The following is a 71,689-nucleotide window of genomic DNA, read 5'->3' as shown; positions in this document are numbered from 1 at the left end:
GACGAGTGTGTCGCTTCGTCTTTCGCGCCTCCTCTCTCCTATATATATCTCACTATTTACCTTTTTTCCACTTTTTTCGCCTTGTTCATCTTGAGAGAAAAAAATTCGTCACTGCCAGTTTTACCACACCGTCGATCGTGCAACCGTCACCTTCTTGAGACCGTCCTCCTATACGTAAGTTTTCTTTACTTTACCTTTTTACTTTTTCTAGTGACGCCCTTTTAGTGAAGTCGTCTGCCTAGGATCTTAGAAAAACCCGTCGTTTGTAGGTAGTCAGATGTCTAGGGAGACGCCGAGTGATCCATCGTCAATCCGTGATGGAGCGGGTTATGACGAAGTTTTTCCATCAGGTCATGAGCCCGCGGAGGGCCTATCCTGGTCGTCAGAAAGAGACTCGTCAACTCCTTCTGACGGTGAAGTAGAGAGTTCTAGAGGAAGTGAGGTGTACGGTGATGAAGAAGGGGTAGCCGACGAAGACCAAGGGGTTCGTGGAAGGGAAAGTAGCAATGACGGGGGTGAGAGTGACGGTGACGAGGAAGCCTCAGTGAGCACCTTGGGATCCTCTGGTGATGATCGTCCCTTCATCTTACCCTCCGAGTGGTCCGTCAACAATTTTCTCCCGACGATGTCGGAGAACGTTTTCAAAAGTTTGCGGCCCCGTTACCAAATACCCGACGACATTCCCATCCGTCTGCCTGAGGAGGGTGAGAGGTGCTACTCAGGACGAACCGCGGACGTCGGCATGTATGATGCCATGTTCGCAGCAGGACTGAGGTTGCCGCTGACGGCATTACACCGTCAGCTGGCTAACTTTCTAGGGATTTACGTCGGCCGGATTGCCCCCAATGCTTGGCGAACCTTCATTGGTGCCGAGATCTTGTGGGGTAGTCTAAGTGGTGGGAACCGTCAGCTGACCTTGGACGAGTTCTTTTGGTGTTATCGTCCTCAGCACATTTCCTCGTCAAAAGGAGTGTATCATTTTGCAGTAAGGGATAAGGAGTTGAAGTTAGTGTCAGATATGCCCGACTCCAATAGGAAGTGGAAAGGCAGATATTTCTTTGTAGAAGGGACAAATTGGGTATGCCGTCAAGAGGAGTGGGAGTCAATGCCCAATGGTTTTGATAACACATGGGCTTACGTTAGAGATTCAGGTTAATACCGTCGTTTCTTCTCGCTCCGTCTACTTATTTGCTGCCTTAACCCGTCACTTTTCACTGCAGCTAACAACCGTCCACGTATCACCGCGGAGCAAGAGGATTTCATTCGTCGAGTGACGGCCATTCCCTTGGACGAGAGGAAGTGTCGGGATCTAATCACGTTAGACACCCTTCATTTATATTGTGGTGGCCCTGAACCGACGGAGGAGGCTTGCAAATTGAACGCCTATTCTCGCCGACGTGAGTTGTCCTTCAACTTCTTGTCTTTATCCTGACGTTGTTTCTTTCTAACCCTTATCCTTTGCAGAAATGGAGTCAGCTAAGCAAAGGGTCGAGGCTGCATTGCGGCTAAGAAAAAACAGCAAGAGAAGGCTGGGGGCGAGTTAACCCCACCGTCAGCCCTCAGGCCCGTTGAGACGGTCGCGGCCAAGAGAAAACCTGACGGCAGGGTAGACCGTCCGGGGAAGAAGGTTGCCCCCACTCCTAGGGACCAGTCATCTCGGAGGCCGTCACCTCCTAGGTCTGCTCATGGGGCAGGCAAGGGTCCGATGACCTCGTCAGGGCCCATTGTCCAAGGATCCGTACGCCGTCTGCTGACCCACAAGGATTATGCTGTAGAGGTGACGGAATCAATTTTAAAGGATGAGGAGACGGATCCTTGTGCGGAGCAAACTACTGACGAGATAGGGGCGTCAGCCCTCTTTGACCTCACTAGGGTATGCGCCTCTTTTTACTTTACTTTTGGTGTCCGACCAGTCTTAATCATCCTGACGTTGTTCTATCTTTTTTAATGTAGGCTATGGTTCGCGTGAAGGCCTTGTCGAATAGGTGCTTTGCCAAGGAGGGGGTGATCACCCGTCTGAACGAGCGCATCAAATACCTAGCTGACGGTCAAGCGCAGTTCAAGGAGGCAAACAAAATTTTGGGCACGGAGCTGAGGGACTATAAGGAGAATCTGACGGAGGAAACCCGTCGCCGGGAGCTGGAGACGGAGGCCAAGGTGGCGGCAGAAAAGGAGCTAAGGTCCATCCTAGTCCAAGTGGAAACGGCTAGGAATGACGCTGTGAAGGAGTTTCAAGATTCGTCAGCCTTCATAGACGCTTGTGCCGCCTACTATGGTGACGGGTTTGAGGACTTCCTGAAGCAAGTAAAATCGGCGTATCCTGACTTGGATTTGTCAAGGATTTCAATGGATGAGTCCATCCCGTCAACCCCTGCAGGTGACGCCGTTCCTGAAGAAGCTGACGCCAACAGCCAGAGAGACAACAGCGTCGTCCTAGCTCAGCCAGCAGCGGACCACTCCGTCACTCTGACTCCGGCAAATCCTTATAATGGCGACCCAAATGCCGCCAACCCTTCTCTCTCCTGTGCCCAGCCTGTTGATGTTGAAGACGATGGAGGACACTGACGCTCCCCTAGAACTTAAAGTTTTCTTCTTTTTTTTTTTTTTTTTTTTTTTTTTTTGAGAAGTGTAGACGGAATAGTAATACTTGACGCCCATTTTTCTGGGCCTTTGTACAGACATTGTCTACTTTAATTTTAATGTCATTTTATGCTTCAATTATGTGTGTTTTGTGTTGTAAGTTAGAATTATGTTCGTGATGAGCTTCGTCAGCTTAGGGGTGACGGGGTTTTTCTCTTTCAATTCAATTTTTGAACTGATGACGGCGTCAGCTTCTTTTCCATGAAAACTCGGTCATTTTTTATCATTCCGTCAGTTTCATGGCCGACGTCATTTGATAACTTATTGTATGCCCGATAGTTTCCTAACGGCGTCAGCCTTTTTCTTTCAGCTAATCTAGCTTGATGTATCCATTTGGTAATGCGCCCATTTTTCTATGAACAATGCCGTCAGCTAACTTTGAACATAACACTGTTATTAAGTCGTCACTTTGAACATAACGTCGTCATTTTGAACATAACGCCGTCACTTTGAACATAACGCCGTCATTTTGAACATGACACCGTCATTTTAGGTGTAAGACTGTCCACTTTGTGGACTTATTTATGACGCCGTCCACTTTGTGGACTTAGATGTAGATCGTCCACTTTGTGGACTTAGAGGCAGACCGCCCACTTTGTGGACTCATAAGCAGGTCGTTCACTTTGTGGACTTGGATGTAGGTCGTCCACTTTGTGGACTTAGACGTAGGCCGTCCATTTTGTGGACTTATAAGCATGTCGTCCACTTTGTGGACTTAGATGTAGGTCGTCCACTTTGTGGACTTAGACGTAGGCCGTCCATTTTGTGGACTTATAAGCATGTCGTCCACTTTGTGGACTTAGATGTAGGCCGTCCACTTTGTGGACACAGACGTAGGCCGTCCACTTTGTGGACTTATAAGCATGTCGTCCACTTTGTGGACTTAGATGTAGGCCGTCCACTTTGTGGACACAGACGTAGGCCGTCCACTTTGTGGACTTATAAGCATGTCGTCCACTTTGTGGACTTAGATGTAGGCCGTCCACTTTGTGGACTTAGACGTAGGCCGTCCACTTTGTGGACTTAGACGTAGGCCGTCCACTTTGTGGATTTATAAGCATGTCGTACCTGTTGGTTTCTTCAAAAAAAATTCACTAGTCGTTTCTGAATGAACCTCCTCTTATTATGATGAATGCATAATTAAAATTTTGTTCAAAAATAGGAAAGATAAGTTTTCAGCCCTTTGGGCTTAAAATATACTGTAGGCAAGAATAAGCTAAGACAAATAATTAAGGATCGTAAACTGGTTAGGAGGAGTAACGTTCTGCTTGCTATCTTCTACTGGTAGTACTTTCTGAGGTGGTCGGCGTTCCATGGGTGTCGCAGTTTCTGCCCGTCGAGAGTCTCTAGGTGATAGGTGCCCTTTCTTCGCCATGATACGATCTTGTAGGGTCCTTCCCAGTTCGGGCCGAGCTTTCCTTGTGTGGGATCTCTGGTCGCGCCCATTACTTTCCTTAAAACAAGATCTCCGACTTTGAAGTCTCGGTGCTTGACTCGGGAGTTGTAGTGCTTGCTTACGAGGTCCTGGTATCGCGCGAGTCTCTGCTCAGCCACCGCCCTTACTTCGTCAATTAGATCCAGTTGTAAACGAAGCTCTTGATCATTTCTTCCCTCGTCGTGATTGGCCACCCTATAACTTGTGAGTCCTATCTCGGCTGGAATGACCGCTTCACTTCCGTATGTTAGCTGGAAAGGGGTTTCTCCTGTAGGGGTTCGCACTGTCGTTCTGTATGCCCACAACACGCTGGGTAGCATCTCAGGCCATACGCCCTTTGCCCCCTCGAGCCGAGTCTTGATGATTCGAAGCAAGGATCGGTTGGTGACTTCTACTTGTCCATTTGCTTGAGGATGGGCTGGGGAAGAATAATGGTTCTTGATTCTTAACTCTGAACAGAAGGCCCGGAAGGAGTCGTTGTCGAATTGTTTACCGTTGTCCGAGATTAAGACTCTTGGAATTCCATACCTGCAAACAATGTTTCTCCATACAAAACCCCTTATGTTCTTTTCAGTAATTGTGGCTAGGGCTTCAGCTTCAACCCATTTGGTGAAGTAATCGATGCCGACGACGAGGAACTTCAGCTGCCTTGCTGCCATCAGGAATGGTCCCATGATGTCCAACCCCCATTGGGCGAATGGCCATGGGGCAGTTATGGGGGTCAATTCTTCCACCGGTTGCCGAATGATGTTGCTGAATCTTTGACACTTGTCGCAAGCTCTCACATAAACCTGGGCGTCATTCTGCATTGTTGGCCAGTAGTATCCGGCCCGAATCAACTTTTGTACCAATGACCGTGACCCGGAATGGTTGCCGCATATCCCCTCGTGTACTTCTCTCATAATATAGCTTGCTTCTTCGGGGTCCACGCATCTTAGGTACGGTCGAGAAAAGCCCCTTTTGTAGAGAACATCCTTTATCAAGACAAACCGTGCAGACCGGACCTTCAGCTTCCTGGCAGCCTCCTTTTCATCAGGCAACGTGCCATCTTTTAGGTAGGAGATCAGGGGCGTGGTCCAATTGTTTTCGGAACCAATTTCCTGTATGCAGACAACGTCAATTAGCGGTGAGGACTGAATGAAAGAAAGTACCTTGTCGATGGGGGTCATAGTTTCTGCAGATGCGGTTTTGGAAAGTCGGTCGGCATGTTCGTTTTCTCCTCTTGGAATTTGGACTATTTTGGCTTGGAGCCCGTCTATCCTCTTTTTTGCTTGCTCCCAGTACCTCTTCATTCTTTCGCCCTTGCACTCGTACTCGCCGTTTACCTGGCTTGTGACGACTTGGGAGTCGCAATGAACAACCACGTTCGTGGCCCCTACAACTTGAGCAAGGTCTAAACCTGCTATCAGGGCTTCATACTCTGCTTCATTGTTAGTTGTAGGAAAGTCAAGGCGAATCATGCACTCGAGCTCATCGCCTTCCGGAGAGTTAAGCACGACCCCTACCCCGCCAGCCTTCTTGTTGGATGACCCGTCAGTGAAAATCCCCCATTGGGGATTCTTCTCCTCTTCGCCTTTCGCGCTGGTGAACTCAGCAATGAAGTCGGCTACCGCTTGCCCCTTGATGGCGGCGCGGGGGCGATATTGTATATCAAACTCACTTAGTTCTATGGACCATAACGCCATTCGTCCGGCAGCCGAAGGGCTGCCCATTGCGCGCCGCAAAGGTTTGTCAGTTAGAACGACTATTGTATGGGCTTGAAAATATGGCTTGAGCTTACGGGCCGCTGTAACCAAAGCGAAGGCAAGTTTCTCCATGGGGGGATATCTCTCTTCTGCACCGTGCAATGCCTTGCTCGCGTAGTACACGGGTCGCTGGATCTTATCGTCTTCTCTGATTAAGGCCGCGCTGACGGCTGCTGGGGAAACGGCCAGATAGAGGAACAGTTCCTCTCCTGGTTGCGAGGGGCTTAACAATGGCGGGGAAGAGAGGTAGGCCTTTAAATCTTCGAACGCTTGTTGACACTCGGCAGTCCATTCAAAGGATTTTTTCAATGTTCGGAAAAAAGGTAGACATCTATCTGCAGCCTTCGACACAAATCTGCTAAGCGCGGTGACCCTACCATTGAGGCTTTGTACTTCCTTGATATTTTTAGGAGGGGCCATCCCCACAATGGCCTGAATCTTGTCCGGGTTGGCTTCGATCCCTCTTTGGGATACCATGTACCCCAAGAACTTTCCTGCCGTCACTCCAAAGGCACACTTGCTTGGGTTGAGCTTCATGTTGTAGGAGCGAAGAGTATCAAATGTTTCTTTAAGATCCTCCAGATGAGCTTCCTCTTCTTGGCTCTTGACTAGCATGTCGTCGACATACACCTGGACGTTCCTTCCAATCTGCCGCGCAAACATCTTGTTCATGAGCCTCTGATAGGTAGCGCCAGCGTTTTTCAGGCCGAAGGGCATGACCTTGTAGCAAAAAAGGCCTTGGCTTGTCACGAACGAAGTCTTCTCTTGATCAGCCTCATCCATTCGGATTTGGTTATACCCGGAGAACGCATCCATGAAGCTTAGCAACTGATGTTTGGCCGTAGAATCCACCAGGACGTCGACCCGCGGGAGGGGGTAGCTATCTTTGGGGCATGCTTTGTTCAAGTCCGTGAAGTCAACGCACATCCTCCATTTCCCGTTGTTCTTTTTGACCATTACGACGTTCGCCAACCAATCGGGGTAATACACTTCCCTGATGAAACCCGCTTCTTGCAGTTTGCGGACTTCTTCTGCTATTGCTTGGTCTCTTTCTTGGGCAAAGGTTCTTTTCTTCTGTCGGACGGGCGGAAAAGATGGCGACACGTTCAACCTGTGCACCATGACCGACGGGTCGATTCCCGGCATGTCTTCGTGGCTCCATGCGAACACATCTTTGTTTTCTTTCAAGAAAGTTGCGAGTTTCTGGCGTACCGCCGGGTCGGCCAGGGTTCCGACTTTTGTTGTTCGCTCCGGGTAGGCTTCGTCGAGATGTACGTCTTCGAGCCTCTCGACGGGCTCTGTCGCCATCCGACGTTCTTCTATGTTCATGGCTTGAATGTGATTATCCATCTCCATCATGGCCACGTAACATTCTCGTGCGGATTCCTGATCTCCTCTCAATTCTCCAATTCCATGATCAGTGGGGAATTTTATCATCAAATGGTATGTCGAGGTTACGGCTTTCCATGAGTTAAGGGTTGGACGCCCTATGATGGCATTGTAGGCCGACGAGCAATCGACTACCAGGAATGTTATGTTCCGGGTGACCTGCTGTGGGTAGTCTCCAACGGTTACCGCTAAAGTGACAGTACCAAGTGGGTGTACCCTCGCCCCTCCAAAGCCAATGAGTGGGGCATTAACCGGAATTAGTCGCTCCCTTTCAATTCGCATCTGCTGAAAAGCAGGATAGTAAAGGATGTCTGCTGAACTACCGTTGTCTACGAGAACTCGGTGTATGTTGTAGTCTCCTGCCCGTATGGTGACGACCAGAGCGTCGTCGTGGGGATGGTGAAGGCGCTGGGCGTCTACTTCCGAGAATTCAATGGGGGGATTTCCAATCCGTGACCTTCCAAGCGCAGGACTTGCCGACTGGACGTTCTGGATCGTTCTGATGTATGCCTTTCGGGCTTTCTTGGAAGATCCGGCCCTCGCGGTGCCTCCTACAATCATCCTTATGTCTCTTACGGGTTGCCTGGGGCGATCATTATCTTGCCGAGGGGCTTGATTTTGTGGCGGGTTCGCCCTCTCTTTGTTGACGAACCTTTGTAACCTCCCTCGCCTAATGAGGGCTTCTATTTGTTGTTTCAGGTCGTAGCAATCGGCGGTGTCATGGCCGTGGTCTTGATGAAACCGGCAGTATTTATCCCTTGGTCTCCTGTTAGGATCTCCCTTCAGTTTTCCAGGGAAGGCCAAGTTTTCCTCGTCTTTAATCTGCATCAACACCTGGTCGATGGGCGTATTCAGGGGAGTGAAGTTCGTGTACCTTCCTGTAGGCGGCTTGGGTCGTCGATCATCTCGTCCCTCTCTGGTTCTCCCCCTCTTTCGTCCATTATCGGGTTTCGTATCTTCCTGTCTCTCCCTTTTTCTGGGTTTGTAGTCGTCCCTGGCCAGCAAGGCGTCCTCCGCGTTCATATACTTCGTCGCCCTGTAGTACACGTCGGACATAGTCTTTGGGTCGTTCTTGCATAGAGAGAACAAGAACTTATCTTCTTGTAACCCGTTCATGAATGCTGCCACAAGTGTCTTGTCGTCCGCCTCGTCTATCGAGAGGGATTCCTTGTTAAAGCGGGCTATGTAAGACCTTAATGTCTCACCTTCTTGTTGTTTAATTCCCAGTATACATGCAATAGACCTCTTGTGTCGATGACTTCCAATGAAGTGTGATACAAACTGTGCACCTAATTCCTTAAAAGTGCCGATGGAATTAGGCGTCAACCTGCTGTACCAATCCCTCGCTGGCCCTTTCAAGGTGGTGAGGAAAGCCCTGCACATGATTTCGTCCGGTACACCCTGAAGATGCATTAGTGTTCTGAAAGACTTCAGGTGATCCAGCGGGTCCTTGGATCCGTCATAGTTTTCCACATGGGGCATTTTAAACTTTGAAGGGACGGGGCATGAGTTCACCAACGCTGTGAATGGTGAATCAGTTCTATGGACTAGGTCGTCCAGGTGCCGGATACCCGTCCCTTAAGGGCGTTCATCATTGCATCCATGCGCTCCCTCATCTCCTGCATCTCGGCTGTGATATGAGGTGGCAGGGAGTCCGAGGCGGATGGCGGGTTTGTCTCCGGCCGCTCCAGCCTAGTCGGTGCGGTACTACCTTCAGGCCTGACAACATTCCTCCCCTCCGGGCTCGCTACTTCCTGGTCCTCCCCTGGCGCGCTTTGGTGCGCCGTCATCTGCCGTAGTTGCTCTTCTAAGTCGTGATTCTGTTTAGTAAGGCGCTCGACGGCGGCAGCCAGCGTCTGAACTTGCCTTTCTAGCGCTGTAGCATGCGGTTCGTCGCCTTGGTTGTTGACTGTTGCCATCGATCGAGTGAGTACCATACAACTTTTTGTCTCAGGAATAGAGCAAGGCTAAATGCTTGGTCGTTCCCACAGACGGCGCCAACTGATGATGCCTATTAGATCACCAGTAAGCTGCTAGTACTCCACCGATTTGAAGCAACACCTGCGAAGAAAAAAGTAGGTGATCGACAGAGAGCACCGGTGTGGTGCCGGCCAAAGACCCTCCGACGATCAAGTTAGAATCTTTAAACAACCCTAGAGTGCCAGAGTTGAGGTAATTGTGCGTACCTTTGGGTCATGAGAGTCTTGGGGTATATATAGTGGTGTGTGGCCGAAATATGCGCCTTGGTGAAGAAGCACTTTCCTTTTTAAGAGAGTGATTCGCGGATCTTTGCCTATTGTATTGAGCCCTTTCCTTATAGGAATCTTCTTAACCAAGTCGAACGCGTAGCCCAAGAACATTCCTTATATTCACATAAGCAGAGGTCAAGATAGGCTAAAAATGAAAGCTGGGTTATTCCTTCAGCCTTCACCTGCCAAGGTCGTCAGCCCACGTGTAACTCCTATACTGTCGTCAGCTTACGTACGCCAACGTGGTCCGTCAGCCAAGGACGTCAGCCAAAGACCTTACAGCCAAGGTCGTCACCCCTGACTCGTCCACGTGATCCGTCAGCTTAATGTTGCTGCGTAAGGGGCATGGCCATGAATGCTAAAGAGGTGTCAATGACAGTAGTTGACGGATAGCGTATTGCCGTCAGCTTCTTAACGTGCATTCAGTATGTAACAAGTGAACTTCCGTCAGCTTCTTAATGTGCCGTCACCTTGTAATAACGTCACTATCAGTAGGCAACTTAAATTTCGGTCAAATCTTAGATGGGTAAAGTGTCAAATTTTAAATCACATGTAGGTAAATTAAATTTTAATCAAACTGCAAGTGGGTAAGTTGTAATTTGTCCATACATTTTTGTTTTTTTGAAAAATTGATGTGTATGTTATGATTGATATGTAATAAAAGCAAGCTAGAAATTTTAACTTGGAGGAGTCAACTTATATGACATTAATACAACAATCAAGAAAATACTAAACACACACACATACTCTAATAGTACTCTGCTACAATAAATTTCTTACATATATCATAATAATTTTTTTAAAACAATTTGTCATCTTTTCTAAATTTTAATGAGCATAGAAAAATATATATCTAAGTTTCTATAGACATGTAAAAAAAGAAACAATCACAATTATTATTTCATTGTTCATTTTAAAAATCTTTCGTATTTTATTAAATATTATCATTTGTAATATTAAAACTCCCATGTTTAACTACTATTTAGGCATTGTAATTGATGATGCATAGAAAATCAGTAGGCTGAATGCTCTGGGCTTCAATGAGCTAGTGATCGTCTGGAAGGCCTGAAAAAAAAAAAGACACAAGATCAAAGGAGACCGGAGTGAACTAGCTAGAAACCCTCTGATACTTAAGTTAGTTTTTTCTCTAGAATTCAAGAATTCCAACTTTTTTGGAGTAGTGAAAACTTACTTTCATTTGATGTAAATGAGTTCTTATATAGTGGGTTTTGGAGTGGTTATTTGTTTAATTACTTCCTCCACGTATGTGGAAGTTAGAAGGTTCAGACTTAACTTCTACAACTGCTATTAAAGTTAAAATGTTTAATCTTATCTTCTACAACTGTCATCAGAAGTTAAGTATTTAGTGGAAAGTTATAATGATGAACAAGGATTTTGATTATACTTCAAAATAATAGAACACGGTTCAAATTATTAGCTTTCGTACATAAATTCATTCTGAAATTTCCTAAGTGTTGAGGGGTTGTTCAAGTGTTTTCATCATGGACGACCTTCTTGCCCATGGACGTTCGTCTAATGATGGACAACCTTCTTATGTTGGGCTACCTTACTTGCTCTGGATGACTCTTGTGGATGAATTGGAGATGGTTCGATTTTTAGTTCACCATTAGTTGCCCCTTTGTCCAAGGGCCGTTTAGAGTATTGTAGTATTTACTATTGACTTTGACACGCGTCATTATTTCAGTGGTTAATGGTCGTGCCACGTGTCATCATTACTTTGGTCGAATTTCACTGTTCCAAGTTGTGCTACGTGTCATAATCTCATTGGTTGACTTGTCGTGTCGATTTAACTTTTCAAGGAAAAGGCCACGTGGCATCTTCTGGTTGGTTGCGTCGTTTCTAATGCCAACTCTCGCTGTCTATAAATAGTAGAATTCTTCTCCTACCCTTTCACATTTTCTAAATTTTCTCATTTGTCGTCCAGCACCTTGTCTAGGAGTCCTCCTGCATCTTTAGGCTTTCTTCGTCTAAAGCTAGGTATTCTTTTCATCCTCGTCTTTAGGTTTTTCTTTAAGTTTCTTCGGGATGTTTGAGGTTGCTATTTCCTCGTCTAGCAATAGCGTTGATAAAGAGATAGACGAATACCATGACAGTATTAGTGATAGTGGTTCTAGTAGTGATAGTAATAGTAGAAGTAGCAACAGTAGTAGTGGAGGGAATACCACGAACGAGCAATACACATCTGGTGTTCCTGGGGTTCCTTTAGAGGTTCTTCAAGAATATCTTAGGATGAGGACAGCTTCTAGGTCATGAGTTGGCACCTTAACGAGCGTTCCACCATCCACTGATTTAGACGAGATAAAGATCGTATATAGTTGTGCTGTAAGTGTCCATTCCAAGACCAACGAAAAAAGAATTACTTCCCTTGGGAGTTGGTATCAAATTCTAGATGACCTTAACCCTAGGTTAGCCGTTTGCGGGAGTGGTGTTGTGACCCTTGTCTTGGAATAGGAGTTTATGAAGCTTACCTTTTAGGGGGGGCTTAGGTTACCTCTCAATGTCGTCGCTAGAGAGTTACTAACGCATGGAGGCTGGTTGTCTTTATGCAAGTTTTGTGGAGGGAAGTGTTTGAAGGAGATCGTCCTCTCACTATGGACAAATTCCTCTACTGCTACAAACCCTCAGAGATTAGTCAGTCCCTTGGATTTTATCAATTCACAGCCAGGAGCAAAAACTGTAGATTATTAAAATCACTTTTAACATCTGATAGAAGTTGGAAGACGGAGTTTTTCTTTATCTCCGGTTTTTGGGCTGGACACCCTGTTGAGGTTTGGCAGGGATCCATTTTCTATTCAACATTTTTTTAATCTTTTTTATAATTGTCTAACCCCTCTTTTTTATTTTATATATAGCTGTTAGATGATCGTCTTGAACAGATTCTACATTGAATGCGTCCAGAGAGCTCGTCTATTTACTGATAGGAGCTTTCATTCATTAGTCACCCTTCATCGTCTTGCAACTTGGGGACTTGGTCCTGGACCATCTCCTGAAGCTCTAGCCCACGAACTTACTATTCGTAGACGTGAGTGTCTACTTAAGAATTTATTTGAATATTTCATTTTAGTTAAATTCTAACATTCTTCTTTTCAGGGATGGCAACAATGAAAGAAAATAATAGAAAATTAATGGTAGTGAATGAGGAGACCTTACCAAAGACGGAGTCTCAACCTCGTCTTTCTGTTGGGGATAAGAGAAAAAATTTATTTACGATAGGTGATTTGGAAAATCTTCCAAGTCGTTGCAAGGATAAGAAGGCGAAGCATAAGTCGTCCAAGCCTAGGGTCGTCAAACCAGGCCTTGTCGTCCCTCTTGCCTTTCAACAGCCGTCCATCCAAATTCATGATTTGGACTCGTCTATGCCTATTGAAATCACTCCGTCCAGGACCAATGCACCTGCCTCGTCTCAGCCTTCTCAAGGAGTTCCTATGAACCTTCTTGAAAATGAGGATTTGTCTTGGGAGAGGTTTGAGAAGGCTGTGACTGATGAGGACGTGGTTGTGTGCTTTGACATGTCCTTGAAGGAATTTGAACATTCTGCTGTTCATGATCTCTTCAAAGTATGTTATTTTACTTTTACTTCGTTTTGACATATTTCATTTTTCTTGTCTAACAAAATTCTTTTAATCAATTGTGTAGGCAATGTCAAAGTTTATCGCAACGTCTAGACAGGCCACAGAGATGGACAAAGAGAGAGTCAAGCTTAAGACAAGAATCCGTAAGGTTCAAGACAATAGTAGGGGTTGGGCTGAGGTGGCAGCCAAGGCTACGGATGAGGTTAAGGAATTAAAAAACCTCATCGAAGAACTTAAGGCTGACATCTTTAGATCATCTTCAAAGGAGGAATGATGAGCTGAGCACCCTTCTTGAAAAAGCCAAAAAGGAAGCTGTTGAGGAGTTCAGAGCCTCCAGCCGGTTTACTGACCTTTTGGACACAAATTAGGCTGCTGGCTTTGAAGATTTCCGTATGGACGTTGTAGAACGCTTCCCTGAAGTTTACTTCAGCTTCATTAAGCTCAACCTTGGTGCTACAAGCTCTCTCCTCCAAATGAGTTCTGAAGATATAAACATTGAGGATGATGCTACCACCCATCCTGCCTAGGACGAGCCTAAAACTGGAGATAACCCCCCACAGTAAAATGTTTGAAATTTTTTTCGTCTTAGTTTCTTTTTTTTTTAGTATGAGGTCCGTTGTTTTGGACCATTTAAATCTATCCAAGTACATTTTACTCGTCCCTAATCTTTAGGACGAGCTTTAATACAATTTCCTCTTAGGCTTTACTTTATAAGGGTTTTTGGATAGTGATTGTCTACCATTTTTAAACTTTTTATGAATAAATGTTTATTTCCATCAATTTTTATTTACTATTGAACATGTTTTTTGCATGGACAAATTTTCTTTATTTACATCATCCATGTTATACTGGTTAAGTGTGGTCCGTCCACTCATGAAGACATTTAGCTTGTCCATGTTAAAATAATTTCCTCATGTCTAACATTTTTACCATTCTTTAAATTTCACAAGTATAACTCGTCTTATGAATGACATTACCTTTTCCAGCTTTATTCGTCCAGAGATTTGATAGCCGATTCTATTTTTCGTCCATAGGCTAGACAGTTTGTACTCGTCTTTAGGCAAGACGTTTCCAGTTTTTACTCATCTAAAGATTGGATTATTTTAGCTGGTTATATTTATCCATGGATTTTGAATATTCTTACGTGCACGCATTTTCTCGTCTATTGGTTAGATGAATATGTTTTAGGTTTTACCTTGTCCATTGGTCAGACGAATATACCTTAGCTTATTTCTCTGCTTTATCCTTATTTTAAGGAAATCATGTAGACGTTACATCCCTGCGTCCATAGATTTTACTCGTCTTGGGCTTTTAGCCTTCTTGTGGATTAGTTTTAATGAGAACTTCAACAACATGAGAATTGGAAATTCACACAACCTTATATACATTGGAAAATAAACCAAACAATATTTACAAAATATCGTCCACAAGTTTTGGCATATGCTTAGAAGTTGGTGCCTTTAGGGAATTAATGATAGGTACAAACAAATAAACCAAGTCCATGACTTCGTACATAGTCCATAGACAGTTCATAGTTTAGAAACTGATACACCTTTAGGGAATTGAAACACAACATATAATACTAATAATGGACACATAAGTAATGGAAAGCAAGACATAACTTCAGCTCATCCAAGATGACCACAATGTCTAGGATGATCTCGTCTAGGATGATCTCATCCAGGATGATGGTCGTCCAGGTTGATATCTTACAGATAATATATTCTTAAATGCTCAACATTCTAGGGGTGTTCTAGCTTTCTCTCATCTAGGGCTTCTAAGTAATATGATCCTTGTCTCTTACAATTAATAACCTTGTAGGGTCCTTCCCAATTAGGTCCCAATTTCCCATGGGATGGGTTTCTAATTGCTAGATAGACCATTTTTAGGATGAGGACCCCAATGTTGAAGCGCCTGGGTTTCACCATTGCATCATATTGTCTAGCCATGAGGTTTTTATACCTTGCTGTCCTTTACTCCGCATCCATCCTTACCTCATTTATGAGATCAAGGTTAAAACGGAGTTGTTCTTTGTTATCCTCGTCCTGATACTTCATCACCCTATGGTTTGCCATGTGCACTTCTGCAGGTATAACTGCTTCACTTCCATAGGCTAGCTTCAAAAAAGTTTCTCTTGTGGGGGTCCTTACAGTCGTCCTGTAAGCCCATAAAACACTTGGTAGCTTGTCTGACCATACTCTCTTTGCCCCCTCAAGCCGAGTCTTAATGATCTTCAACAAGGATCAATTTGCAACTTCTGCTTGTCCGTTTGCTTATGGGTGGGAGGGCGATGAATAATAATTCTAAATTCCAAATTGCCCACAAAAGTCTCTGAAAGGTGTGTTGTCAAACTACCGTCCATTGTCTGACACATATACCCTAGGTACCCCAAACCTGCATACAATGCTTTTCCAGACGAAGTTTTTGACATTATACTGTGTGATCTTTGCTAAGGGTTCAACTTCCACTCACTTGGTAAAGTAATCAATCCCTACCACCAAAAACTTCATTTGTCTTGTTCCAATTGGAAAATGACCTAAGCTATCCAATCCCCATTGCACAAAGGGCCATGAGGCCATCATCAGGGTGAGATACTCTGATGGTTGTCTAGGTACGTTGCTAAAGCGTTGACACTGGTCACACACCTTGACATAAACCTTAGCATCTGCTTGAATAGTTGGCCAATAATATCCTGCATGGATGAATTTATGGACTAGTGCTTTTGCTTTGAGTGGTTTCCATATGCTCCTTCATGAACTTCCTTCAATACATAATTTGACTAGTGCAGAGCTAGGCATCTTAAGTAGGGCTGAGAGAAACCTCTTTTATATAGCACCTCATCTATGAGGACATACTTAGCAGATTTGATCCTTAGTTTTCTAGCCTGATGGGATTCTCTATCTGCTACTTTAAGTCAAAACACCCATCCGTATCATGCTCATGATCTTTGTGGAAGTGGCAATACTTGTTCTTATTGTGCTTATTGGGATCTCCCTTCATCTTTTTCGGCCACTTTAAAGATGGACTGTCCTTGATTTGCATAAGCACTTGATCAAGTGAAGTGTTCAAGGGCGTATAGTGCTGACTTCTTCCTGAAGATGAACTTGCCTTCTTGTTGTCTCGGTCTTTCTTCTCTCCCATACGGGCCTTCTTTGGACGAGGACTTTGTTCAGGATGGCGTGGGAGATCTGCTTCCACTCACTCGGTGTTGAGGGGAAAATTTTGATGTTCCTAAATAGAATATGGGGTAGCCAAGCCGAAACTCGACTATGGGCTCTTTGAGATGAAGCCCAAAGGCTTTTGGTGTTGTGTAAGTCCGTCCAAGCAAGAGAGGGAGGCTGCACCCTAACAAGAAGACAACAATAAAGCACAATAAACATGTTATTATTGTTAGTTTGTTATATTATTAGTCCTTTTTACAGCATCCTAGTTCAAATCAGTCCTTTAGCGGTAAAGGTGAAATTTCACTTAAAAGTCTAGAAATTAATGATTAAATAGATTTATGAAGGTATTCAGTCCTTGGGGTCCTTGTGTGTCTCAGTTAGGAGAATTTATAGTACTTTTAGCTATCATAACCTCAATGTTAGGGGGAAAAAATCAATTGTTACAAATACATTACATCCTTCATCATAATAATAAACAAGGATTAAAGGTTCCATAGTTACAAATAAAAGCGAAAAAATAGGATGGAATGAAGGGAGAGAAAGATCCCCAGCTCAGTGCAGCAAGTATTAAGCTACGATTTTGGTGAGTGTATAATTATAAGGCATGAATGAGGTTGGCTATTTTGAATGAGTGAGATGGGATTAACACCAAGATCAAGGCTTTTTGTGAGCGGTATGTTTATGACTAGTTGAGAGACATTTATGGGCTGTGTTGGTGTGAAAAAGGGAAGAAAGCATTTGAGATTAGATGAGTGTGGGCTAGGGATGATGAGTGGTGAGCTTGAGGGAGGCTAAACCACGAGAAAGATAGCAAATAAACCCAGAATTTCAGAGAGGGTAGCTGCCCCCGTTTTGGGCTGAGGTGCTTGTGTTTTATAATGGAGTTTAGAGAAGCATTGATTGACAAGAATCCAAAAAACGCATGACTCATAAGGGGTGACAAATCAAGGTTTAATTTTCCTGGGATTTTTTATCAAAAGTAGGAAAATCCACTTTGAGGGGTTGTCTTGCTTCTTTGGGTAATGATGGGATTTTAGAACCTTTTGCATTAAATGTTAAGATTGCTGAGATTGTGTTTAGCCAATGGGGTTAAGGCAAGTATCAAGAACGAATCCTAATGCTGTAACTGAGATTTGGTCCCCAAGAAGTAAGATTCAACACCCCAAGCCAAGTGTCAAATTCTTAGTCACTTCAGGGGGTTCTACTGGAGATCCTTTTATGCCCTCCAAACCACATGTTCCCAATTTTTCCCCTTTAGGATTCATGGGTTTGGTACATGAATAATGTCTTGAACGTTTTTAACATTTATAGGATCAATTTGTTGAAGTTTGGATAATTTGGTTTCAGCTCCCCTTCCGCTGGAGGTGCAGTCTTGAGGAAGATGATGGAGTTCCTTCATTCTTTAGACTTCAATTGATATGATAGCTCTTAAGCACTGTTCACGTCAGGTAGAGGGTGGCAAAAAATTGATGGGACAGCCCCTAGTTCATTCTCAAAGGCTTGGTTATCTTGTAGGGGTCTCTAGTTGTATTTTGGTTAGGGATGAACAAGGGTTGGTTGTCCATTTTCAAGCCTCTTGCTGGGACCTTTTTGGGCTGGAACTTTGCTCCATTTCAACACTTTTAGTTGGGCCACATGGCCCTTTCTTTGCTTGGGCTTGTTTCTTACTCCATGAGATTCTTGGTCCTACAAAATGGGCATTAAAGATATGCTTTGCCATGGGTATTTTACTCCTCATGGGCTTTAATTGTTTAGTAAAAATAAAATGAATCCATGAGCTTTAATATAGATTTTGGGTATTAATTTCCATAGGCTTTAAATAACAACTTGTATAGTTTGTCGTAATTTTGCCATGGATTACTTTGTAAATGATATTTTCTTTGGGGCTTTTTTAAATAATGACCTCCAATATTGTTCTTGAGAATAATATTTACCATGGGTTTTAAATAAATATGGTAACAACCACTATAATGGGATAATGTGATGTTCTCATGAGTTTCTCTATAGATAATCATGATGGACATGTAGGATGAATAATTACCATGAGTTTTGGTAATAAATATTATGAATGTTGTGATGTAAGATAGATCATGAGTTTATAATATGAAATAAATAAATGTCATGGGTCTAATAGTCATAACTTTCCATGGGTTTTTATAAGATGATTGCCATGAGTTTTGAGAATAGATAATTCATGAATTTCATAAGCTTGTAATATTATAGTAATAGGTTTAAGAATCTAAAGTATTTTTAAGTGAAATAATAATGATGTAGTATTTTGCCGAGTATTGATAATCTTGGACTTTCGATAAAATAGTGCCAAGTAGTTAGTTTGGGTTTTTAATAGTGCTGACGCAAGTTGGGCTTTTGATATTGCCAATGAGAATTGGGTTTTGATGTTGCCAATGAGAATGGGCTTTAAATATTGTCAGCGAGAACTGAGCTTTGATATTGCCAATGAGAATTGGGCTTTGATGTTGCCAATGAAAGTTGGGCTTTGGATATTGCCATGAGTTTAAATCATGGGCTTTTGATCATGGATATTGCCATGAGTTTAAATCATGGGCTTTGATCATGGATTTGAATTCCATTGATAAAATTATTTTGCCATGGACTTGAATCATGGGCTTTTCGAATATTATCAAGCATAAGTATCCTTGGGCTTTAAATAGAATATGATGTGCGTGTTGGGTTCATAGGGCCGGTTTTGGGCTTTGTTAGATAATGATAATAAAATCGGATAAAATATGAGTTTTTGGGCTTTTTGTGATAGTTTGTATCATGACCCAATTTAGATAATGAGATATAAAATATTTGAGCAAAATATTTGGGAAAACCCAATAACTTGTTGGTGGTATAAATAGGTAGTACTTAAATAGAGTTAGGTGTAAAAAAAGAAAGTACCCTAACACTCGGCTCTCTTTCTCTTCTTGGCAATGATTGCATCCTTTGCATTCATGAAGCTTTAGGCTGAATGGATGAGTTCAGCCATGGTTTGCGGCTCTTGATCATAAAGCTAGTGTATAAACAAATCGAAATTGACTCCATTATGGAAGACTGCCAATAACAATTTGTCGTCCATTTTGTCTACTATTAGGGCTTCCCTGTTGAAGCGAGTAATGAAGGATTGCAAGCTTTCATTTTCTCCTTGCTCTATGGTTAATAGGCTGGACAAGGAGTGTTTATGCCTTTGTTCTCCGATAAAGTTGTTGACGAACAACTTACTTAACTCCTTAAAAAAAATCGGCAGGAGGTATTTAACTAAACCACACTCGTGCTGGCCTTCTTAAGAGTAGTTGGGAAGGTCCTACACATTATCTCATCTAGAACTCCTTGAAGATGCATTGTGGTCTTGAAGGTTGCAATATGGTCACACGGGTCGCGCATTCTGTCATATGAGTCCAAGGAAGACATCTTGAACTTGGAAGGTAGGGGATGACTGCTGATGGAAGCTATGAAGGGGGAATCAGTTCAATGGACCAAATCATTTATAGGATTTTTTTTTCTCATATTCTCCCTCATCTCGTCCATGACTTTCCTTATTTGATCCATCTGCTTCTCCAAGTGTGACACTCTACGTGAAGCGGTACCCCTTGACTAATTCTTGTGCTCCAAATTTTCTCATTCTCTAACTTCTTAACTCTGGGCTTGTCCTTCTACACATCGTTCAGGACGTTGTCTCCTTTGGTTGATTTCCCAAGTTAACTCTTGATTTTGATGGTTAACTCTGTCACAACGGTTGCCATAGATTGGTTTGTTGGACGGAAGGTGGTTGCATGACATGTATTGACTGATGAGCGCGGTTGGGATGGTTGGAAGCGTTTCCACTCTCCTGATGGCCTAGACTAGTGGCCATTGACCTTGTCCAAACCATACAACATTTTTTCTAAGAAAGATAATTTGTAGAGTACAAATTAAACTCTTCCCACAGACGACACCAACTGATGATGCACAAAAAATCAGTAGGTTGAATGCTCTAGGCTTCAATGGGCTAGTGATTGTTTGGAAGGCCTGAAAAGAAAAAGACAAAAGATCAAAGGAGACAGGGGTGAACCGGCCAGAAACCCTCCAATGCTTAAGTTAGTTTTTTCTCTAGAATTCAAAAATTCCAACTTTATAGGAGCAGTAAAAACTTACTTTCATTTGATGTAGATGAGTCCTTATATAGTGGGCTTTGGAGTGGTTACTTGTTTAGTAACTTCCTCCATGTGTGTGGAAGTTAGAAAGTTCAGACTTAACTTTTACAACTGCTATAGAAGTTAGAATGTTTAATCTTATCTTCTACAACTACTATCAGAAGTTAAGTACTTAGTGGGAAGTTATAACGATGAACAAAGATTTTGCTTGTACTTCAAAATAGTAGAATATGGTCCAAATTATTAGCTTTCGCACATAAATCCATTTTGAAATTTCCTAAGTGTTGAGGAGTCATCCAAGTGTTTTCATCACGGACGACCCTCCTGCCCACGAACGACCGTCTGACGATGGACGATCTTCTTATGTTGGGCTAACCTTGCTCTGGACGACTCTTGTGGACAAATTGGAGATGGTTCGATTTTTAGTTCAGCATTAGTAATGAATTTGACATCTTGAATAAGAATCAAGAAATACATTTAAAAACTTAGAAACAAAAATAACAAAAGCTTTAGTTCCAAAGAAAAAATATATATATCTACAGTCCCACATGTTATACAACTATAAATCTAACTCACTATTCCTAACTCAAAGCAAATAAAAGAAAGTTATAGGAGATTCAATCAAGTCCTCAATTATTTAAGTTTAAAAGGAGTAAAGCATATTTAGGGTTTGAATCCCACCTACACCAAAATATAATTGGTGTCTTTGACTTAAAAATAAATAGTAATTATTATGGAGTGGACGTAATAGGTTAAAATTGTATCTTGTACACACACATATATATATAATGTTAAATTGGGTAAAACAAACTTGTTTTTATTAAAAACTCTCTACTTAGACTTAGACTTAGACTTAGACTTAGACTTAGACTTAAACAAGAAGAACTAACCCACTAGAAAAGTTAGGAACGAGCTAAAAAGGAAGATTCATTATTGATCTATCATTATTTTAAAATAAAACAAAAAAGATTCTGTTTTTGTTGCGAACTTTTTTTTTTTATATTTTATATATTGACTCATTTTGGACAACTTTTTTTGTAAACAATTGGGTTAATCAATTGTTTTTTTGAGGGGTCAACTCTTATTAATTTTTGAGATATAATATTTATAGAATACATAGATTCTAATTTTCTTTTTATAAAAAAATTGGGAATTTCCCCCAAGAGTACCCGAAGGTGGCTGCGCCCCTCATAAAAATAATCTGTCCGTATAAAAGTGATACTCCATCTAGCAAAATTGATTTCTTCAATCAGTTCTAAATTTTGTTGCGCTTAGCATTATTTTCTTAACATTCATATTATCATCACTATATCTCGCAATGAAAAGTTACAATAAGTATAAATTATAAAATAATAATTATTAGATTATTAAAATTATATTGTTAAAAAGTTTAAAAAATTATATTTCACTGTATATTTCAATTTTTTTTTTATATATATCTGCCATCAATTTTAATTAAAAAAAAAATTAATGTAACGTGCAACAGCATGAGCATACCTTTTTTTTTTTTTTTTTTTCCCTTTATCCAAATGTGTGCCTAACTGTTTACAGTAGTTTCTTCTCAAAAAAAAAAAAAAAATTGTCTACAGTTATCATTGGATTGGCACAGTGAGCTTTGGGCTGGCAATCTGAGTGAGAGATAATTTAATCTGGCTCGTGGTCAAGCCCAGCTCAAACTTTCTAAAATCTAAAAAAACCCACATGTTTCCTCTAGGCCCTAAAATCAAAAAGCCCAAACCACAATCACCCAACAACAAGGCACACGACAAAAAAAAAATCAGAACAAAAGCAACAAGCAAAGCAGCAACGGAAATCCATGAAGTTGGATTTGGGATTTGGGAAACCAAAAAAACCAACCAATCCCCGCGCTGCACCACAACTACTAGCTGATCAGATATAGCATAGGACACAACACACTCCCTACCCCGACTCTCTCTCTCTCTCTCTCTCTCTGTGTGTTATAGTAGAAAGAACAAAGAAGTATATGCTTCTAGCATCTCACTCTTTATCCCTCATTCCCCTTCATTTTTAAAACCAGACTCTCTCTCTCTCTCTCTCTACTGTGAATGAAGAATGGCGTTCTCAACAACTCCTATTCTCCAACAGAACCACCGTTTCCTCTTCTCCTTCAAATCCAAAGCTTCTAATCCTCACTTCTCCTTCCACTCTTTCCACCTCAACAAGCCTCTGCCTCTGCCTCTCCTCCCTCTCTCTTCCTCTCTCTCTTCCTTTCCTTCGTCTCCGTCGTCTTCTTCTTTTTTTCTCACGCGCGTCTCCACCGCGCCTGTAGAGTACGCGCCACCTGCGCCGGACTTCAATTTCTACCGGGAAATCTCTCGCCTCAAGAGCCTCCGCTCCGAGCTCTCCGCCGCGAACACCGTCGAGGACAAGCTCGCGGTGGTCGACAGAGACGCGAGAGTGAAGCGATTCTTCGAAGGCTTGAGCCGGAGCGGGTTCGCTACTGTTTTGGCTTCGCTCAATGTGGACTCGTACGGATTGTTTCTGGTGAAGTGCTTGGTCGCGGCGGGGCAGGAACACGTGCTCGGCTTGGAGTTCGAGCTGAGCGAGTTCGAGGCGGCGCGGAGCGATATCAAGAGCGCGCTTTACGCGTTGGTGGAGATGATTGAGAAGCTCGATAATGCCAGTGAGCGTTCGGGGAGTAACACTGGTTTCGGTTTGAAAAGCGAAGAAGTTGGAGATTTTGAGAAGCTGTTGAAGACTCTTGGAGAAATTGAACAGTTCTATGATTGCATTGGCGGAATCATTGGGTGAGTTTTCATTTTAATTTCATTCCATTTGTTTTCAATAAAACTTTGTTTAATATTTTTGCTAATATGTGTTATTAGTGAATTGGATAGAAGCAATTGAAGTAATGGTAGTTGTTGATACTGTTATTGGTTATAGTGAATTTATTGATGTAATGGTAGTTGTTGATATTGTTATTGGTTAAAGTGGATTTGTTTTGTTGTGTGGTTTTGGTAAATGTGGATTGGCTATACTGATTCATGATTAATATAAAGCTTAAATGATTATGTTAAGAGTGAATTAATGTTAAGGCTCCAACAGAAACCACACATGTGCTGAGTTTCAAATAAGTTGCTTGCGTGCATGCGTGCATGTGTGTTTGTGTGTGTGTCCACCTTGTGCAGCTGGGTTTAGCTCGGGGAAAGCATGAGTACAAGTGTGCTAACCCATTTCAAAGTGGTTACAAGCCCATGTATGACAAGTCATCAAATGTTTCTGCATGTGTGAGCATTAGAAGTAGCAGTTAGTTAGTTGCTGAACTGGAAGTCGGTGAATCTTGGGCCTGTCCTGGCCTTTGCGTGTAAAGAGCTTGAGAGCTTGAATGTGAGTACTGAATTTAATTGTTATTGGGAGAGGATAATTCCTTTTGTGTTGCATTGGTCAACGCAGCTACATGGTTGAATTTAGTAGGGAACCTAAGGTATAAAACATAAGGAATTGTATTTAATTTTTGCCCTTTTAGTACTTCCGTATGCAATGCCTTGTCTCTTTCCATGTATGGTAAATGAGGTCACAAATTTCTTACTTAAAAAATGAATGGAGAATTTAAAAAGAAAAAAGAAAAAGACAGAAACGCTTGCTGTTTTTGCTACTGTGGCACTGCATTTCAGGAAATTAATTTTTTGATGCATAGTCTTGTATTTTGATATTTTTTAGTTGTTCACTTGCTGCAGATATCAGATTACGGTGCTTGAGCTTCTTGCGCAAGCAACATGTGAAAGGGAGACAACAAACTGGTCCCATCACATAAATAAGTTAATGGAATGCCAATTTACAGAAATTCATGCTCCTAGAGGACTTGACCTTTCTCAAGATACAGAATATGCTTCTCAAGCAGCTATTTGGGGAATTGAGGTTAGTGCTTTCTAATAAGAGCATATTTGTTTATTTAAAGGAAGATATGTGTCACAGATTGTCTTGAACTACATGATCTTATCCTTTTTAGGGCTTGCCAGACCTAGGTGAAATCTATCCTTTGGGAGGCTCCGCAGATAGGCTTGGTTTGGTTGATCCTGACACAGGTGAATGTCTTCCTGCTGCAATGCTTCCTTATTGTGGACGGACTTTATTGGAAGGTCTTATAAGAGATCTTCAGGTATAAGACCTTGGTTAGTAAAGCCTGGAAATATTTGTTTAAGATGCTTGACACTCTCCCCCCAAATATTGAAAAAAGAAAAGAAAAAGAAAAAAAAAAAGAACCATCACTGAAATATGTTATTTTGGATTCTGGGATAATGTGCATCTTATTTTTGTATGTTTCAATTGCAAGGCTAGAGAGTTCTTGTACTTCAAGATGTATGGAAAACAATGTATCACACCTGTTGCAATCATGACAAGTTCTGCAAAGAAAAACCATGAACACATCACTTCTCTATGTGAAAGACTTGGATGGTTTGGAAGAGGTCGATCAAGTTTCCAATTTTTTGAACAGGTTTTATGTTTAAAACTATGAGGATATCTTCCACTTTTTGCTTTTCTAATAGTTTATGCTATTTGAGTAATGAATACTTTTCATTCAAATTTATTATGTAAACTGTCAGCCTCTTGTTCCATCAATTAGTGCGGAAGGTGGGCAATGGGTGGTGGCTAAACCATTCACACCTGTATGCAAACCTGGTGGTCATGGTGTTATATGGAAGCTTGCTTATGACAAAGGCATCTTCAAATGGTTTTATGATCATGGAAGAAAAGGGGCAACTGTCCGACAAGTCAGGTTAGCCATAAATAGTATTTTTAATGCCTTCAAGTCCATTATTTATCGTCAGCTGCAAAATTTTATAGTTGGGAAGCCAGACTCTGGACATTACTTAGACTCTGGTGACCTTGCAGTAATGTTGTTGCTGCCACGGATGTGACACTTTTGGCATTGGCGGGAATTGGTTTACATCATGGAAAGGTAGGCTTGTATTTGATTGTTGATCATATCATTCTCTTTCGGGGCACCAACTTACTGGTAGCTAGGTACAATTTTTTCAGCTAAAAAGCATTTAGGCATTGGGCTTAGGTAGTATGCACATTTACTTTATCTATGTGATTAGTCCACTTCCAATTTTTTAAATTTTTAGTTCAGTAGAAACAGTTGCTACCTATATCAGACATGTGTCTACACCTTTATATGGACAACATTAACGTGGTTAGTACATACATCAGCACACATCCAGATTTGAACTAAAGTTTGCATATATTTATTGATTTTCAGCTGTATGCCAGTAGTTAATCTAAATAATTTGTCTATTGGTTAAGCATTTTGATGCATTTTTATTTAGAAGTTTGCTCAGTACCATTAAGCTTTGGCTCAAAAGGCACTCCTCCCAACAAAGAATGGGGAGGAGAGTGAGGTCATGGGTTCAACAGATTTCTGAGTCTGACATGGCCAATAAGGTTAAAGAATACTTGTATAATAGTGGCTGACATGGTTGCATGTGATCATGCCATGTTGCATGGGGTCTCACATTATGGGGGACTTCAAGGAGAAAGGAATATAACTAACTGCACATGTTACAGAAACTGGGGTTTGCATCCTGTGAGCGACGATTGGGGGCTACAGAAGGAATTAATGTTCTAATTGAGAAGAAAACTCTTGATGGGAGGTGGGCCTATGGTGTGTCATGCATTGAATATACAGAGTTTGACAAATTTGGAATCACCAATGGATCTCTTTCTCCCAAAAGGTAAACATTTATTTATTGCTCAGGATTTTCAATTCGTTGTTTATGGTGTTGATTTGATGTAGTTCTAGCTCTAAACGAGCACAATGACTCATATGCTTTTTTATATTGTGTATGTCATCTTTGGCATTATTTACTATCTCAGTTTCTACCATATAATCATTAAAATAACACCATCTATCCAGGATCTTAAGGAATTCAGCACTCTGTTAGGTTTCTTGATAAGATCTTAAAGGGTTCTTGAATAGTGGTTGATGTATAAGGGTTACGGTATTGGATCTTGAATATATCTGATGGCTGTTTGGTGTTAAAACAGTGAATAGGTAGCAACAACTTTAAGCGATCAACCTAGGAAAGAGAAGGCAATTATACCCTCAAAACGTAAAATAAGTTGTTGGAAGTTATCAAAAGCAATTCTAAGGTGCCAAGAAACGACCCTAATACTAAACCATGATTCTCAATTTCTTTTGTTCTTTTTTTTTTTTCTTTTTTTAATCTTTTTTTCCCACAAACTCTTTATTGTCTGAATCCCCTAGCTCATGGATAACCTAAAATGTCATTCAATGTGTATGCCTCCAAATATTTTTCTGGTTACCTCATAGAAATGTGTTTTGTCTTAAGAAAAGAACTTTTAATGTCAGCTGTTTAATGTTTTGCATGAATAGAGTTTTGGGAGTCAGGATCTTGGTTCTGGGTTTTTTCAGTTTTGATGCAATAGAATTGAGAGGCAAGGTGGAGTTAACACTGTGATATATCACATTAAAATTGTAAATTGTATTGAATTTGGTATCAAAACCAATACAATTTTTTTAGCATACAGCTGGAAAGTAAAACCTCCTGCAAATTTTTATTGACCCTAAAGTTATTATTTATAAAAATAAAAATAAAAACAAAAACCGAAGAAAGAAAATTCTCTTGTTGCAGATGAAACAACACTGTGCTCAATATTGCGATGATTAATTGGATCTTAAAAGTCTAGGCATCTTACATTAAGGGTCCGTTTGGACACAGCTGAAAACTGAAATTGAAAACTGAAAAACACTGCAGCAAAATAATTTTTTAATGGGTGAAAACACTGTTCACGCCTAAAATCACTGTTCATGGCCAATGAACAATGACATGTGCGCGTCCAGGAAAAAAAAAAAAAAAAAAGGGGCTGAAACGCAGTGCAAACCCATCCTAAAAAACCACATTACAAAGAAGTAAATTTTCTGAACTTTGTAATTATTAATGCGGATCATCTAGGCGCTGCTCCTCTTGTTTCAATGACAAAATACCAACAATATGCTGGGCCACATGTGTACCTTTTCAGAAAAGCAATTTGAGTTTCTAAGTTTCTTTTCCAATGTGGCCACATTTAGAGGAGTGGAGCTAGCATAGAGTTAATTTAGGGAAATTGGCTGCCTTTCTTTAGATTGCATCTTCTGAATAATGTCTGTTTTAGAATAAGAGTTAAATGATTAAATTCACTATTTCCTAATAGTTTAGCTTTTGGGACAAGTAATTTATCATGTTATCAAAGCATGTGGTCTTGAGTTTGAATCATGTCTCTACTCTACCTTTAATGCTGGAGGCTTGAAGAGATACCTATTCTAATTTAGTATTATTTTATTTTGTATTTTTTTTCAATTAGATTTTTTATTAGGTGTCAGTTAGACTATTAGTATTTTCTTTTATTAAGCTCAATGTTATTTTTAATTCAATAATTGGGATTTCCCAAGCAATTAAAATTAGGGTTTCCTATGTCAATGAGTAAAGTATTGTGCTTCCTTTTAGAGGGAGATTAATTTGATGAATAGAATTTCTAGTGAAATTGTCTCCATGGTTTGGTGCTGACTCTAGCCAACCCTAGCTGTTGACTTCTAGAGGTTTTTCTTTTTTCATGCTTGGTGTTGACTCCTATGTCTCCAATCTTCATTTTCAACCTCCCATTTAAAGAAGTTAAAAATCCCACATCTTGGGCCCCCTCTTATTAAGGGGAAAGAAAAGTGGTAGTTTATCATTGTTAAAAGGGACTTTTTTTTCCCCTTCTGATCAGAAGTATAATTGCTATATTGAAGAAAACACATACACTTTATGTCACGATGATAAACACAAAGGGTCTTGAAAAATTATAATATAATCTATCTTATTTTGTATCAATTTGAAATAAATTATAATATCTTATCTTATCTTTTATTGTATGTTTAATCTTCTTCTTCTTCTTTTTTTGAGAGGGGGATCTGTTGATATGAGGATCTCAGAAATCTTCCAATGTCATCCATGTCTTCTGTATTCAAGTTTGCAGGAAAATTTTTCTGCCAATACGAACATCCTATATGTGGATTTAGCTTCTGCAGAGTTGGTTGGATCAAGCAAAAATGAAAACAGTTTACCAGGCATGGTGCTGAATACAAAAAAGCCAGTTGTATATGAGGATGCTTTTGGAAACCGGCATAGGTACATTCTTTCATCAAACTTCTAGCTGCTGTTTTAAAATTTTCTTTCTTATAGTACCATATCAATGGAAGTTGGTTGTGCTCTGCATGAAAATTGCTTAAATGTGCATTCTGCAATATATCAAGCCAAATGGCAAATGTTCAAACTATGAAAAGAGGAAACCTCTGTGCCATCACTTTTATTAATGTACTCTAGGATACGAAAACCATCACAAGGTGCATTTTGTGAAAATGCAGACAGCTTCTTTTATATATTATATTTGGTTCAAAAGGTATTCTTCTGATCTGTCAATGAGCTCTATCTCAAATGACACTTCCTCTTTGCTTTATAATAGGATGGAGGGAAGGTCATGAATTCAAAACTCACAATGTGCATGTGCAACTTACCAATGGTAAAAAAAAAATGGTTTTCTTATGATATTTGTAAATTATCCATAGCTGTTTATTATTCTTGAGAACCTATAAAATATTTCAGTTACTTATCCCAAAAGAATAATAATAATAATAATCATGAGAACCATCATCTGGCACATATAAATGTAAGCCTCAATTGAGATTGATGTGTAAATCCAAGTCTGTAGCAGATATGTGCGGTTTAACATTGGTCTAGTAGCCATTGTCACTGACACTTGCTGTCATTTATAAAATTGCTTAATAGTATTGAAAGCACGATTACGGAAGAGTAAAACAGTGTAACATGTGGTATTGCTAAAATGATGGCACCCATCAGATTCAAAGTGTGGGTTGGATGCTTAATTTTGAAACATGTTCAAGATTGAATTTGTAGAGAGAGAGAGAGAGAGGCAAAACTGTAGGCTGGTCAGAATTGGAGAAGTCAAGTCTTGGTTTCCCAATTCAAACATTTCCTTGAGATTCGATTTCCTGAAAATTTCCTTGCGTTGCATTGTTTGATGTGGTGTATTTGGAGCGAAAGAAATGCTAGATGCTTTGAGGGATGCGGACGGTCATTGCTAGAGATTAAGTCCTTTTTCCTACATTCTCTCCTTGATTGGAGAATAGCTTTGCACATTTTTCTTGTTTTTCCCTCCCTGTTTTGCTTGATCATTGTAATTTTGGTTCTTTATTTTTGCCCCCGCAGAACATCCCCAATGTACTCGGGTTGACTTTTTCTTTATTAATAAATTTTTTCATTATCTATCAAAAAAAATTCCTTTGTTGGAGACGTCCAGGGTTCCAATGGAGACCAAGAGCTTTGTAGCTCAACTGCACTTCCTAGTGTTTCTAACAAAGACATTCACAGTTCAAGGCCCCCCTTCTCATTGTAAATATTGAATTATGTAAAAATAAATAAATAAAATCCTTTATCGGACATCTATAATTGATTGACACTGTTTATATTAATAGCTAGGCTTTGATTGTCTGCATTAGTTGTTGAATTTGTTATCACTGATATTATGCTGAGTGCGTGCTAACTGCTAACTGCATTTTTCTTTTGATATGATAGTGTCTCTGGTGGAAGATTGGAATGCACAATGCAAAATATTGCAGACAGCTTTTTCAATACAAGTTCATCCCGTTGTTATAACAGAGTGGAAGGTATATCTTTCTTATTTTTTTCTGTTTGCAGTTTGTGATTTTTTTTCTTGTTTAGCATCCTTTGTGATTATTGGCTATGTTATTTGCAGAAAATATGGACACGTTTATTGTGTATAATGAACGAAGAAGGGTCACATCATCTGCTAAGAGGAAAAGAATACTCGCAGACAAGTCATTACACCAGGTCATGCTTTTTAATTATGCTAAGTCACGATGTTCTCAGAGCATATTTCAAAGTTCTATTACATTTTTAATATGTTGGGTCTTGAAGGTCCTGAAAAAGCTAAAGTTAATTGACTTGGTAATCTGAAGTCACTTAAATTTAAGGGTTTAGGAAAATTTTCCAAATCCTGGGGCAGAATTTGGACCAAAAGTAAAGCTTAATCCTTGCAATTCCTGCAATTCATAGCACAGACTAGTTATTGAACCTGATAATTCTCCCATTATTAATATGTTTTAATTTTAATTTGTGTGCAGACTCCAGATGGTTCACTTTTGGATATATTACGAAATGTACACGATCTTCTTTCCAAGTGTGATATTAGACTTCCTGTGGTAAATCCTCATAAATCTTCTGCAGTATTAATGCAAAATTTTCCCCAGTTAATTTGAGTGGGATCTTGTTGCATATTATGCTATCCCGCCACAAATTATTGCCCCATATTCATTATATCTTGTTCACAAGTCTTGAATGTGTTGGTGAATTTCATTTTATTGCTACATTAACTTTTTTTTTTTTTTACAAGTATTTTATAGCTACATTCACATTAAGTGTTTTCATTTTACCATGATGCAGATTAAAGGTAACGATGAATATGTTGATTCTGGACCACCATTTCTCATCCTTCTGCACCCTGCTCTTGGCCCACTCTGGGAGGTCTCAAGACAAAAAGTAAGCTTACAGTACTGTTTGTCATGTGTTTTATGGGTCGTCTGTCTGTCTGTCTGTCTGTCTGTTTGTCTCTCTCTCTCTCTCTCTCACTGAAAATAGTGTGTAAATCTAGTTAATTAGGTTGTATATGACAATCCGAACTATAACTAGAAACATGATTTCTGGTTGTTTATTTAGAGTGTCGCATTCTCCCATTTCTTGTACTAATATAAAAGTTTCATCTGTACCCATAGACGCTTCCGTTGTCTGATATGCTGTTATAATTGAGAGGGTTTTTATTAAATCCATTGGTAACTAAAAGTTATATTGTTTGCCATCAATGGATAAACGAATCACTCAAATCTGGAGCAACAAAGATTAATTTTTTTTCCTTGATTCTCTTCATTGTCTCAGTTTCATGGAGGCTCCATATCCATGGGCTCTGAGCTACAAATAGAGGTTGCAGAGTTTTTGTGGAGGGATGTTCAGGTTATTCTATTCAAATAAATACTAAATTGAAAGAATGCTGGGTTATTATTCTCTAAGCTGATCTTGTTTGTCTCTTTCTCTACTTCAGCTTGATGGAAGCCTGATCATTGAAGCTGAAAATATTATGGGGTCAATCAGGATTGATGAAAATGGTGAACCTATCCTACAATATGGGCAGAGGTAGCGTGGTGTTTGCATTCTTTTGTTTAATTTATGAAATATATTTTTTAAAATAGGTTAAATTGATACAATTGATAGTTGAGGGAAAAAATTAAACTTTTTCCCATAGTTGGGAGGACTAAATAAGTAATTTAACCTTTAAATATTGTAGCTAGCAAATTCTAAACATGTTATATTCTGGCTAGGTGTGGAAGATGTAAATTGCAGAATGTCAAGGTACTGAATAAGGGAATCGACTGGGATTCTGGAAACAACATATATTGGAAGCATGATGTGCAGCGCTTTGAGGCATTTAAGGTCATACTGCATGGAAATGCTGAATTTGAGGCAACTGATGTTATCTTACAGGTTAGATTTTTTGTGAGATTTGTATGGATTTCATGGTAGGAGAGATAAATTGCTCAGTTATTATGGAAGGGAACTGTATCCGTACAAAATTTCAGTTTGTTAGATGCCAGGAACCAGGTCCTACACATAATCCTCTGTGCTTAGAGAAATAATAATCCAGTTTATTACATTCTTGGAAAGTTAAGAGTAAAAGACTTATGTAATATCTAAATACTGGATGGTTGCAAATTTTCATCAATCAATCAAATGGCTAATTATTTTGATAGGTGAGTTCTGCTCAATGGAATTTTCTAGTTGAGTTCACACGTGAGCCCGTTTTATATGCTATTAGCGGGTTGTACAGGTATCTTGCTTAGATTAGTTATAATTTCTTTTACTGCTTTTTATGATGCAGGGAAATCAAGTATACGAAGTTCCAAATGGCTACATACTGAAGATCACACCAGGCAAATCAGGTTTTGAGAGTTTCCTTTAAAGCATTTCCATTATCAGCATCAACTACTCTCATAAGGAATATGTATGAAGTTTGAGTCATTTTGATTTTGGTCCTAATGTTCAAAAAAATTTGATTCTGATTTTTAAAGTTTGACAACGTGTTTAATCTCATCTCTCTCTAAGCATGAAATAATTATCACATGCGCATGCACGCATGTCCTTTCCTTGAGATGATGGTTAGCACATAAGCGATTCGTTTGTGGTTTTCATTGAAATTCAGGTTTATCAGTCCAGTTGGACCCTATTGAACAGAGTATGATGGACAGTGGGAGTTGGTTCTGGAACTACAAGATAAAAGGCACACACATTCAGCTGGAATTGGTAGAGTTGTAAATTACGTATTGGCTAGTCTTAGCACCTCCCCTAATGTGAATCTTGGTTCACAAATGGTTGTGGAGCACAACTTCATTATATCGATCACTGGTTCAACGGAAGTTAAACCATATCCCTACTCTTGATATTTTTTGTAGTAACATATGGATTGGGGGCTTTGTAAATAAGATCTGAAGGGTTCCAGCTGCTGCTTTTGTAGTTTATTCTTCATTTTATTTTTATTCTTGGTTGGATCTGCCCTTGTAACTGTAATGTACAAGAACATATAGAGTACAAGCAAAGAAAGTTCTATTGTTTCTTCATCAACGTTGCCCTTTTTCATTCTGAATTTGTTTCCTTTTGCTTCAGATGATTAATATTACTCACTGGTATGCAGAAAGAACTTTTAACCAATTGTAATTAGGTTATTTTTGTATTATCTAAACCAAAGAGGGTTGGGGATTTGGACAATTTTCTTGCGAGTGTTTGACTACAGGTCTTATCATGAAACAAGCCTTTTTTTACTTGGAAAATAGATTAAGCAATTGGTCGGTCAGCTAATCAACAGCTGACAAAGTTACATTGTAATTGACACAAGTGTTTGATACTCTGGATTACATTTTCCTTTTCGAAAAAAAAAGAAAAAGATTTCCAGAAAAATGACCACCGGGTATAAATTAATACGGTGTCTATTGTTAGATGGGGGTACCTGTAGAAAGAACATCGAGTAGTTTGAGCTGTTTTCTGAATTTACTCTCGTATAGCATCAAGCATTCTTGGAGCACTCAAACAACAAAGATAGAAGGAAGAGAGCAGTGGTCTTGAAGTAGATTTTACTGCTGAATGCCATTTTCAAATGACAAATAATCTATGCTTCGAGTTGGGAAAATGCAGAAGCTTATTTGTTGATCTTTTTACAATGAATTTTTGCACTTTGAATCATTTTGCTTTATCTTGGAAGTCGAATCAAACATCACCAATATGCTACACAATAGGATAACATTTTTCCCATATCCCTCTCATCTTGTGTTAGAACTTAATACCTTCTCTTATTAAAGGCTAATGGATACAAGCGCCGGTTAGCTATAAAGACCAGGGAGTTAACAGCAAGGTTGCTGCTTAGTGAATCCTTGAAGGATAATATTTGTTCTTCGGTCTCAAATGTAAAATTTCCTAGTTCAGAGCAATCCAGCCTGAGATGTTTTTGAACAGATTAGCATCCATGTGACTAAGTTTTGTCTTTGAGAATATCAATTACAGTATCAAATTGAACACCATACAAAATTAAACACCCATCAATATGATTCCCACAAATGTACATGACCTTTCTGTAATATTCTTATACTAACAATCCAACAGGATTGTGAGACTGAGGGCAACACCTGTTGAGTAATCTAAGCAGTGCATCCGCCTTTCTACGAGCTTTTGGGGACCCTTCGGCAGCCAAACTCTGAAGAGAGGGAATGCTTCTTGGGTTTATTAACAGACATCTTGCTACCTCCTCTCCTCCATCTTTACAAAGTCCCAATAGAAGAGTTATTGAATTCTCCTTCCCTTTGTAAGACCCAAATCTTAGCAGGTCAGTAAGAAGAGGCACCAGAACTCTACTCTTCCTTATCTCCTCCAGCCCTTGAGAGCAACCCAAAAGTAGAGCAAGTACTGCTAATGAATCATCTGTTATGCCCGCTTTGTCATCCATCAGCAAGTCAATTAGCACAGGAACTGCGCCAGCAACCACAACACCAATTTTGTTCGCATTATAGACTGCAAGATTAAAGAGTGCTGTTGCAGCATCTCTTTTTCCAGCTGGAGAGCCATCTCTCAGAAGCCCAACTAAGGCAGGAATCGCTCTAGGTCGAGCACCAATGGTCACCTTGCATTCATCTATCATTGACAGGCTGAAAATGGCTGCAGCAGCATTTTCTCTTGACTCCATAGTCTTCCCTGACTGTAACACATCCACTATGTTGTCAATTGCTCCAGCAGCCATTATTAGTATCTTGTTATTTTGGTAGAGGGAAAGGTTGAGCATGGCAGTGACAGCATTTTCTTGAATTCTTGGATCATGGGAACATAGTAGTGTCACCAAAAATGGAATAGCTCCTGCCTCAGCAATCATCCTGCGATTGTCCATGTCAGTTTTCGCAAGTAAGCGAAGTTCATATGCTGCCTGCCTCTGGATTTCTACTGAGCCAGTTGCTAGTTTCCCCACGAGAAACTCTGCTATCATTTTGACAGCATCAGCAACTGCTTTTGTTTTCCTTTGCTGTTTCCACTCTCCGAGTCTGAGAAAGATGATGCCTTATCTTCATTCAATGAAACATTGTTGTCCTGGCACCATTGGTGTTTCAGACTCTTCAATGCATAGTTGGGTATGAGGGCCATGTGGAGTAGCTTTTGCCCACTTTTTGGGCAGGTGTAATGCCCTGAATTGATCCACCGTGCAATCGAATTTCTATCATAAGTGTGTCCTGATGCTACGATCACAGAGTCTCTCATCAAGTCTAGTGTAATTGGGCAACGAAACTCATCGGGAATATTAGGAACAACAGAAGACTGAGAAGATGATGAATAATCATGATTCCTACTTATGAATGCAGACTGTTGCATACAGTCTTCTTTTGTTCTCTCACTTTGTTTATCATTGAAAATCATAGGTTTGGAAAACGAAATGAGAGAGATGAGACTGTTTATATTGGATACCACAATTAGTCCACCCGTTCCTGCTTGTTTCTTGGCTTCAAGCTCTAGCTTTAAAATTTCTTCTTCATAGTCATATGGATTTGTTAAGCCAATGCAGCTCAAAATCTCTTTCACTATTCCAAAGTCAATGAAGCCCTTGTTCTTGCTATTCTTCTCACTGGCCATTACTTGTAGCAGCAATTCTCTTCTTTGAAGTTCTAGAGGGTCAACGTAAGAATCTACCCTCTTCACCTGCTTAGCTCAACTTGCTCTCTAGTATCTGCTGATAAATCAAGCAAGCTTAGAGGTAGAATATCAAGTGCCCTCCCCATCTCCTTCACTAGCAAATAAAATTGATTTGAAACAAACTCTGTCTGTATAAGCCCCCAGACACAGCTTCCATCCTTGCACTCTTGGATCAAAGCCTTCACTCTCCGAATCACGCGGAAAAGCTCAGTGAGACATAGGATTGAAGAAGGCGGAATTGAGCCATTTGTGTCTTGAATCTCTTCAAACAATGAATAAAGAAGTTTGGTCCTTCTTATCATGGCTGATATATTTCTAACCTGTACACAAGGAAGCTTTTCCATAGAAGCAACTTCATTGGATATATGAACCAATGATTCTAGCAAAGACCCGCATGGCAATAGGCCTGAGGAGGCCATAGTTCAAGGAAAAGCAGCTGCCATGGTGGTATTAGTCTCAGTTTCAACACTGTGGCACTAGGTTTCTGCTCATTGTTATTATCAACAGTGCTTATATATATTTAAAGTCTTACACATAGTTTGAGCCTCGTCAAACTTGTATGTTCGGTGGTTTCTTTCTTTCTAGTCCCTTGTGAATATTTATATCAATATTTGGTTTGTCTAATTAGGGTGGCATGAGACTTGGCTAAAGGGAGTTTGGGACCTCTACTCTAGTATTGATTTTCTTTTTGACATTGCAACTTGAAATTTTTGCTAAATAAAGTAGTCAACAATCACAAGAAAATGGCTTTTACACTCATTCATTGATCCTACAATATCTATTATTTAGCAGAATGCATGGTACCCTTTTATTTGTTTGTGTTTTCATATTCTACTCTCAACTTGCAAGTGATGCACTGACAGCCGGGTTTGTTTGGTAATGTTAAATGATCTGCCTACTCTAATCTCTAATTTCAAACATTCAAGATGGTATCATGTTTATCACTTATATGAAAATATATGATTAAAGACAAAATTAATTCTAAATATTTTAATTAATATATGAAAAAAATACATAATTAATTATTAAAATATTTATTATATGAGGTTAGAAGGCTAAGCTAAGTATAAGAAATCAAACAAATCATTTTTATTACTTACAAGTGAAATGAAAAATTAATTAATGTAGAAGCATTAAAAGTATGATAATATATTATATACTACAAAAATTTTCAAATGTTCTATATGTCACCTAATTTTTTAAAAATATATTGTATGAAGTTTTTATTTTTAATCAACTTAAAAGTATTGGTGTTTACTCACTCTATCCTAAATTGTGTTTATAGCAAAAGCACTTTAGCAGAATTAAAGAAAACATTAAAAAAATAAATTCGCACATTGGTTGGATGTCCATAATATACTGTATATAACTTTTAAGGTTACATACATGGTTGGGGATGTCCATAATATACTGTATATAACTTTAAGGTTACATATAGTACATATAAGAATTTTGCTTGATTATATTATATGAGTTAGAAATATTTTTAGAAGACTTGTGATTCTTGATCTTCTATATGTATTATTTCTCTCACAAGTCACAACATAGATCCTATAATGTGGAATTTATATATTATAAGAGAAAAGATGCATGTGTCGCGTATAAAATGTTTATTGCATTACTCATAGGCTCGTAGTATTGCATACATTCTTTGACTTTGATATATTAGAAGCAAATTTTGTAAGATATATTGTAAATCCAAACCAATTAATCACTATATTATATAGAAGAATTTAAGTTAAAGAATCAATCATACGCAAGTCTTCTATGTATTGAAATAATTAAACACACATGCCTTGAAGCATTTAAGCACGCATGCAGCAGTCTTGATGGTACTAAAATCTTTGTTTATTAATTGGAAAAAGTTTGGCTCCAAATATGTTTGGAGTTATCTTATTACAACCTATTAAATGACAATTGAAGAAATTATTCATGTGTAATTTTAGTTACATGACTTTTTAAATGAATCATATAACTTGTTTGAATTCTAAATAATAGACATGAATAACTTTATAATTTGTCACATAATGGGTTGAAACAAATAACTTCAAATATGTTTGGAGCCATGCGTATTGAAACAATTAAACACGCAAGCATAAAGTCTTGATGCTCCTAAAATCTTTGTTTATTAATTGAAAAAAATTTAGCTCCAAACATGTTTGGATCTATCTTATTCCAACCTACTAAATGACAATTGAAGAAATCATTCAAGTATAGTTTTATTTACATGACTTTTTTAATGAATCGTGTAAATTGTTTAAATTCTAAATAATACACATATACAGCTTTATAATTTGTCACATAATGGGTTGGAAATGATAATTCCAAATATGTTTGAAGCTACATGTATTGAAACAATTAAACAAGCAAGCATAAAGCCTTGATGCTCCTAAAATCTTTGTTTATTAATTGGATAATGTTTGGCTCCAAACATATTTAGAATTATCTTATTCCAACCTACTAAATGACAATTGAAGGAATCATCCATGTATAGTTTTATTTACATTACTTTTTTTAATAAAACATGTAACTTATTTAAATTCTAAATAATACACATGAATAGCCTTATAATTTGTCACAAAATTAGTTGAAAAAGATAACGCCAAATATGTTTGGAACCACATTTTGTTCTTATTAATTCTTGAATTATATGATGGAACAAATAAAAATATATAGAAGAAAAAAAAAAAGAAGCGGTCAAATTTATCTCTCTCTCCCTCTTCTTATTTATTTATTTTTTCCTTCTCATCTAATATATTTATGAGAGCTAAACAAAAATTATTTGACTGGGCTGCCTACTGAAACGGATTGTCTGTTTGGTTTATGTGCAATAAGTCGAAAATTTTGAAGCCACTTCAAAATGTATTTTTCTTATATAAGTTTTCTTGTTATTAGTTTACTGTTTTTGGAGATCTCAAAGAGGATATCAGTCAACATCTCGACGAGTGTGCGCAATACAATATATATATATATATATATTACTTTCCCGTATAAGAAAAAAGAATGAAAAGCACGTAATAATATTAAATATTAATTAATATTATTCTAAAAAATATTAATTAACATCATAATGACTCACATCTTTTATATAGTTTACTTTTAATCATATTTTTGGCTTTTAAAATTTGGGATTATCATCATTATTCTTTTTACATTTCAAAATTTTTATTTTAACACTTCGTATTTGATTATATTTTTATATTGTTCACGTTGTTTGCTTCCGTTAATAATTTGATGACACTTAAGGTCCGTTTGGATAGAACTTATTGCTGAAAATTGAAAACTAAAAACTGAAAACACTGTAGCAAAATAAATTTTTAATGTGTAAAAAAACACTGTTCACTCTTTTTTATCGTTCATATGCGCCTCGCCTTGTTCATGTCCCATGAACAGTGCACCAAGCGCTAGTCTTTAAAAAAAAAAAAAAAACGCAAATGCAACAGGTAAACGGGGATCCAAACGGGCACTTAGCATTATATAAATAATGTGTCTTAATAAACACCACTTATCTGATATTTAACCGCCATATTATAATTTAATTGGACAGGGAGAGAGGGAGAAGGAGTAGAGGAGAGTAGTATCCACTTCCTCTCCCTCATAAAGATTAAAGATACAAATGAAATTTTCAATAATAAAGGGTGAAAATGAAAATAACCACAAGCTTTCAAAAAAAAAAAAACAAAAAGAAGAAGAAGAAGAAGAAGAAGAGTATTATACTCTTTGGAGTTACCCTCACTTTTATTGTGCGAGACAATTAAATGGCTTAATTCAATTTTAATTCCCATGACCAGCCCAAATGTTGACTAGACATGGGCCAAGCTTTGTGGGAATTCATACAGCAAAACTTTAGGATGGATTATCCTATCCTGATTCACCATGGGCCAACCTTTTTAGCCATTCATAAAACTTTGATACTTTTTCATGTTGTTACTCAATGGAACACACTTTTTTTCCCCTCTTTAAAACTGCTTGCATCTTTTTTAGTTTGCTCAAGCTAAACCACAATAAAATCTTTCAAGCCAATGCTGAAACCCATTTTTGACCTCTCATCTCTCTCTAATGAAGCCCATCTCTTTAGGATCCGTTTGGATACCGCTGAAAACTAAAAATACTGTAACAAAATAATTTTTCAATGTGTGAATAGAGCTGTGTGACATATTTTTATTGAAAAAATTGCTGAAAAGTGAGATTTGTGGATCCCGTAAACAGTATGTGGGACCCACTGGTGTGACATATTTCAGTGCAAATGCTGGAGTTCAAAGAGGTAATGAGAGATGTTCACTTGCATTTCAATTATAAAAAAAAAAAAGGAAAAACGCAGACGCCAGTATCCAAACCAACATTTAGCCTCTCTCACACACACACACAGAATGTATAGCCTCATTCTCACAACTCACAAGTCAAGTATCCAAACGTGCAGATAGCTTTATCAATTATAATCAAGTGCCCCAAAGCCAAAACATGGTGGAGTTGAAACTTGAAAGCAATTCACACACCAAAGTCAAGCAACAGTTGATCACAATTCACACCACATTGTAACCAAAAAAACAAAGATCAACCAAAGTGGAACTCTATCGTCTCCAATCATTCATTCTTGGGGCGGCCCGTTTTCCTCACTCTAATAAAAGTCTAAATTACTCATAACCCCCATTCTCCCATTACGCGCGTGAAAGTCACCATCCGTTCATCCTTCATCCATCTAGTGGTCCTAGAATTTTTGTAATTCAGGCAACAGCGCGTGAGAAAGATTTTGAGCCTTCCATTTTGGGTTTCTGTCTTGTGGGAAAACGACGGGCAATACACAAGTGGGCTCTTGAGGGAAGCAATAAGCATTATCAGCTTTGTCCCTTTTCTGAGCTTTTTTTTTTTCTCATTTCTCTACCACCAAACTTTTGAAGTGACATTTTCACTTTCCTCTTTGATGAATGCTGAGCAGGGAGTACAAGCAATGATAATTAAAGTGATACTAGTCTATTAACAAAAACAAATTCTAGATTTTGAAATTTTACCTACAATCATTTATGAGACATATATTATATATGACCTCATAATTATCAAAGAAAACTTATTTTTTCTTTGAAAGTTTATTTTTTGGTTGCTAAAATGTTTGTTGAAAAAGGCTTATAAATTATGATGTGTTTGGATAAGTTTTTAGATTCCAAATTATTTTAGTTCTTAAAATTTTAAATTTTTTTTATATTAATCCATAAATTTCTTAAAACATTTATAAATTAATAATTTCGTCCATGCGTCTTTAGAATCATTATGTAATGTGTGTCTGATTAATAGAGTGTATTATGGTGTAAATAAATTTCTTTTATATAACATAATTGCTGTTTGTAGCACGTGTTTCCTATTGAATTAATAAATTTTTAAAAAAAAAATCCATTCTCCACCGACGACATCCCCATCGTCACTGTCTCAATTAGCCAAAACATTCAACTAGTTTCACCACAACATAGTCCAAAAACCCTTCTCATTTTGTTCTTAGAACCATTAATGTGATTTTTATTATTGATGATGCAAAGAATTCTAGAGGGCCACTTGTCCAAACGAGAGTTTTGGAAGACCTACAAAAAAGATCATTTAATTAAAGAATACTGGTATAGTACTTGCCTAATAATACTTAAGTTAAAATTCACTAAAACTCAATTTACGAAAAGTAACAGTTTTTTTAGTGTCTTTTTCCCCTAATACTTTAGAGTGGATGTGGACTAGTGTTTATATATGGATCATTCATTACCACTTCCTCCTTGATTTCCTTCATTTCTTGGAGTCACAGCATAATTGATGTGATTCCATTTAAAGGAGGCATGAGTCTTCGGATTCTTGCACGTAGCTGAAGATTGTGGATTGGTGGAGAAAAGATTACGCACTTTAGTTACAAATACTTTGGATAAAAATATTATTAGATGGATCAGAGTGGAAAAATGTTAGAATTGCAACTTTTACCACAAATTATTTACATGGTAAGTTATAAATGAAGGAGTAAAAATAATGGGTTCACAACTTCACCACTCATTACTCCATTTGTGGATAAATTGTGGTCCTAGCATTAATTGATCAAAGTATCCTCAAAACAAATTTCTTGCTTGATTGACCGATATGCTGGGCAAGTCTTGGATGGACAAAAGTGAGGAGGAAGAGTCTTTGGGAGTAAACGATCGAGATAAAAATAAAATGATACAATTAATACCCATCAATTGTCACGGCTTTGAAAAATAAAAGAAACGAGAAAAATGTTTTTATTTCATATAAAAAAAATCTTATATTATCAAAACACATGTAATTTATGGTCTCGCCTAGTCATCTAACATATTAAACATGAGAATAATTATAAGCTACAAATGTTGGACTAGTGCTAGAAAGTAGAAACCATGACATTACGTTCATGTTAAAGAAACTAATGGCATTGAACTCTTATTATAACTTTTTTTTTCTTGGATTTTGTTTTATAAATGCACAAAAATATTTTCCTCGAAAATTTCACCTTCCATTCTGCAATATTTTAAAAAAACAAAGAGGAAATACAAAAACTTGTTTTTGGAGAGGACATAACATTTTACTATTTTTGTCAGAGGGTTTTTATTTATTTATTTATTATTATTATTATTATTGTTGTTGTTGAGCAGTATTTGGCTGATTTTAGAGCAACCACATTAGCTCGTGTAAAAGATTCCGTCTATTTTACATAAAAAACCTACTTTTAAGATTTTACACATTCACTTATACAAAACACCCACATCAGTTCATCTATCCTACTATCTCTATTAATTAAATAATCAATTTCCTCAAATTTTTTATTATTTCTCTCAACTAATAAACGTGCGCCTCTCTGATTCATTTCTCTCTCTCTCTCTCTCTCTCTCTCTCTCTCTCTCTCTCTCTTCATTTCTCTTTCATTTCTCTTTCGCTCTCTCTCTACCCATTTCAGATCAACTCTCTCTCTCGATCAACTCTCCGATCCGCTCCGATCCACTCGCTCCGAGCTTCGATCCACTCCGATACGCTCCGATCCACTCACTCCGAGCTCCAATCCACTCCGATACGCTCCGATCCACGCTCCGATCTACTCTCATTAGCTCCGATCCGAGCTCCGATCTACTCTCCCTAGCTCCAATCCGCGAGCTCCGAGCTCCTATCTACTCTCCTTAGCTCCGATCCAAGCTCCGACCACTTCGATCCACGCTCTGATCTACTCTCCCTAGCTCCGTTCTGCTCCAATCCACGAGCTCCGAGCTCCGATCCAGTCAAGCACCGATCAAGCACTGATCTGTGTTTGTGTATCTTCTTTTTTTTTTTTTTTTTTTTTTGAGCAAGTGTGTCTGTGTTGATTTTTTGTGTGGATGTGTTTGTGTGTGGGTGTGTTTGTGTGCATCTGAGGAAAAGGAAGAGGACAAGGAGTTGAGTTTTAGCTGGGTTTGTTGAGCACGGAAAGGAGAGAGAAAAAAAGGAGCGAACGGAAATAATAAAATAATGGGATAAACGAGCTACAGTAACCGTGTTAATATACACGGTTACTGTAACTCGGTGATGGATTTACAAAATTTTAGATATTTTTAAACTCACTGATGTGGATGTTTTTTTGCTCAAAATGTGTAAAATTAGTAGTTATATTTATTTTAGAAACTTTTACATCCACTGATGTAGATGCTCTTAGCAATGCAAACAGATGTTTCACCTGGGACTTTCTTTTTCTTTTCCTCATATAGTTAATGGGGGTGGAAAGGGAAAAAAAAAACTATTAGAGAAAAAGAACACAAAACCAGCATGGCCTATTACTTTATCTTTGGCTCCACTATCTCGTGCAGATTCCTAACTTGCACTCTCCGGGTTGCCTCTTGTGGATAAATCCAACCTCCTTTAGGAGTGGTTTTACTTTTCTTGTGAAATTTCTTTTCTTCAATCAAATGAAGCATCTCATCTTTGTTGATGAACTATCATGTCTCTCTCAAAGTTACCAATTCAAATTATGCTGTCCCATGTTCAATTATTTTGAGCCCCTTTTCGGTTCCACCTCAAGTAAAAAATAATAATTTTATTTTTCTTTTTTATCACTTAAAAAAAAAAAAAGTGATAGAATCATAGAGTTGTAAATTTGGTGAGAACCCTCATGAAAGTTGCCCAAATAAAGCTACACTCATCTTTGTTGATGAACTATCATGTCTTTCTTTTGAGATAAAAAACTGTCAAGTCTTTCTCACGGTTACTAGTATAAATTTTGTGTTCAATTATTTGAGCCCTTTCCACTTTAAGTTCAAAATTAATTGACCAAAATATATTAATGATTCCATAAATATTAGCCTATAAGAAATTTTAGTTTCTAAAATGAAATGACCTGACTGAATTTAAGACTGACACATCATTGCTTTACAAGGACTAAAAACAATTATTTTAAGTTTTAGACACTAAAATTGTTTATGGGCTAAACTTTAGGGATCAAATATGTTTTTTAGCCAAAGTAATTTACCACTTAATTTTATTTTTTTAAAAAAATTAGACACTAAAATTGTTTATGGTTAACCTTTAGGGATCAATTGTAAATTTAAGCCAAAGTATATAAAAAAAATAGACACAAAATTGTTTATCAGTTGGGCTAAACTTTAGGGATCAATTGTGTCTTAAAAAATTAGACTCTAAAATTGCTTATAGGTTGGGCTAAAATTTAGGGTTTAAAAAATGGCCCATGCAGGTCTCGAACCTGCGACCTTCGCGTTATTAGCACGACGCTCTAACCAACTGAGCTAATAGGCCTGCACATTAACAGCAACTTGTAAAATGAAATTCAATACAAGAATCGCAAGCCTATATATAGCTGATGGTGTCGAAGTGAGAAGGATAGGACATAAGTGGATGTACTGAAACCATGAAGAGTCATGAGCCCCGTTCAAGTTCTTCTTGTGCAGCTTGCAAATTCTTGAAAAGAAGATGCACCCCCAACTGTATATTTGCACCTTATTTTCGCTCCGATGAGCCAAAGAAATTTGCCAAAGTTCACAAGGTGTTTGGAGCAAGCAATGTAAGCAAGATCCTCATTGAAGTGCCAGAGGAGCAGCGTGAGGACACGGTGAATTCACTTGCATATGAGGCCGAGGCAAGGCTTAGAGACCCAGTTTATGGTTGCATTGGTGCCATAGCTTTGTTGCAAAGAAAGATGGTTGAGCTTCAACATGAACTAGCCATTGCTAGAGCCCGTCTGGCTCGTTATGCAGCTGTTGCTTCATCATCATCAACACCACCTTCTTTATCATCTTCAACTATCTTGGATGATCGCATTAGCAAGGCTCCTTGCCCTGATGCTTTTTCTTGCAATGGACTGAGTTATAGTTTCAGCCAGAGTCCATCTGATTTGAGCCGATATGGACCAGTGAATGATTTTGGCCAAATCCCATATGTATTATGATCTGTGATTCATGATTTATGCTTTCTCATGATAATTTGATGAACGTGGCTTTAAATTTATGTTCTTAATCAAGAATTGAGTAAATATTTCATTATCACCTAGAGAGTTAGAATGCTCCTTCTAAGGTTGGATTGAGTCATGTGATAAGATACAACTAGCATATTTTTATATACGTCCATTTCAAAGTCCTAATTCCAGAAATTGATAAAAATTGTGCTGTTGTACACGCAAGACCTAGCCAGAGTAAATACCAAATTACCAATATGATCCACTTTGATTCAGCAAGGGATCATATATTCATATTGCAGCTACTGCAAAACTTTTGGCATAATTTCTTTAACATAAATTGTTATCAATTCCGCGATCGTATATGTCCATTTCAGGAATCATATATTCTATTGTTTTCAAATTCCGCGATCTGAATTGCTATCTTATCCTCTGACCAGAGTGCAACAGAAGGCAGAGCAGCTTGAGCACTCAATCTTGCTGCGACCAACATATCTCAGCATTAATTTCCAATGAAAGACAATAATACATTTTGGCCTTGCACGTTTGAAAGTAGGATTTAGTAAGAGTCGGTGCTCACTGTTTTCATGCAACAAAGAGCATTGGCTATGATTTCACTAACCCCACAACGTGCCATCAACATTTTTTTGTTGCGATGCGAATCCAAAGTTTCTCGTTAGTCTAAAGTGAATCTCAAATCCTGTATTGGTTACCAAAACAACGAATTAACAATTTCCTACGCACCGAATTTCTTGTCCGCTACTAATGACTAATTAGTGTGTTGGAAATGTTCAGCAATTGATCAAACTAATTGCCATTTGGAGGGATAGAAACTCTACTGCTTAACCTAACAAGACTTCAAAACATTTGGAGAGAGTGTGTAACTTAGCAATGGAAAAGGCTTAAACCCTTCAAAACATTCTCAGCATTAAATGGTAATCAGGAGATTAATATGCAACACATAGAAAAATGTAAAATACCACAGTTGCTGACAAGTTTATAGTTCCTTCTTAGCCAAAAAAATAATTTCTTACTTTTTTTTACCAAATTACAGCTTTGTTAGTTTCCATTAGACATACCTCCAGTGTTAGTCAATAACTACCACACACAAAAAAAAAAAAAAAGTAGATTTTATTTTGTCATTTAAATATCCAGATATCTCAAGTGACTAGAACTTAAGTTAAATTTTAACGGATAAAACTTTGGTAAGTTCCTTAGATGCAGTATATTAGATCCCCAATTAAATTTAAACGCATCGTTGCATTGGATTTAATTGTCCTTGAAAAAAAAACATTGTTTTGTGTTTCACTGGTCAATGAAATCATATTTTTACCTAATATATTGTATTTGTACCTAAGTTTTGCCCTAATTTTATTTTTATCATAATGAGCAGGTGCTGCATAAAGCCATAAACATAATCCACAGGACCACAGACAAGTTAAAGCAACATCACTTTACTTCATGTGAGAAACAGGCATCCCATTCCTCCGCACTTCACAACAGAAACTTTGAGATCTATGGATAAAGAAAGTAGCATAATCACACGGTAATTACAAAACACAAGTACAGGATATGTGACAAAACAACTAATCATGTACACTGAATATTACAACAATTATACAACACTGCCACATCATGTTCAAAAGCTTTCATGGACAACATGTCTTTTAAACAGAAGAGCTGGAAAGCATGTTTCAAAAAGAGATCACGAGGCTGTACTTCCCCACTTCAAGAACGAAAAGCATTCGTGCAATCTCAGCTTATAACTTCTTCCCTGTTTAAGGTATGCAAATTCACAAAAAGAACCTGATTAGACTAATTGGAGGGTTATGCCAAGTCTATCAGCATCATGAACTTTAATACACATAGAAGAGATGGCCTTAAGCTGCACTCGCAGATTTAAGCAATAAACAACTAACTAGAAACAATGATAAAGGAAGAAATTAGAAGATAGTCCACATTAAGTTCTGTTTTCTCTTTGGTTTTCCCCACTTTTCTGGTTTTCGCAAGGAGATCAAATACCATGACGCAAACTCTTGAAGTTCATCTGCTATCAGTAACAACTCTCTAAAGTGGGTATACAGAGAGCACTTCTGCATTTAGAATAGAACGAAATTATGGGTACTAATTAACTTAACCCAACATAAGTATACAATGATACTACATTAAAATTTGTTTATAGGTTATGCCATGATCCCAGGTGTCAAAGAAACAGGTTTACAACATTCATCTATCTTGCAAAATTTCAATCACAGAAAGGTAAAAATATTTAGCAATGCAGGTGACTATAATTAGCCATGCAGGCTTTAGATGCGTACTCTTGTCTCAAAACCAAATCGACAAGACAAATTACCTGGGTGATTCAATCTCATCAAATTCTGATCATGCGCTCTCTGACTTGAAAGTCATTCCAATCAAATTCCTATCAAATCAACATAAGCCCCAGCTTCATGTGATCATGTCCTCTCTGGCTTAAAATTCCCATCATGTCTCAAAAGTTTTAAAGTCATCACAGCTTCAAATTACAAGAGACACAATTCAGGAAAATTGGGACTTTGCCGCCAACCTGAGCCCTGGCAAATTGCCCGAAACCAAACAAAACCCTACCTCAGGCTACAATTACATTAGGTTTTGATAGTGCATGTCAAATTTGAGCTGTTCAACTGTCTTCCAGGCCAAACCTCGATAATGGACCAACATTGGGTTCTCTCTTAGTGGCTTCACCAATGGCCTCAATGAGATTGAACACCATCAAACACATAAATCCAAAACTTCAATTCGCTACATTCTCGTTTAAGTAAAGCGATAAAATAAGAATTGTAATCTCATATTTCCGGGACGAACAAAACTCATAAAAAAAAAATTAAGGAAAATTCATTTGATACTATTTAAAAAAATAAGAAACACTTATACCCTTTGAGCATAATATCAAACTCACATTAAATCATTGAGAAGTACAGGAAAATCCAAATCATTCCTTCTCATACACTGCCACACTACTCTCTTCTTTGTACATTAGTTTCATAATGCCCACAAACACCACCACACAAATCCAAATTTCTCACTTTTATTCATTAAAAAATAAATAAATAAAAAGGTCCAAATTGCTCACAAATTAAATCAAGAAAAATACGAATCACTAAACAAATACGCGAAAACTGAGTCTTTTACAAAATTATCACCTGAGCTCGGCGAGTACTTAGCTCGCTTCGATTTCTCGATCTCCAATTGAGCATCCATGAACATGTTCATCCTCTGAAACTCAAGGTCCTTAGTGAACTCCATCCTCTGCTTCTCCAACTCCATCATCTGTTGCTGCTTCGAGCTCTCAATCCTCTCATATATCTCCCCGAACTTCAATATCGCTCTCGCCAATTCTTTACACGCAGCTCCATCAGAGAAATCCGCGCTCTCCACTCTATTCTTCCTCACTACGACGTCGTCTTCATCACTGTCGGTGGGGGTAGGGTTAGGGTTCGATTTGGGCTTAACGGTGAAAGTAACGGTGGTGGGTTTCTTGTTGACGGCGTTAGCGGCGCCGATGAGAGAGTGGAGACGGTAATAAAACGGCCACTTTGACGGCGGCGGTTTGGCCTTCTCCACCTTGTACTTCTTCTTCAACGTGTCGATGCGGTTCTTGCACTGGATGTCGGTCTTACGTGGCTTGACGCCGTTTTGACGGTTGTTGACGGCGTCGGCGACTTCCTTCCAATCTTTCTGACGGAGGTTACCTCTGTTAAGTTGGACGTAACGGTCACCCCACGCATCGATTAGAGTCTCCGTCGCTCCTTCGCTCCAACAGTCCTCGCGTCCCCCTCCTCCTCCGCCGCCGGATCCGGATCCGGAGCTGGGTCGGGTGGCGTGGCGCGGACCCGGGCGCTCCATTTAGGGAGATGGGTCGGAGGCTTGAGTGGGTTTGGGGATTGAGAGAGAGAGAGAAATGGTGAGAGAGAGAGAGTGAAGAAGAAGCATCGGATTCTGACTCAAAGGGAAATTGGCCGTGCATTTTTTGTGACCGGCGGTGACGTCAGCTCCCGTAATGGGGTTGGACGGGAACGACTTTATTTTAGTTAATTAGTTATAATCTAATGTCTTTTCTCGTTTATTTTTCTTCGACATGTGATACCAAAATTATAATGTCTCTTTCTTTGTGTGTGGATTTTTTTGGCGGTTAATTCTAGATTCTTTTTGGTTGGTTACTTAGAATGTCACATTGTTAATTTGTTACTAGGTAACATGTCACAAGTAACCTGAATAGGAGAGGCTTGTTAATTTGTTAAGGTTTTTATGAGTATTGGGTGGGGAAATTTTTTACTACCTTGTCTTTTTAGTGCATTATTGTTAGATTTTGTAAGATATTTTTACACCAAATTCAATGCTTGTTTGTACATTTGGGAACCAATTTTCTTGTTTGTCCTTTCCTTCAAAATAACTTCAACTTGAGGACAATACTTTTTTAAATATCTACCTATTTGCCGTTGTAATGCAATAAAATTCACAATTTTTTGGAACTGTCTGTCAAAGCTATAGTACTAAACTACTAATTGCTATAAAAATAAAAAAAATAAAAAAGGGCTATAGTAGTACTAAATTTCTAAAATTCTAAATGCTATAAAGGAGTGTCGATATCAAGCTCAAATGCCTCTACCTAACGTTTTGACATTTCTTGTGTATCTATAATATTCAAAAGTTCAAATCTCTCATATTCTATTATAATTATTGATTTTTTTTTATAAAATTAAAATATAAAAAAAAAAGTTGCCTCTAGCCCTCTACGGCTCTACCCCTTTGTTTCAACTTTCAAGATTTTTTTTTTTTTCTCTAACAAAAAAAATTTCAAGAGATTTCATTGTATTGTTATGGGGTTTGAGAATTATGAGAGTTCTAGGAAAAGAGACATCTCTGAGGATTTAACAACACAGACTTTTAGTTTTGTGCATACTGCCCGTACGAAATTTGAATTAGGGCTTAAGCTTTGGATTTGAAGAGGGTCAAATTTTGGGCTCATGTGATGCTGGTAGGCATCGTTGGGCAAGCCCATTTGGCTATTACTTTAGATAGACCCCGTGGAGGAGCTTGAAGAGTTCCTCTTTAAGATGACTTATTATATTGGATTTGGATGGAAAGCCCATTTGTACGGGCTTATACAGAATTAATCTGGTTGATTGTTTGGATGACCTAGAATGTTGAGTTCTAATTTCTAAATACAATTCCCATCCTGCTCAAGCATCAATTTTAACTTCAAATTTTTTTTGAGAAATTAGTAATGTAATAAGATGTGAGCTTTCACAATTTTAAAAAGCATGATTGTGAGGCGATGGGCACAAATGTTGTAGGTGTGGTAGAGTGGCCAAAGCTGAAGTTCACTTGTTTTTAAGGCGTGGCTTGGTGAGATATTAGGGTGGTTCAATCAATTGGGATCTATGAATAGATAAGGTTAATGCATATTGCAAACTCTAAATATTTATTTTATTAAGGCTTTTGAATAAGGAGGGTTTCCAAATATCACATCATTCTTTTTGCAGTTGTGGCGATGAATAATATTATCTTCTATCTAGGAGTGCCATATATATATATATATATACACACGAACAAATGAACCTTTCAATCAATCCTAGCTAGTAGTTTGATTCAACAAATTCATATGGATTGTTAGAGATTTTAAGGAAAGACACATGGATCATAACTTTGAAAACCAAATTTATAGAAAGCTTCAATGGTAATGACCATGTTGCTCTAGGTGGAAAGTGAATGTTGATGCTGTTGAAATCTCACACAAGCTCGAGGTTCTACAATGGCGGATTGACAATCAGAGAGAGAGAGAGAGAGAGAGTATGAGAGAATAAATCAATGTGTATGATAAATATCTGCCCTTGTTCTTTATATAATGAGAACAGAGGAGCGGGAAAACTAGTAACAGAATAACCAACTACTAACAAACTACCTAACCAATGAAAATATGACAAGTGGCAAAACTATACAACTAACAACTAACTACTCTATGCTATACACTGCATAAATGACTTGCTGTTTTATGCAATACTAAAATATCTATTACTAAATTGTAGGTAGCTTAAGCAGAAAATAAACTTGAACTACTATGCTTCATCTCTCAGCTTCTAACACTCCCCCTCAAGATGAACTATATATAATAATCATGTTCATCTTGGAAAGCAAGTGGAAGAATTGCTTATGCCCTAGAGCTTTGGTGAAGAAATCTGCAATCTGATGCTGTGTAGGAAGATGAAATGCTTTAATAATTCCATCTTCAATCTTTTCTCGAATAAAATGACAATTAATTTCGATATGCTTTGTTATCTTAGGAAACACAGGGTTTGCAGCAATGTAGAGAGCTACCTTGCTATCACAATAGAGAAAAACAGGTTGTGTATGATTCAAACCAAAAGTTTTGAGCAAAGCAATAAGCCAAACAACCTCACTAGTTACTGTTGCCAGGGATCTATACTTTGATTCAACAGAAGATCATGACACCACTTGTTGTTTCTTACATTTCCAAGAAATCAGTGAATCACCTAAAAACACACAAAACCCTGAGATTGATTTTCTAAAGTTAGGGCATGCTGCCTAGTTAGCATCACAATAAGACTTCAATTGCAATTCTGAGCTTGCAAACAAAAACAAGCCTTGTCCTGGTGTCTTCTTTAAGTATTTGAGGATTCTATAAGCAGCTTGAACATGAGGCACTTTAGGTGAACTCATGAACTGACTGAGTTTGTGGACTGAAAAACAAATGTTAGGCCTTGTAAGTATCAGATAAAGAAGCTTTCCTATGAGTCTCCTATACAATGAAGGATCTGGAACATCATCCCCAACTGTACTACTAAATTTAGCTGATTGTTCCATAGGAATGCTTGCTAGCTTACAAGCTAACATGCCTGCATCAGATAGAAGCTCAAGAGTGTATTTTCTTTGACATAATGAAATACCTTTTGAAGTTCTTGCTACCTTAAGACCTAGGAAATATTTCAAAGTTCCCGAATCTTTAAGTTTGAATTTGCTATCTAGAAACTGTTTAAACACATTCACATCATCCATATCATTGCTTGCAATAAGTATGTCATCAACATATACAAGAATGATGATAATAGAACCTCCCTTAACTCTGGTGAAGACAGAGTAGTCAGACTTAGATTGAATAAAACCTTGATCCACAATAGTAGAAGACAACTTTGCAAACCATTGTCTACTAGCCTGCTTAAGCCCATAAAAAGACTTAGTAAGTCTATAAACCTCCCCCTTGTTGCCAAACCTAGGTGGAGGAAGCATGTAAACCTCCTTATGTAAGTCTCCATGTAAGAAAGCATTATTGACATCTAACTGAGTTAGATGCCAACCATGAACAGCAACAAGAGCCAAGAGAGTTTTGACTGTTACAAACTTCACCATAGGAGAGAAAATCTAATAGAAGTCTATACCTTCTGTTTGAGTGAAGCCTTTAGCCACTAGTCTTGCCTTATACCTTTCAACAGAACCATCAGCCTTTAACTTGATTTTGTACACCCACTTACACCCTATAGGTACCTTACCAGGAGGAAGCTTGCACATAACCCAAGTATTATTACCTTTAAGTGCATCAATCTCAGCTTTCATGGCTTTAAGCCATTTAGGATCAGTCAAATCATAAGCATAAGAGTCAAGTTCTTTAGCAATGGTTAAGGCAAGGGCAAAAGATTTATGAGAACAAGAAAGTTTGGCATATGACAAAGTTGAGGCAATGGAAAAGAGAATACCTGAATCACTGGAAGTAGTGGAATCATTTGACTGAGGGAGAGAAACTAAGGCAAACACATGTGTAGAAGCCAAGCTGCAGTGGTAATCCTGAAGATAGCTAGGAGGTTTTATAACTCTAGAAGACTGCCTAATAGGATGAGCAACAGGTGGAGACTAAGGAGGATCACAAGGCAGATTAGAGGAGTCAGAATCATGGTAGAAAAGGTTAGGAAACTCATCAGAAGGAACAGCTAAATCTGTGGTTAAATAAGGAGTAAACTCTACTGAAGAAAAGGAAGGGCTATAATCTGGTATGATAGGTTGAGAAGGAAACATAGAATGGGAAGAAGGAATAGAGAAGGACTTAGACTTTGAAATGCAATGCTTGAAGGGAAAAATGGATTCTTTGAAAACAACTTCTCTAGAAAGAAAACAAGTTTTAGTAGCCAAATCATAAACCTTATAGCCCTTAGTAGCAAAAGGATAACCAAGGAATAGACATGGCTTAGCCCTGGCGTCAAACTTGGTTCTATCTCTAGACAAGGTAGAAGCAAAACATAAGCATCCAAAAATCCTTAAATGAGCATAAGAAGGTGAATGTCCTAATAGTTTCTCATACGAAGTGACATTGTTTAAAAGTGGATTAGGCAACTTATTAATCAAATAGGTGGCTATGAGAACACAATCACCCCAGAACTTTAAAGGCAAATTTGCTTGAAACCTTAAAGCTATAGCCATAGTGAGAAGATATTGGTGTTTTCTATCAACAACTGAGTTTTGCTGAGGGGTTTCCACACAAGAAAGTTGGTGAACGATCCCTTTAGAAGCATAAAAGGAAGTTAAAGAAAACTCAGGACCATTGTCTAACCCAATGACCTTGATAGGAAGCTTAAACTGAGTAAGTATCAGATTATAAAAGGATTGAATTAAAAAGAAGCTTCTGACTTATGTTTCATCAGGAAAACCTAGGTGCACCTACTATAGTCATCCATTAGTGTGAGAAAATACTTAGACCCATTTAGAGATGGTGTGGAATAAGGTCCCCAGATATCAACATGTATTAAGTCAAAACATGCAGATGAATGAGAAACAGGTGTAGGAAAAGATAACCTCTTTTGCTTAGCAAGTGGACAGATGGAACAATCAAATGCTTTGTTATTGGAAGCAATAGGTACAAAAGATTGCAACAAATCAAGTCTTTGGGCAAAAGGATGACCTAATCTACAATGCCAGAAACTAGTTTTGTCAATAGCATCCATATTACAAGAATTAAGAGCTGTTACATGTGAAAAAGAGGAAGAAAGCTTGAAAAGTGCATCAGAAACACAAGTTGGTAAACCATTTGGCAAGCTGCTTTGCAATGTGTAAAGTCCTCCTTGTTTTCTACCCAACCCAATCATCTTCCAGAGCTATAAGTCCTAAATGAAATAGTATAATGAAAGGAAAATACAATAAGAAGTAGAATGTTGGGTTAGTTTACTGATAGAAATCAGATTAAAAGAAAAGGTAGGAATGCAAAACACATTTTCTAGAGTTAAAGTAGGTGAGAGTTGTACAGTTCCAATGTGGGTGACCTTAGCCATATCTCCATTAGGTAATCTAACACAAATGTGGACTATGGAAGTGATTGAGGTGAAAAATGTTAAAGAATGGACCATATGATCTGTGGCCCCACTATCAAGAATCCAATCAGTGTACAAAATGTGAGAAGTATTGACAGTAGAAGAAAAAATTGAATACTCAAGAGATGGAACAGACCATATACTTGATAGCTCATGTCCTTGAAGGTCAACTGAAGGCTGAGTGATGATATTAGCAACTTGATGAGTATTTGCAGCAACCTCTGGTGGTGCTTGAGTACCAAAGTGGCATTGAGAGTTCAGCAAATCAAGCAATTGCTAATATTTTGATTAAGTGAGATTGACACCTTCACAAGTATTATCCTCAACATGAACAACATTTTTAGCAAATGGTGTTGAAGTAGCAGCAACTTGACCCTTATTGGCCTTGAACTTATAACCAGGAGGGTATCCATGCAACTTATAGCATTTATCAACCACATGACCCATTGCACCACACTGAGTGCATTGAGGCCTTCCTGATTTGGACTTAGAAAAATTCTTTGCTGCTAATGCTGCTGCTAAAGCAGCTGCTGTGTCAATTTGCATCTTCTTGGCAGCACCAACTGTCCTCTGCTTCTCATCTTGAAGTATAAGAGAGAACACCTTGCTTAATGGGGGAATAGGTTCCATAAGAAAAATTTGTCCTCAAATTGTTGCATAAGTATCATTCAACCCCGTCAAGAATGACATAGTACAATCCTCAGCTTGATGACCACAAGTACAAGTTATGTAATTGACAAATTCATCCCAAAGTCCCTTGAACTTAGTGTAATAAGCATTATGTCAAAGAACTCACTTCTTTTCTTAACTCAAAAATTCTGGGACCATTACCCTGTGAATACCTATACTGCTGGTCAACCCAAACTTCCCTTGCAGTATTGAAATACACCACACTAGGTTGCAACTCCTTAAAGATAGAGTTGAACAACTAGGCCAAAATCATGCTATTACACTTACACCAAGCTATATAATGAGGATGATTCATAGACTAGGGCTTTGGTATAGTACCATCAATGAAGCCTAGCTTGGTTTTGGCATCTAAGGTGATAAGAACTGCCTTTCTCCAAGTATTATAATTCTCCTTAATCAGGTGTTGAATCACAAGAGACATACCAGAGTTGTCACTACTAGACAAGAAATAGGGACTAGATGGATTTTCCCATGGTTAAACAGTTGGGACAGAGGCCCTAGAGGCACTATCAGTCATTCTCAATTCAATTAAGATCTAGATTCAAAATCCACAAATCAATTAAACAGCAAGACAAGAATTGATTTTGTAGAAATCGATACTATCGTATACAAAACCAACTCAGAATTTGTTGAACAACCAATCACTAAGATCAATCCAAGACCTTGATGAATGAAGAAGTAAAACCACAGAATTCACAAACTAGAAATTGCAAACCTTAAATCAAGAGTCTTAATTTGCTATTGTGAATGAAAGAATCAAGATTTCACTCTATTATCGTATACAAAAGAAATCAAGATTCTGGAAGAAAGAAACTGGTGCATAAATCAAGAGAAATGCACAAGGAAAATAATTCCTACTTGATTTGAAGAAAGCACCAAAGAAAACAAAGGAATTGAACTAATTAGCTCAGAGGGTACCAGATTGAAGACTCTCCAAAATTAGTTCAGCTCTAATACCATGTTGAAATCTCACACAAGCTCGAGGTTCTACAATGGCAGATTGACAATCACACACACAAAGAGAAAGAGAATGCGAGAGAGAAAGTATGAGAGAATGAATCATCGTGTATGATAAATATATCCCCTGTTTTTTATATAATGAGAACAGAGGAGCGGGAAAACTAGTAACAGAATAACCAACTACTAAAAAACTACCTAACCAATGACAATATGACAAGAGGCAAAACTGTACAACTAACAACTAACTACTCTGTGCTATACACTGCATAAACGATATGCCTTTTATGCAATACTAAAATATCTATTACTAAAATGTAGGTAGCTTAAGCAGAAAATAAACTTGAACTACTATGCTTCATCTCTTAGCTTCTAATAGATGCTTGCCAGTCAAATGGTAAATCGAGGAATGATGTAGGGCAGTAGGTGAATGCTTGAAAGCTTGAGCTTTATAATTAATGTTAGTGTAGGAGAAACTCTAAATGTGTTTCAAGTGTAAAAATAGGTAATTAAATCTTTATTGAAGGGTGAACTAGTTGGGAATGCTCTCCTAAAGCCTGCAGAGCAATCAATTTTACATCATTTATGACTTTGTAGCTAGAGTCTTTGTCGACTGGACATGGACCAAGCTTTGTAGCATTTATAATGTACTGAGACACTGCAGTATCAAAGAACCAAAAACAAAGTCAGGGAAGGAGAAGAAGAAAATAGAATACAACTAACCAATGGGGTATTGTCACCTCACCCCGCATTTTATCTACTCCCATACTCATTTCTCCTTTATCATGATTTTCCTCTCCTTCTATTTATAAGATTGTAACTCCTCTCCTATGAAGCACGGGTGCGTTTTCGGATTCGGGTGCGGGTGCGGGTACGGGTGCGGCGGGGTGCAACGATTAAAAAATTATTTAAAATATTTTTATTTATATTTTCTATATATTGTTAAGCATACTTTTTCATATAATTGTAAATATATATCAAATAATACAAAGTATTTAGTCATTACATAAAAAAGATTTATAACAAATCACTATTCATAACAAGGCTTAACAGAGTATCTATATCTATATAAGTATATATATATATATATATATATATATATATATATATATATATATATATATATATATATATATATATATATTATTCTCTCTTTAGTCATTGCACTCTAAAACCGGCCCCACCTACCAATTCTTTTATGTATTTCTCTATCTTCACTTTCTTACATATTCCCTTCCTTTTTCTCTTAAGTCCTATCTCTACCAAATCCTAATATTTCCACATCCCAATTCCCGAATCCCAAATCTCATCCTAGCCGTGTATTCAAAATTTTCTTTGAAGTTCCCTTCTTCTTTTTAGCTTTTTGGACTTTAGTTCTCTAAACAGTCTAGATTCTCTTCTTCCTGATGGTAGTCTGCTACTGGTCTCTATCTCCCTCTCCTCTCCTGTTATAGTCAGCTCCAAAGAGTGCCTCTACTTGTGCTGCAGAATTCTCTTCAAGAAATGCTTGAGCTAATCTCTTTTCTAGAAACTTTCAGAGACAAGGATAAAATAAAAGGAGAGACAATGGCTTTGAGTTTAGAGTTTAGACCCAGCTGAAGGAGAAACAGTGTGGCTTTTAGTTTAGAGTTAGCAAGAAGACGAAATAGGTAGGTTCAAAAAGGGAAAAGGATGCCAATATTGGCCAATTTCAGCCAAAATTGGCGCGAATCGGCCCATATCAGCTTGAGTCAGCGCGTATCGACGCGAATTGAAAAACAAAAGGCGAATCAGTGCGTCGGAAGAGTGCCGCCGTGTCACTGTGAGTCTGGTGTGGGTGCAGCAGCCCTAGAGGCGCACCCGTGCTTTCTAACTTCTCTAATTGATAAATTGGCTTTCAAGTTCTCTTAAGTCTCATCGTCTCTTTTATTTCTTGTTCTCATCAGCCAAAACAAAACCAGCTTGCTCATTCCCTCCGGTAGCCCATGACTTCTATTATGAAATTGCATTTAACAAGATTGAACTTGGTACCCCCCCCCCCCTTCCCCCCAAAAAGCCAAATTAATTTATTTCAATTAATGATCTTAATTGGGGAGACATGATTAGGATTAGAATTTAAAAAAATATGTATAAACATGAAATCAAATTCTCATGATCTATTAATTCATTGGAAAACCATCCATGAATTAACAAAATTACCTTAAGCAACTACAAAATATCTAGAAAAGAATTTTGTAGAAATCTTTGAACCAAACAAAAGACAAAGAGAAAACAATGAAATTCCTACGTTCTATTATTAGTTGCTTTCTTAAAAAAAGTGTATATGGTTATATATAATTATATAGCATAAATGTTGTCTTATAAGAGACAAACTAAAAGATAAGAAGGAATTTCTAAAAATAAGATATATCCTTGTAATAATAATAATAATAATAATGTTCCAACACTACAAGCAATATATTGGCCAACTCTACTTTATTTTCTTTGCTTTTCCTACCTTCCTTTCAAATTTATAAGAAAATTTAGTACCAACCAACCATTGGGCTGGTCACGAGTCTAATGATTGAGAAATACTAAGGGTGTGTTTGGATACAGCTTATTTTACTGAAACTGAAAAATTATTACTGAAAGTATTGTATATAATGGTAAAAGTTAGTTGAAATACTACAATGGGCCATGAATAATGTCAAACAGTGTAATGAGACCCATAAATAATAGAAAAATAAGCTGAATAATTAAATAATTTTAATTTTTCATCTCTACTCAAACGCGCACTAACAAGTCAAATTAATTATTTATATATTTTAACTAATTACAAATCAATATATACTTCTGAAATCATTTACTCCGCGACACTAACTGCCGTATGCAGTTATGGTATTAGCATATAAGTGTATTTTCTTATCTCATTCACTTCTCATGTATGTATGTATGTATGTATGTATGTATGTATGCGTGTGTGTTTCTCAACAAATATATACTTCCGAAATTAAGATTAACTTCTAACAAGTCTAATTAATTATTTTAACATTTTGATCTTTACAATTCATTTGGTACAAATCCTTCAATTTTTCACCCATCTCCAAACCCCTTTTCTTCATTTCCTCCACTACCAACTTAGCCTCATCAAACCTCCGCAACTCGATGAACCTGCTAGCCAAACACCCAAAGTTGTTCTTGTCGAGCCACGTGTCCTTCCCAGCAAAACATCTCACAAACTTCACAGCCTGTGCGTTATAGCCCATCCCCAACAGAGCTCTTATCACGTACATGTGTGTAGACAACAGCATCGGAACTCCATCATCCACCATGCTCCTCAGCACCACCAAAGCGCCATCAACCTTTCCCGCCTTACACGCGCCCAAAACCAGCGCGTCGTACGTACGCGTATCGGCACTAACTCCTTCCCGAACCATTTTAGTCAGCAAATCAGCCGCCGAATTCACATCACCGTTGAAACAATAAGCCATCAGAAAGTAATTATAAGCCGTCAGATCTGGCGGGATCTGAAACTCTCTCATCATCTCCACCACGCGCCACGCGCTTTCCATTTCCTTCTTCTTGGTGAGAACGTTGAGAATGGGGTGGAAAGTACACGCGTTCAAACCGTACTCCCCACTCGCCATCGTCTCGACCACGCGCAGCGCCCCGTCGATTTGATTCAGCTTGCAAAGACGAGCGACGAGCGAATCGTACGCGCTCTTCCGAGCGAAACCCTTGTCGAGGCGAGCGAGTGTATTTGTTGTGAGCTCGTCGAGCAGTAACGACAGGGTGGGCACGTCATTGTTGGTGATGAACTTGAAGGTGTTGGTGGTGTTGAAGCAACCGTCCTTCACGCGCTTGTTGAGGAGGTGGCGGAGCGTGTCGAAGTCTCTGTCACGGCCGGCGGAGATGACAAGGTCGTCGTAATAGGCCGATGTGGGTACATCAGGAAATGGCTCAGGGTTTAAGGTTTTGAAAAAACGGGTCGTAATGGAGAGGATAGAGAGGGAATTATGGGGTTTGTGTGGGAGTTTTCGGAAAAGTGACATTGCTGAGGGTTTAACAGATCAGAGTTTTGAGACGTAGGGAAATTGAATTAGGGTTTAAGCTTTCTATTGAAGAAGCTCGAACAATGAAAAATATTGGGCCCAGCTAGACTCATGGAGGAGAATTTTTAGGAGAGTTCATTTTTAAGATGACTTGAACATTTGATTGATAGCCCATATGTACGGGATGGGCTTTCAATTATCTAGCCCAAATTCAGCTTCTAAAAGTTAAGTGTGGCTAGGGATGGCCATGGGTAGGGTATGGGTATACCCGATCCATACCCGACCCAAAAAGCTTACCCATGGATACCTGAATATCAATATCCATTAATATCCATACCCGAATCTTACCCGAATTATTATCCATGGATATCCATAACCTACCCGAAACTCGAAACCCTTTTTTTTTTTTTTTTTTATGCAAATCATTTTAACTTAAAAACTAACCAATAGCTTTATCTTAAAAAACAAAAAACTAATCAATAAAAAATTTAAAAAATTTTATTGATTAGTTTGTATCTACTTTTTTTTTTTTTTTAGAGAGATATAGTTTCTTCCACCCTGCTCTTCTCCATTTTCTCAGTGCCATTTCATGCACTATGAACTCTAAATGAAGATTCCAACACAATGTCCATAGATAGAGCAGAGACAATACATGATATCATAAAATTCAAGCACATTAATTATTCTTTTGCAAGCCCCTTGCACAAGATAAAATTAGAGTGCATAGATATTGAACTATCCTCTAGCTCTATGCCAAAGCCAAACAAAACATGGAAGGGAAATAGATGCACATGAATGTCACTCATCATCATTTGATAAGCCACAGTAGATCAGACATTTGAAGCACCCGAGTCAATGAGACAATAATCAAAATTATTGGTTGCACAATGCACAATTTTTAATCTTCGCATGGAGCAGCCCAAAATTAGTTGTACAACATTAATGAATTTCAAGTAGTATAATTTATTCAGCAATCTAACAACTCTAATTAGCTAAGTTGTATTATAATTTTAGCAACATATGAAAGTATAATCTTATCATTCAACTCAGTGAGGATACATCAGAGAACATCTTATCATTCATCTTTAATATAGAGTAGAGAACATCTTAGCAATCTACAAAAAATACAATATAGATCAGCTCAGTAATATAATTCAGTCGGCATTCTAACAAATTTGATGAAACATTGCAAACCAAACCCATGACAGATCCTACATTCCTATATTCTGTTTATCATTAGACAAGAATCCTCAAATTACACCATTCACACACAATCGCAGCACAAGTGACCTGCAACTGAAGCATTAATCTGATATGCCAATTTGGTATAAGTAATACTCTGTAACACATTGATACCAATGGAAATCATTTTACATACTGGTCAAGGGCATTTAGTGATATAAAAGAACAAAAACCAAATCTAACACATACCCAGTTGATAAAATTCAATCAAAAACCAAATTCAATACAACAATCCCAACAGAACCCATTTTCTAAAACCAAAAACGTATAATTGTTCATTAAATACTCCTAAAATCTAACAAAGACCCAGGAAAAAATATTTGTGCAAAATAATAAATAAAACGAAGAAATTGGGCTTGCCTGAAATTATGATTTTGGAATCAGAAACGAAGAAATTGTTCAACTGTTTGTTACGATTTTGGAATCAGAAACCCCGAGGCCTCTGAAGACGCACCCAAACCCACCTTCCCCAATCAACAACGACCTGCTGAATTGATTTTGGTCGCCGATTTCAGCTTCGAGACGCTGAACACTCGTAGAGTCGCAGATCGTTGGCTCAGAAACACGGCCGAGTCAGAACAGAGAGAGAGAGAGAGTGACGGTGAGGAGAGGAGAGGCAGAGAGAGTGTCTGAGTGTGAGTGAGACTGTGAGAGAGTTTAGGGTTTTTTTTATATTTTAAATATGGGTCGGGTATGGATATTATCCGTACCCTACCCGAATAATTCGGGTAATATCCATACCCTACCCGATTAAGCTTTAACCATCAAAGACCGGGTATTACCCGGAACATTTGGATCGGGTAGGGTTGGATATCCATTACCCAATGGGTATGGCCATCCCTAAGTGTGGCTAATGTTTTGCACAACCTATCTGTTGAATAGGTGCTTTGTAGCTTAACGGCTACCTTTTGTGTTTTCAATAATTAGCTGTTCAAATAATTCATTTTTTTGGATGAATTTTTTTTTTAGAGAGTTTCAATTTATAGCGTCCGCTACTGATAATAGCTCTTTATCATCAGATCAAGACACCAATCAGTTTTTGGTGTAAGCGAGGATCGAACTCCAGATCTTTTATACAATCATCAGAGATTTTATCAGTTGAATTAATTAGAACCCACTTTGGATGAATATTAGTTGTTCAAATCTTGCTCTCTCATTATTATAACTTGATGGAGGGCAAAAAAATTCACCAATCACCCACGCTATTCGTCTAAGAGAATGAGGAGTTGTCGTGTAAGTAAAAAAAAAGTGTCGTCCACAATACGCTCAACACTTAGCTAATTCAAAGTACTGCCTACAGGAGTGAAGATAAGTAAATAACTGCACCACATTCCACTATCCTAGAACGTGAGGTAAATTTTTCGAAATTCGCTCCCACTCACACCACTAAGTCCACAAGTCTCTTATAACAGTAGTGGCACCAAACAAATACTCACTCAAAATCTCCTATATAAGGTCCAAACCTCACCAAAACATAGGTTCACAATACATACATATATATATATATATATAAACTTCTTACTTTTAATACTTTAAAGAGTTTACGGAGATTTTAAGGGAAGTTCTGATTTAACCATTGTAGGATCCATAGTCAGCACTACACCGGTGCACTCTGATAATCGTTTTTTTTTTCAAACCACTTGTTTCTCATCAAGTTTAGAGCGTGCAGCTCTCATTGATTTCATACTTCATCATAACTATTGAATTATTATTAACAAAAAAAAGAAATATGAGAGGTGAGCTTTCACTTGTTACAAAAAGCAAGATTGGGGAAAAGATTGGAAGTAGGGGGAGACATTGAGACACATGCATGATAGAGGGAGGTGGAATCCGAGGTTCACTGGTTATTTAAGTGTGATCTGGAAAGATTAGGGTGGTTCAAATCAATTTGACATTTTAGGATAAATAAGGTTAGTGCAGAATCAAGTATATATTTGTTTGATTAAGACTTTTGTATGAGGAGAGCTTTCCAAAGATCACATCTTGCTGTCTTGTTCATGAAACACCATCTGGAAATTTGAAAATAAAGTGATTCTAATAGGTGAGCCTTTCAATCATGGTATAGTTTGATTCAACAAATCTGTATAGACTATTAGAGATCCTAATTAAGGTAAGACATGTCTGTCGTCTTTGCAAAAAAAGACATTCGTAGATAGTGGGAATCATGATCACCTGCCTCCATGTCAAAAGCAAATGTTGATGCTTATCGTTTAAATGGTAAAGCATGACATTGTTCACAGCCAACAGCTTGGCCTAAAAACCGACGTACCTCTGTGAATCGAAGTAGTCAGAAATCAGCTAGTAATACTGAGGCAAAAGCCATTAGGACCGACTAACCATTTTGTCAAAACTCAAAAGCCTTTTTCATAGTAAATTTGAAGAGCCAAAAATTGAGAGTACTGAATTATAAAACAAAAGTGATCATTCTTCAGCATGGTCCACACAAATATCAGAGACCAATGCTTACTGAGTGTGACGCATTGAGAATTATTCTAGACATATCAGACAAGAGTCTCTGGACTTTTTTTTTTTTTTTTTTGGTTCCATCTACCGAAAGTGAGAATAGAATTGAGCACATGCATTGACTCCGTCAAAATGGTTCTTCTAATCTAATGAAATGGCAGATTATCAAAAAAGACTCCGTCAAAATGAACAATTTTATCAGATAGCCCATTAACTTGTTTTTTTTTTTTTTTTTTTTTAACAATTTTAGAAGGAACTTGTTTTTGGAGTTAGTGTACACAAAACCACTTTAATATCCAATTTGCTCTCAAATTCATGCTATCATGATAAGGTGTCAAAACACAAACACCATATTCAATGAAAGCTACTTTTCCGTCTTTCTTTTGAATGTGACAAATTGACACTATGGTCTCCATTCTTACCCACAAGTAAATTAGAACTAAAAATGCCGTATGATCACCACCACCATAAATTTTTCATTACAAGATACTTTGTCCGAGTTTTTTATTTGCTTTTCTAAAAAGACATGGTGGGTTAAATCACTGCCCAGCTCGACAAAAGGGGACAGGGTAAAAAGGATGGACTAAGAAAGAAGCGTAAGCTTGCATGCAGGTCCATGCATATCCATCCAAGACAAAAAGCAAGATTTTGATCTTGTATATGTTCTTATCTCGTGCTGCATATGCTTGCTTAGTCTTTCAATCTTTTGGCCCCTTTTAGGTCTACTTTTGACCTATATAACAACTAAAACCCAGAGCGTCCCTTAGGCATTACTGTTCTTTGATGGTAATTTCTTGTACCTTGAAGAAAAATAATGATACTAAACATGTACTAAATTTTTTTTACAATAACATAGTCTGCGATTGAATGACATCATTTTGATCGAGCATATTGTGAAGAAATAATTGTGTAGAGAGAGGGTAAAGTTTGGATTCAATGTTACTTCAGTGTTCAGTGCATTGAATTTATTATAATATTGACACACTGACATGTCTATTTTTAACCGTGTCGTCTATCTAATGAGTTCAATGAATTGATGCATTAGAACATTGCAATAAGCCAATTCTTAGAGCAAGTTTTCTAAATCTGCACAGATTACAGAATATTTTTTAGAGTGCAATTTCAAACTCTGTCTTCTCATGGAGAAATTAATAGGGCAGTTTAGTAGCTAGATTAGGGATTGACAAAAGCATCTATCGTTGTGTCATGATCCTTGACATTTGCATAAATGGTTGCTTGGGTTTCAGATATCCAGCTATCAAACAGTTATAATGACGTAAATTGATGGCAAGATTAAAATATTTGGATATATATTCGCAGGATATATAGGGCGTTTCTTTATCCTTCTTTATCATTTCTTTTCCATTAGTCACGTTAAAATCCAATCCACAAAAAATAAGTGCAACATCAGTTTTTAACGTACATATATACCTAAAAAATTCGTAAATTTTATTCTGATCGACTCTGGTTTCCTTTTGGAAATGTGTGGGTGCTATATTAACTTTTCTTCACAATTTAGTACAATGGTAAATTTACAATTAATTTGACATTGTTTTCTCGACAAGAAGGCGGCGATTTAACATTATATAGTATATAAGTTAGGATATACCTCTTCTAAAAATAAAATTTAAAAAAGGTTAGGATATACTTTTTTTGTGCTGAGAATCTTGTTACTCTTTATATTATCTTGACCTCTCAAAAAAAAATATCATAAGTGTGTGTGTGTATATATATATATATATATATAAAATAAAATACACGTATAATATATTTTATTATTTAAATATTAACACAACTTTTAATATGTATGCAGTATATTTCATTCATTCTTATTTATAAATATTTTTTGACCCACTAAACTTGTTTACTTTTTCCTTAGAATAATACTATAATTATACTATAAACACATCATTTTTTTTTTTTTTTTGAGAAACAAACACACACAAGGGAGAGAGAAAGAGATTTTTAACACAAAGGTATACCACAACTTCACTCAAAAGTTATGGTAATTTTTAAGGGATGGTGGATGAGCAAGTTATACTACACGCAACACACTCTTTTAAGCAATGTGGGACAATTACCCATTCTTTTTTTTTTTTTTGAGAAACAAACACACACACAAGGGACAGGGAAGGGGGTATAAACACATCCTTTATCAAAGTTTTTCTCTTAACATGTTTAGAATTGATGCAACATTAATTTTATTTTTATACTACTAATCAACATGTCATTTAAAAAGTTGTAGAATAAGTTCTAACTTTTTTGTATTTTAACAAAAGTGTAATCAAACTACAAAACAGGTAGTCACTTCAAACACTCTTCTCAAACATATGTGCACATATATTATATAGCAAGTGCATTTACTAAATATTTACTTTCCATTTGAGTAATTGGCATCATTTAAACATTTATATCCGTTTATAATTAGATTTTGTAAAATTAATTAATATATAGAAGTACTTGCTATAAATTCTGTTAAGATTTTTACTTGGCTTCAAATCCAAGCACTTCCAACTATCTCTATTAATATACCATTGGTATAAAGCTACCAAAAGAAAGAACGAGCTTAAATTCAAGCATATTCTGCACGGAGTGCTTCAAATTATACGATTTCGCAAACTCTTTTTGTGATTTGTAGTCCATATCTGCAGGAAGGAATAAAGGGAAGCTTGAGGGCTGAGGGTGCCTTCTTTAAGGTTTGCATTAGGATATATTTCCCTTTCTTTACGTAAGCCACAAATCTTTGCAACAATACGTTCCTTAAAAACCGACAAAGGAACAGTTATACTTGCAAAAGCATAACCAAATTCATTTAGGAGCATCCACATTAGGTCTATGCTACTTACTTATAATTAATTTTTTCCAGAATAGCACCAGAAAACTTAGTTTATTGTCTGACTTAGAAGTTCACGCATGCATTTGACTAAATTGGAGGAGGAGTCAAGGAAGAAGAAGAACATGAATGAATAACAAAAATAAAAGTTGTATGAAACACGGGGCCGGCTGGATGGGTGAGCAAGAGATGCGATCATCTAAGGCCCCAAGTAAAAAAAAAAGCCCCTAAATTTTAACTAATAGGGTTATTTATAATTAATAAATAAAATAATATTTTTTTACCAAAATAAAAACAAATAAAAAAGAGAGAAAAATGCAACGTCCACAAGATTTTTCACAACACTTTTACAACTAATGCTAAGTAGTAGGTTGTTACAACCTGTTATTGATGGCCAAAAAAAAAAAATTATAGTAATATTTTCAAATAGAAAACAAAAAGCAACTTAAAACCTAGGATTTGATGTAAAAAATATTGTGAATGTTGCACTTCTAAAAGAAATAAGAATAATAATAAGAGTTAAGTTAGCAAACTTTTTCTAATTCTCATCTAAGACTACCACTAACACCACTATTTAACTTATCACTATCAATCTGCCACATTAATAAGTATGAAAAATTGTCAAATTTTTTCTGTCTATAAAATTTCTATAAAAAAGAAAAAAAATTCTATGTAGTTTATGTTAATTAGTAGTACTTTTGCATTTAAAACAAGATAATCAATTTTCGCCTTAAGCCCCCAAATGCATTTAGTCACCTCTGATGAAACATATTCTTTTTAAAGTGATATGCATGTTATTTTACCAACAGTCTCGTGTATAATTTAGCACTAGAAATGTTATAGAAATTACCAATTTTATTGTTACTAATAGGAATGTAAACATGCCGAACTGAGTTAAGTATTAAAAATTTAGAAAGTTCACTTATTTTTTGTTGAACGTGAGTTGAGTTAGAACTTGTTAAAAAGCTAAATTATATATTTAAACTTAATTCATTTTATTGTTGAACAATCTCAAGCATGATCATTATCTACTTGGTTAATATTTTGTTCTTTTCTCATATATAGTAATTAAATACGAAGAGAAAAGAAAAACTATCTCTTCACTAATCTATACTAATAACTAATAAATAAATTATAGTTGAAATTCTATCATTTGAGTTATATACATAAAATAATTTTTGTTCACAAGCGAACGAAAATTAGATTGGCAACATTTTATAATTTGATATCTTTATAACTTATTACAAACTTACACAATTCATTATAAAGTTTATATATTGAGTCGCATACTCAAGTGTTTATTGAAAAGTACATTATTATGTTTGAGATTTGGTCGTTTAATATATAGCTGAATCTAAATTTAAACTTGAGTTTAGCTTGTTTGTTAAATAAACAAACTTAAAACAAATTTATTTACAAACCAAACTTCTGTTTATCTACAACCCTACAAACTGATGTAATATTTATTGAATATAATTCATAACACATGGACAACTTCCTAAATAGTTTTTTTGAATTAGCGTATCTTAGCACCATTTATATATGTCACCTCAACCGACAAGAAAATCAACTCAATGTCATTACCGGCGGGCATGTTAACCCCACTAGATTAGCTGGTATCGTAGGATTTGCTCTATGTCAAATGTTATATATGCATATTCGATTAGCAAAATAAAAGGTGCGCATATTCTCGTAGATTAAGAACAAAGAATAAAAAGATAACAAATTTAGAGATGACACTGTAGCAGTCAGAGAGATTATAAATTGAAAAGTAATCTTCTTGCAGCCTAATTCTTGAAACCCAATGGTTACTTAGAACACCGAATCTCCGAAAGTGCCAAAAAATAAAATAAAAGTAGCAAATTTTTATGAAAGAAAATGTGTTAATCGGTGCATTGTCACCGTTAAATTTGAGACAATTGGGTCCACTGTCCCGACAGACACCAGTGTGCCTCAACAACACTCTGTAATTGATGCCCTTCTCAACATTAAGTAATATATACACCTAACCATGTTCCTTATTTAGGAATAATTGGCCTATATTTTGTACATTATCCCTTACATGAGGAATTTAGTACTAACTAATCTGTATTGTATTTGTACCCCCTCCAAAAAAAATGAAAAGAATTCCAATGAATCTGAAACTTACTTATCATCTACATTGTTAATTTTTATGTTCATTTTCGAAATGCTTGTTATATATTTTTTGCCAATTAATACTGAGTTTTCCTTAAAAAGTAAAATTATTTTGTAAATGCTTTAAAGAAAACACCAAAGTTGGTGAGGGCGTTGTAATTTTACTTCTTTTTTAAAATTCGTTTTTGATGAAACACGGGTTCGTCAGTTGTAGTGAGGTCGTCCAGACGGGACCAGATTGATGAATCACGAGTTCGTCAGTCGTAGTGAGGTCGTCCAGATGGGACTAGAGGTCTGCTTGTGTCGCGGCGGAAGAAGAAATTCTCCGGAATGGTCACCGGTGTGGTGCCTGCCACAACGCCTCCGATGCCAAAGTTAGTACAAGGGAGTTTATAATAATAGACTATAAGAATGATTAGGGATATCTTGTGACTGTGTTCGTACCTTCTGTTGGCAATGCGTGGGCTTTATATATGTTGTTCTAGATTCTAGCCGTTGTGGCAGTTATTGTGGCTTTAATGCCTCTTTTAGTAACGCTTCTTGCTGAGTAATGGGGTTTTAATATGCCTTCAACGGTTCGTCCAGCTGGTTCTGTAACCGTCCGGGATATTATTGGTGGCATTGAATGATCCTGCTATCCTCGTTAGTGACGTGTATACTTGTTTAAGCTCGTCTCAGAGAGTAGTCTCGTCAGTCCCATCAGATGCCTTTAGTCTCGTCGTCAGTTAATCTCGTCAGTCCCATCAGATGCCTTAGTCTCGTCAGTAGTTGATTTCGTCAGTCCCATCAGATGCCCCCGGATTCTGTGGTCGTCATGATGTTCCATGACGACCATAGAAGATGAAAGGGTTTTTTTTTTTTTTTTAATAATAATTTTTTGGCTACGTCAGTAGTGTACATCCATCTAGGCGGAATCTTATCACGAGGCTACGTCAGTAATGTACATCCATCTAGGCGAAATCTTATCACGAGGCTTCATCAGTAATGTACATCCGTCTAGGCGGAATCTTATTACTTACTTCGTCGGTAATGTACATCCGTCAAGGCGGAATCTTATTACCTAGCCATTCTCGATGATCTTTTGGCTTCGTCGGTAATGTACATCCGTCAAAGCGGAATCTTATTACCTAGCCATTTTTTATGATCTTCTGGCTTCGTCAGTAATGTACATCCGTCAAGGCGGAATCTTATTACTGACTTCGTCGGTAATGTACATCCGTCAAGGCGGAATCTTATTACCTAGCCATTTTCGATGATCTTTTGGCTTCGTCAGTAATGTACATCCGTCAAGGCGGAATCTTATTACCTAGCCATTTTCTATGATCTTTTGGCTTCGTCAGTAATGTACATCCGTCAAGGCGGAATCTTATTACCTAGCCATTTTCGATGATCTTTTGTCTTCGTCAGTAAACCGACGATCTGAACGCTCCCTCTTTCGTCCTTTACGTTCGTCCTCCCTCTTTCCCCTTTCTTCTGTTTTCTCCATATCTTTAATGTCGGCTAGCGCATCCTCAGCATTCATGTACTTTTGCGCCTTTAAGAGCATTTCTGCCATCGTCTTAGGTGGATTTTTTGCCAGCGACACCACAAACTCTCTAGACTTCAGCCCTGCTTTAAAGGTTGTCAGCTGTACTTTGTCATCAGCGTCGTCCACTTCTAGGGTTTCTCGGGTAAAGCGTTTTACGTATGACCGCAAGGTTTCTTTCTCCCGTTGCTTAACAGTGAGTAGGTGGTCTGCTGGTCTCTTAGGACGTTGCCCTCCGACGAAATGGCGCAGAAAGGCGCTACTCAACTGTTCGAAGCTATCAATGGATGAGGTTGGCAACTTTATGAACCACTCTCTTGCAGCTCCCTTAAGTGTGGTAGGGAAGGAACGACACATTATTTCATCAGGGGGTTGTTGGAGGCCTAATGTTGTCTTGAAGGTATTAAGGTGATCTTGGGGGTCCTTAAGCCCGTCAAAATGTTCAAGCTGAGGCAACCGAAACTTCGCCGGCACTGGTCGTTCCAAGACTGCCACGGAGAAAGGAGAATTTGTTGCCCTAACCATTCTATCTAGGCTCTGATCTGTCTTCTCCTTAATAGCATTTCTCAGTTCGTCCATCTCTTTCCTCATCTCTTGAAGAAGATCAGAATTTTGTTCGTCTGGAGTAGTGGTCCTTCGTCGATCGCTTCTCCCATGACTGTCTCCTTCATCCTCTTGGACAACTCTAGACCAATTCTTCTTATGCTGAAGCTGTTGTCTCATCTCCTGATTCTGCTTGGTGAGCTCTTCCACAGTGGCCGCAAAAGCTTGAACTTGCTGAGCCAAGGCTGCTGAGTCTTGGTTGGACTCCATCTGGATATCGAAGTTGGTAGGAATTGCGCTTTCGGATCGTAGTACGGGAACATCGTCCCCACAGACAGCGCCAAACTGATGAAACACGGGTTCGTCAGTTGTAGTGAGGTCGTCCAGACAGGACCAGATTGATGAATCACGAGTTCGTCAGTCGTAGTGAGGTCGTCCAGACGGGACTAGAGGTCTGCTTGTGTCGCGGCGGAAGAAGAAATTCTCCGGAATGGTCACCGGTGTGGTGCCTGCCACAACGCCTTCGATGCCAAAGTTAGTACAAGGGAGTTTATAATAATAGACTATAAGAATGATTAGGGATATCTTGTGACTGTGTTCGTACCTTTTGTTGGCAATGCGTGGGCTTTATATATGTTGTTCTAGATTCTAGCCGTTGTGGCAGTTATTGTAGCTTTAATGCCTCTTTTAGTAACGCTTCTTGCTGAGTAATGGGGTTTTAATATGCCTTCAACGGTTCGTCCAGCTGGTTCTGTAACCGTCCGGGATATTATTGGTGGCATTGAATGATCCTGCTATCCTCGTCAGTGACGTGTATACTTGTTTAAGCTCGTCTCAGAGAGTAGTCTCGTCAGTCCCATCAGATG

At 37.9% G+C, this 71,689-nt stretch overlaps 5 protein-coding genes and 1 non-coding gene across 8 annotated transcripts; 2 read left to right on the top strand and 4 right to left on the bottom strand.

The window, feature by feature from the left end:
* The first annotated feature begins 22,184 nt into the window (after positions 1-22,184).
* On the top strand, positions 22,185-33,057 carry LOC142641032 (UTP--glucose-1-phosphate uridylyltransferase 3, chloroplastic). 2 transcript variants are annotated; one of them, XM_075815384.1, is made up of 17 exons: positions 22,185-23,119; positions 24,050-24,230; positions 24,322-24,471; positions 24,646-24,807; positions 24,917-25,089; positions 25,206-25,272; positions 25,881-26,047; positions 28,259-28,483; positions 29,948-30,039; positions 30,129-30,223; positions 30,517-30,594; positions 30,836-30,931; positions 31,325-31,399; positions 31,488-31,579; positions 31,765-31,927; positions 32,322-32,382; positions 32,643-33,057. In XM_075815384.1, exons 1-17 carry the CDS (start codon positions 22,425-22,427, stop codon positions 32,753-32,755), a joined length of 2,685 nt encoding a protein of 894 aa, XP_075671499.1. In that variant the 5' UTR covers positions 22,185-22,424; the 3' UTR covers positions 32,756-33,057. The 2 variants fall into 2 exon arrangements, with proteins under 2 accessions (XP_075671499.1, XP_075671501.1); XM_075815386.1 differs by having other exon boundaries at positions 22,187-23,119; positions 28,325-28,483.
* Positions 33,058-34,048: 991 nt separating this feature from the next.
* On the bottom strand, positions 34,049-36,127 carry LOC142641657 (U-box domain-containing protein 1-like). Its single transcript, XM_075816136.1, is given in 3 exon segments — positions 34,049-34,990; positions 34,993-35,673; positions 35,676-36,127. Coding segments are annotated over 3 exon segments (2,004 nt in total). The 5' UTR covers positions 36,082-36,127; the 3' UTR covers positions 34,049-34,073.
* Positions 36,128-44,342: 8,215 nt separating this feature from the next.
* Positions 44,343-44,416, bottom strand: TRNAI-AAU (transfer RNA isoleucine (anticodon AAU)). Its single transcript has one exon. It is a non-coding gene; the product is annotated as a tRNA-Ile (tRNA).
* Positions 44,417-44,499: 83 nt separating this feature from the next.
* LOC142641021 (LOB domain-containing protein 21) lies at positions 44,500-45,163 on the top strand. The gene has a single exon (XM_075815373.1). The coding sequence runs from the start codon at positions 44,529-44,531 to the stop codon at positions 45,063-45,065; it is 537 nt and encodes a 178-aa protein (XP_075671488.1). The 5' UTR covers positions 44,500-44,528; the 3' UTR covers positions 45,066-45,163.
* A 1,346-nt stretch (positions 45,164-46,509) lies between these two features.
* On the bottom strand, positions 46,510-49,211 carry LOC142637881 (trihelix transcription factor ENAP1). 2 transcript variants are annotated; one of them, XM_075811838.1, is made up of 2 exons: positions 48,254-49,206; positions 46,510-46,845 (listed from the first exon to the last, which is right to left on the bottom strand). In XM_075811838.1, the coding sequence occupies exons 1-2, from the start codon at positions 48,954-48,956 to the stop codon at positions 46,832-46,834; spliced, it is 717 nt and encodes a 238-aa protein (XP_075667953.1). In that variant the 5' UTR covers positions 48,957-49,206; the 3' UTR covers positions 46,510-46,831. The 2 variants fall into 2 exon arrangements, with proteins under 2 accessions (XP_075667953.1, XP_075667952.1); XM_075811837.1 differs by lacking the exon at positions 46,510-46,845 and adding an exon at positions 46,886-47,164 and having other exon boundaries at positions 48,254-49,211.
* Positions 49,212-59,039: 9,828 nt separating this feature from the next.
* LOC142641120 (pentatricopeptide repeat-containing protein At2g40240, mitochondrial-like) lies at positions 59,040-60,172 on the bottom strand. The gene has a single exon (XM_075815511.1). The coding sequence runs from the start codon at positions 60,079-60,081 to the stop codon at positions 59,062-59,064; it is 1,020 nt and encodes a 339-aa protein (XP_075671626.1). The 5' UTR covers positions 60,082-60,172; the 3' UTR covers positions 59,040-59,061.
* Between the last annotated feature and the right edge of the window lie 11,517 nt (positions 60,173-71,689).

This window comes from Castanea sativa, chromosome 6 (genome assembly GCF_040712315.1).
Source record: "Castanea sativa cultivar Marrone di Chiusa Pesio chromosome 6, ASM4071231v1".
Classification (NCBI taxonomy): Eukaryota; Viridiplantae; Streptophyta; class Magnoliopsida; order Fagales; family Fagaceae; genus Castanea; species Castanea sativa.
This window is presented reverse-complemented; position numbering and strand designations above follow the sequence as displayed.

Excerpts from the sequence above, each read along its gene's own strand:
- LOC142637881 (XM_075811837.1), bottom strand. The coding sequence starts at position 48,956 with ATGGAGCGCCCGGGTCCGCGCCACGCCACCCGACCCAGCTCCGGATCC. Across the intron at positions 47,165-48,253 it reads TAAGTACTCGCCGAGCTCAG|AAGTGCTCTCTGTATACCCA; the intron begins GTGATAATTTTG and ends TTCTAAATGCAG.
- LOC142641032 (XM_075815384.1), top strand. The coding sequence starts at position 22,425 with ATGGCGTTCTCAACAACTCCTATTCTCCAACAGAACCACCGTTTCCTC. Across the intron at positions 28,484-29,947 it reads GCTTTTGGAAACCGGCATAG|TGTCTCTGGTGGAAGATTGG; the intron begins GTACATTCTTTC and ends TTGATATGATAG. Across the intron at positions 31,928-32,321 it reads CAACTGATGTTATCTTACAG|GGAAATCAAGTATACGAAGT; the intron begins GTTAGATTTTTT and ends TTTATGATGCAG.
- LOC142641021 (XM_075815373.1), top strand. The coding sequence starts at position 44,529 with ATGAAGAGTCATGAGCCCCGTTCAAGTTCTTCTTGTGCAGCTTGCAAA.
- LOC142641120 (XM_075815511.1), bottom strand. The coding sequence starts at position 60,081 with ATGTCACTTTTCCGAAAACTCCCACACAAACCCCATAATTCCCTCTCT.